This window comes from Oncorhynchus mykiss, chromosome 6 (genome assembly GCF_013265735.2).
Source record: "Oncorhynchus mykiss isolate Arlee chromosome 6, USDA_OmykA_1.1, whole genome shotgun sequence".
NCBI lineage: Eukaryota > Metazoa > Chordata > Actinopteri > Salmoniformes > Salmonidae > Oncorhynchus > Oncorhynchus mykiss.
In genome coordinates, this window is record NC_048570.1 from 7,140,524 (window position 1) to 7,212,612 (window position 72,089).

A 72,089-nucleotide genomic window follows, 5' to 3' on the forward strand; every position below is an offset into this window, starting at 1 on the left:
CTCCTCTTGCGACCTCAGGACTGCTGACACCCGCTTCCTTTGACAGAGAACCGGGAGAAGGATAGGAGGTAGTTTGGGCAGTCCATGACATTTCACAGACATCTGCCTCAATTGACGGTGAGGCAGCTTTCGAGGTCGAATGGGTGGTTCGACCAGCGGAACACATCTTGCACCTTCTCAGCAAGTACATCCTGCACCTTCTTCCAGCAAGGCCTTGTATGGAACCCTTGTGATGCGGTGGAGAGCGCTCGGCTGCACAAATGGCTGTCTACTGAGTGCATCAGCAATTACATTTTTGGGACCGGGGATGTACTTGATGTCAAACTCGAATGGAGCGAGTTTAGCACCCATCTCTGTTCACAGGCATCCAATTTGGGCTAGGACAGGATGTACGTTAATGGGTTGTTGTCTGTCCATACAGTAAAAGGCTTGCCCGTAGCCAATGACTAAACTTTTCACAGATGCTCAGCGTAGAAGCAAAAACTCTAACCTATGGGTAGGATACTTTGACTGTGCATAAGTAAATGATTTGCTAGCAAATGCTACGGTCTGGCTGCAGACCCATCCTCTGGGCACCTGGGAGAGGACAGCACCTAATCCATTACTAGATGCGTCTACAGACAGCAAGAAAGTTCTACTAAAATCAGGGGTGGCTAGCGTGACCTGATTGAGGAGAGCTTGTTTCAACTGACTAAAGGCCTGTTTGCACTCACCAGTCCAGTCTGCTGCTGTGAGTTTCCTATGTATTCCTCTTTTCCTCTTGCTTTTTCCCATGGCGTGGTGCCTTCGTCCCAGTTGTCAGCCCATGCAGCGGCTTAGCGATGGTGGAGCACCCCTCAATGAAATGCTGGTAATAGCCTATCATTCAAGAAAGGACATAATCTTTGCCCTGGGAGGGCAAGTCCGTTTTATCCTCCATGAGAGCCTTCTCTGTCATCCCTGCAACAGCCTTCACTTTTTCTGGGTCTGTGGCCACACCTCCTTCACTGATGACATGCCCCAAGAACCGCACTGACCTCTTCATGAAATGGCATTTCATTGGAGACAATTTCAGATGATGGGCCTTGAGACGCTCATAAACTGACTCCAAGTGTTGCAATCCAAGTTTTTCAGTCGGGGCAAAAATCAGCACATCGTCCAGGTAGTATAGAAGGCTAGAATAATTTTGATCCCAGAAAATGCTCAACATCATCCTCATGAATGTAGCTGGGCTGTTGCATAGTCCTTGTGGAAGATATCCATATCCTTCTCCTGATCCTCCTCAACTGAGGCCACAGACCCCTGAATCCCTTCTACCACATCCCTCTCAACACCCCCCACTTGCACCCCATCACTCGTACCAGGCATCTTCTTCACTACCTGGGAGACTAGCCCCACCTGAACCCCATCACTCGTACCAGGCATCTCCTACACTACCTGGGAGATTAGCTCCACATGAACCCCCTCCTGAACCCCATCACTCGTACCAGGCATCTCCTCCACTACCTGGGAGACTAGCCCCACCTGAACCCCATCACCTGTACCAGGCTTCTCCTCCACTACCTGGGAGACTAGCCCCACCTGAACCCCATCACTCGTACCAGGCATCTCCTACACTACCTGGGAGATTAGCTCCACATGAACCCCCTCCTGTACCCCAGCACTCGTACTGGGCACCTCCTCACCAGTCTGAGGAAATGGCTGTTCAGATCCATCCTTACCTTCTACAACAATATTTTTCTGCTGCATAACATTCTCCTCTGGTACAAGTTGCAACTCCGTGCCCTCAACACGGACAACTTGTTCCTCAGCAACAGGTGCTTGTGGCTGTTCTACCGCTGTCGGCCCATCTCTCCCTACATCAGTGGGCCCAGTCCTTACGAGGACCACCTGCGCCCCTCCCTCTGCCTTCTCCCTTTTCGGGCAAGCATGTCGCTTATGGCCAACATCACCACACTCAAAACACAGTTGACTACCCGTACTAGCATAAGCCATATACAGTCTATTGTCATACTTGACTTAAACGATAACTCCAAAGTCTGCTCCGGTGAGTCCAAAAACATAAACACCTGTCGCCGAAACGACCTAACCTGTTTCAACTCCGGGTGTTTGAAACAACCTAACCTGTTTCAACTCCGGGTGTTTGAAACGACCTAACCTGTTTCAACTCCGGGTGTTTGAAACGACCTAACCTGTTTCAACGCCGGGTGATGAAACGACCTAACCTGTTTCAACGCCGGGTGTTTGAAACGACCTAACCTGTTTCAACGCCGGGTGATGAAACGACCTAACCTGTTTCAACGCCGGGTGTTTGAAACGACCTAACCTGTTTCAACGCCGGGTGTTTGAAACGACCTAACCTGTTTTAACTCCGGGTGTTTGAAACGACCTAACCTGTTTCAACGCCGGGTGTTTGAAACGACCTAACCTGTTTCAACGCCGGGTGATGAAACGACCTAACCTGTTTCAACGCCAGGTGTTTGAAACGACCTAACCTGTTTCAACGCCGGGTGATGAAACGACCTAACCTGTTTCAACGCCGGGTGTTTGAAACGACCTAACCTGTTTCAACGCCGGGTGTTTGAAACGACCTAACCTGTTTCAACTCCGGGTGTTTGAAACGACCTAACCTGTTTCAACGCCGGGTGATGAAACGACCTAACCTGTTTCAACACCGGGTGTTTGAAACGACCTAACCTGTTTCAACGCCGGGTGATGAAACGACCTAACCTGTTTCAACGCCGGGTGTTTGAAACGACCTAACCTGTTTCAACGCCGGGTGTTTGAAACGACCTAACCTGTTTTAACTCCGGGTGTTTGAAACGACCTAACCTGTTTCAACGCCGGGTGTTTGAAACGACCTAACCTGTTTCAACGCCGGGTGATGAAACGACCTAACCTGTTTCAACGCCAGGTGTTTGAAACGACCTAACCTGTTTCAACGCCGGGTGTTTGAAACGACCTAACCTGTTTCAACGCCGGGTGTTTGAAACGACCTAACCTGTTTCAACGCCGGGTGATGAAACGACCTAACCTGTTTCAACGCCGGGTGATGAAATGACCTAACCTGTTTCAACGCCGGGTGATGAAACGACCTAACCTGTTTCAACGCCGGGTGATGAAACGACCTAACCTGTTTCAACTCCGGGTGTTTGAAACGACCTAACCTGTTTCAATGCCGGGTGATTGAAACCCAACTGGACAATCTTAATTGAACTTGAGAACTTCCCAAACCGCAATAACTCGCGCTCCAACAGCTCATTGGGTATAAACGGCGGTACATTCGAAATCGTTACCCTTGTTGACGGAGAGAAAAGCGGCGTAACTTGAATAAACATTCCTTTAAGAAGTACGCCATGCTCAACCATACGATCTACAAGACTCTCTTCTTTAAGAAGTACACCATGCTCAACCATACGATCTACAAGACTCTCTTCTTTAAGAAGTACACCATGCTCAACCATACGATCTACAAGACACTCTTCTTTAACCTGTTAGATCTCTAGGGGCGCTATTTCATTTTTGGATAAAAAACGTTCCCGTTTTAAGCGCGATATTTTGTCACGAAAAGATGCTCGACTATGCATATTCTTTCAGTTTCAGAATCTGCAAAGATTTTGTCTGTAAGTGCCCCAGAACTCATTCTACAGGCGAAACCAAGATGATGCATCAACCAGGAATTAGCAGAATTTCTGAAGCTCTGTTTTCCATTGTCTCCTTATATGGCTGTGATTGCGCAAGGAATGAGCCTACACTTTCTGTCGTTCGCCCAAGGTCTTAGCAGCATTGTGACGTATTTGTAGGCATATCATTGGAAGATTGACCATAAGAGACTACATTTTCCAAGTGTCCGCCTGGTGTCCTGCGTGGAATTCGGTGCGCAATTGCCAGCTGCTCGTACCTTTCCATTTGATATAGGGGAGAAACCATGTGTCCAAGAACGATGTATCAATGAAGAGATATGTGAAAAACACCTTGATGATTGATTCTAAACAACGTTTGCCATGTTTTCAGTCGATATTATGGAGTTAATTTGGAAAAAAGTTCGCGTTTTGAGGACTGAATTTTCTGATTTTTTTTGGTAGCCAAATGTGATGTATAAAACGGAGCTATTTCTAATACACAAAGAATCTTTTTGGAAAAACTGAGCATCTGCTATCTAACTGAGAGTATCCTCATTGAAAACATCAGAAGTTCTTCAAAGGTAAATGATTTTATTTGAAGGCTTTTATGTTTTTGTTGAAATGTTGCGTGCTGGATGCTAACGCTAATGCTAACGCTAAATGCTAACGCTAAATGCTAACGCTAAATGCTAACGCTAGCTAGCTACTTTTACACAAATGATTGTTTTCCTATGGTTGAGAAGCATATTTTGAAAATCTGAGATGACAGTGTTGTTTACAAAAGGCTAAGCTTGAGAGATGGCATATTTATTTCATTTCATTTGCGATTTTCATGAATAGTTAACGTTGTGTTATGCTAATGAGCTTGCTGATAGATTTACACAATCCTGGATACAGGGGTTTTTTCATAGCTAAACGTGACGCAGAAAACGGAGCGATTTGTCCTAAACAAATAATCTTTCAGGAAAAACTGAACATTTGCTATCTGAGAGTCTCCTCATTGAAAACATCTGAAGTTCTTCAAAGGTAAATGATTTTATTTGAATGCTTTTCTGTTTTTTTGTGTAAATGTTGCCAGCTGAATGCTAATGCTAAATGCTACGTTAGGCATCAATACTGTTACACAAATGCTTGTTTTGCAATGGTTGAGAAGCATATTTTGAAAATCTGAGATGACAGTGTTGTTAACAAAAGGCTAAGCTTGAGAGCTAGCATATTTATTTCATTTCATTTGCGATTTTCATGAATAGTTAACGTTGCGTTATGGTAATGAGCTTGAGTCTGTATTCACGATCCCGGATCCGGGATGGGGAGACCAGAAAGGTTAAGAAGTACGCCATGCTCAACCATACGATCTACAAGACTCTCTTCTTTAAGAAGTACACCATGCTCAACCATACGATCTACAAACACTCTTCTTTAAGAAGTATGCCATGCTCAACCATACGATCTACAAGACACTCTTCTTTAAGAAGTACGCCATGCTCAACCATACGATCTACAAGACACTCTTCTTTAAGAAGTACGCCATGCTCAACCATACGATCTACAAGACTCTCTTCTTTAAGAAGTACGCCATGCTCAACCATACGATCTACAAACACTCTTCTTTAAGAAGTATGCCATGCTCAACCATACGATCTACAAGACACTCTTCTTTAAGAAGTACGCCATGCTCAACCATACGATCTACAAGACTCTCTTCTTTAAGAAGTACGCCATGCTCAACCATACGATCAACAAGACGCTCTTCTTTAAGAAGTACACCATGCTCAACCATACGATCTACAAGACTCTCTTCTTTAAGCAAAACCACCACCCGTTTATTCATCCGTGACGCATAAGCAACATTCTCATATCCCACCTTCTCTCCTACGGCGACCAGAATCTCCTCCACAGTGACAGTAGCTTCAGTAACACACCTGAAGCCGTGCTGAAGTGACAGGGACGGCATCCCCATGTGGGTCGCCACCCCCGCCAAAGCCAATTTCAACACGAAAAACAATGTACTTAATTCTACCACAACAACTAAATAAAAATACTGATAACCTCAATGATGCATAGGAAGAGAAAAAAGACACCACCAAGAAAAATAAATGTAAAAGAAAAAGCAGGATATGTAACTCTACACAACACTCACTCATACAATTCCCAGCATGCACCAAACACTCTCAGCATGCAGAGAGAGATTGTCCAGACAGAATGTTTTAACACTCTTGATTTGACCACCAGAGAAGAGAAAGAAAACTGTTATGAGCTGAACAATATGCCAGTGGAAAGGAGGACCGTACCAGGTGACCCAATTGTGGTTTGTGACTATTATGATTTCCCATATCAGCCAATTCAGTTGCAGTAATTCGGTTACAGATTTCTTGGTAATTCCACTAGCATTTTGGTAACGGAATTACGAATTTTAATCACTTAATAATTCACCCAAAAAATATACATCAGAAAAATCACTAGAACTAATTGTTAGCCCCACCATTACTTCTGTGAACTTTCATTATCCCCCTCCTCACAATGACAAATGTGAAAATATCTTGAAGTTATGTGGGTTTTTGGTAACGGAATTACAAGGCACAAGGTAATATTTCTGAAACTTAAAGAAGGTTAATGATTTCTCCAAAACCAAATGTAAGTGTTGATATTAGTAGTCAGGGGTCTTTATGTCAACATGATTCTGTTTTTATGTAGTTCTGATATTGGATATTGGACCTTTTTAGACTTTTTCTGGTGATGTTTTCTAAGATCCCTTTTCCATCTGTTGACCCAGAAATCAAAGCCTTCACTGGTTGAAAAATGTATCTAGAATTACATTTACCAAAAATATACACTCTTAGATTTCATTTGACACCCAATTACACATGCTCCTATGAACGATGCGTTGGTGCTCAAATCAAATCAAATTTTACTCTTCACAACACATGGTTAGCAAATGTTATTGCGACTGTAGCGAAATGCTTGTGCTTCTAGTTCTGAAAGTACAGCAATATCTAACAAGTAATATCTAACAATTTCACAACCAATACCTAATAGACATTCATTTTACATGGAAATGCCTTACTGTAACTCTAGAGATACTATCCAGCCCCAACTAGTAATAAAGTGGTCAGGGTGGTTGCTACTGGCCTCTCCAGCTTCAGCCTGAATCCCACCCATGATGAGAGGAGGTTTACTGGACACACAGGGAGAAACTACAGTCTGAATCACACCCATGATGAGAGGAGGTTTACTGGACACACAGGGAGAAACTACAGTCTGAATCACACCCATGATGAGAGGAGGTTTACTGGACACACAGGGAGAAACTACAGTCTGAATCACACCCATGATGAGAGGAGGTTTACTGGACATACAGGGAGAAACTACAGTCTGATGACTGATGAGACTACCTTTAAGGCTTAAGGGTTTGGTTAATGTTAGGGTTAAGGTTAGAGTCCTTTTTAAGTTTTGGCCAGATGGGCTGTCAATGGGATGTTGGTCAGAAAAGTCCATTTAGTCTTTCCCTTCTCAAACCTGTCCCCTAACCAGTTCATATCATGTATTCCACCACCAGCACACCTGATTCACTAATCAGAGGTTTGGATGATTAGTTGACCAGTGGTACAAAGTGGACTGGATCTAGGTGAACTATGTGGAGAGTCTTCCAGGGACAGTACAGTACAGACTGAGAAGCTAACAACAGTGAAGTTTACTCAACTCATTCAAACTATAATGAATATTGTTTAGAGAGAAGATCTGCACAAGGGCATAAAGTTTAAGATATAGCAAGAGAGGACAATATGGTGCAAGGTTGCCAAAGTGGAATCAAAAGTCATAGGCCTAATCATCAATCAAATATGAAATATAAAACCAAAATATAATCTACATATAAAGACAACATGTCATCTACATGTGTTATAGAATAGCTCCCTTCTCACATCCCAGGTCATGTTTGGACTGGAACGTGACAACTCAACGGGCTATGCGCATCTCCCCAATAGCCTACAGACAACTTTCCTGAGTGCAATGTCATTAATGTGACCGATATGTACAGTATAATAAGCATAGTGAAGAAGGAAAAGATCCCACCTCTGACGCACAGCAGAGACATCGCTGCTGAGATTTCCCCTGGAGCAAGAGTCCCTCAATAATTTAAAAACAGTCATTGCGTTACAATGAATGTCCTCCCCAAACGCTTGTTGCATCGTGAACTATCCTCCCAGTCCCTTGGGAGTTCAGCGGATGGATGATGCGCCTCTGCCATTTATTTGGATGAGAAGTTGGACGAACGCTCCTCCAGCTCACGATACGAAATGGTGGAGAACTACAGTGTGGTGATGTGTCGTTCACGAACGAACGGCTCTTTTTGAACGGTTCTTTTTGTTGAACCTCGGGAACCGAATTGCATCGGTGAAAGAGCCATTCCTCTGTCTCTATGATTTGCAAACTGCTACTACTGCTTGTTGAGATCAGAACAACGTTTTTCTGTAGATAAATTACAACATCATTATCTAAAGGGGGTGAATCCTCACTGCAGAAACAATAAATAGTGGGGAGAGAGTTGTGATTGTATGTTTGTTTGTACAGTTATGGCTGTAATGTTATTATTTTGTATTCTCACTAAACACCCACATTTGTATTTGTGTGGGAAATGTTTGTAGGCTATGGTTGCTGTTTGTATTTCATTGAACTTTAGGCCCATACAAAGACAAATCACACAACATAGAATTCCAAATAACCTTTGGCAAAAATACACGAAATAAAAGTCAAGTGAAAATAGTTATTAATGACTTGATCAATTATGAGTAGCTAAACATTATCGACTTTTGGACACTGATGCGCAGGAGAACCCCTAGCTGTCAATCAAGCAGGCGCGGTGAACGGATTATGACGCTCAAGCGTTCCAAATGACGCAACAATACAGCTCCAGACCAGAGAAAGTTAATGCCGAGGATATTATTCGGTTCAACACTAAAACTGAGGTTTGACACGTGTGATTTGAGGTGAGTCAAATATTTACAAAAGTTTACAATACATTAACCATCCGCTTCGTTATTTCTGTTGCTATCAATCACTCCATCTGTATCTACTCTTCTGTCTGTCTGTCGGACTATCTGAATTGTCTGTGTACTGTCTAGCCAGCATATGCCAGAAAGGTTCTTTCACATAGGCTCATATTCACAAAGTCTCATAGAAGGAGTGCTGATCAATAATCAGTTTGGTCTTTTAAATTAAACTGAATACGTTTTGATGGACAGGAGGCAACCTGATCCTAGATCAGCACTCCTACCCTGAAACACTTTGTGAACACAATCCAGGTGTACTGTGATGAGATATTATTATATTAGTTGTGCTGATGCATGATGGGTTGTAGGCTAGAGCTTGAGGACTCAACTCTGAAGACTGTTTCTGAATTCACTGACCTGGTGAGTAAATGTTGTGTACAATGGCACCATCTAGTGACAGAAACATAGAAACACACATTGTTGCTGAACGAAGGCATCTCTTTATTTTCCAGAAATAAAACGTGTAGACCTTTCCTGAAGTCTCTGACGAGATGGACACCTCTTCTTCTTCTGGACGATCTCCGTCTCCTACTGGGACTGTCTTCTTACCCCCTCCTATCATGTGGAACAGTCTGTAAGTCATTCATCACATAACCTAGCTCTGGTACAGGGCATTATGTGCGGCTTGCTGAAGGAAGGCTCAGTGTCTGCAAGCTGTACGTAACGTCCTGGACCAGAGTGACACATTACCCACCTCTGGCCATCATGGACAGTCAACTCATCACATTCACGTACTGTAAGTCACAGTTGTGTGATTTGTGTTATTAAAGTATTAATTGATTATTATTAAAGTATTAAAGTATTATTAATTGAGCAGAAGTTAAATTATTATTTTAATATTGTAGTAAATTGTCTGAGTTCACTTCCTAAATAATGTGTTGACATTCCTTTGCTCCCAGCTACAAGCAGGCAGAGATGGAGGTTCACTTCCCGAGAGAAGAGAAGAAGACCTGTACAGAGAAGGAAGCCCACATGCTTGAGTTGAGGGGGAAGGATCGAACGATCCGAAATCAGAAGAAGGAGATGGGAAGACTTCAAGTGTGCCTCTGGGAGGAGGAAAAGAAGAAGAGGAATGGTGGAACGGAGAAGGACAAGATCATTGAACAATTAGAGTCTGAGACAGACCATCTCCGAGCCCTTTTAAAAGACGAAAAGAGGAGAAGAAGAGTAGAAAGGGGTATCATGAAAGAGTGGAAGGCTGAGATCCTGAGACTGAGGGAGGCAGAGAGCCAGAGGGAGGCAGAGAGCCAGAGGGAGGCAGAGAGTCAGAGGGAGGAAGAGAGCCAGAGAGAGGCAGAGAGAGAGAGAGATGCAGAGAGAGAGAGAGAGGCGGAGAGACAGAGAGAAGCAGAGAGACAGAGAGAGGCAGAGAGCCAGAGGGAGGCAGAGAGCCAGAGAGATGCAGAAAGACAGAGAGAAGCAGAGAGACAGAGAGAAGCAGAGAGACAGAGGGAGGCAGAGAGAGAGAGGGAAGCAGAGAGACAGAGGGAGGCAGAGAGACAGAGAGAAGCAGAGAGACAGAGAGAAGCAGAGAGACAGAGGGAAGCAGAGAGAGCCACAGAAGCAATGGAGTACCAGAGAAAACTGCAGGAGATCCACAGACTCAAACAACTGCTGGATCTACTGATGGTGGACCTACAACTGGCCCACGTAAGACATGTCATTGTTATTATTAAAAGGCAGTGTATATTTACCCAGCTGAAAATGAATAGTGGCAGACAGCGGTACGCTAACCCAATGTTAACTTTTATTCCTTTCCTTAACCCTTACCTTAACCTCACTGAAACTATACCTAACCTTTACCTTAACCCAACCCTAGGTCCTGAACCTAACCTTCATTTATCTCAACCCCTATGCCTTTCTTCTGCCGGTTGAATATCCACTTCCTTATTAACGTCATTACTGTTGTTGTTGTTGATAACTGTATCTGTGCAGGTTGTAAATAGTTGCATTAGTGAAGCATCATTTGTAGGAGTAATTTCTACAAGCATAAACATCAGAGGCAACATTGTTGTAACATCACACAAATTGTAACAGGAATTTCTCAAACCCCTAACTGAATGGGCAAGAAGGTTGTGTGTTTGTATTTGTACACATTGTGGACATAATTGATTCCATAAAATGTCTCATAATTTTTTCAAACCATGTCAATACATTAATTGACAATGAATTGTCCAGATGAATTGATCAACATGACCCTGCTATTGATGTTGTCCAGTGTTTGATTCAATTACCTAGCTCTAGGTTGTATTTCTGTGTATCATTCTCTGCAAATCCTTTGAAAGTATGTCTTGGTAATAGATTATCACTAATTTAACCTTTTAAAATGAAGCAAGAGATTGAGAGATTGAGGCTATGGCAGAAAGTCATGGAGGAGCAGCGACCAAGACTGGCCTGGAACAACAAACCTATTGAAACAGGAAGAGAGAGGGAAAGAGAGAGGGAAAAAGAGAGAGAAAGGGAGATGGAAAGTGAGAGAAAAGCAGAATTGGAAAAACAAGAAATGAAGAAGAAAGTGGAACAGGCAGAAGAAACGATAAAAGCGTTAGAACGAGAGATTGAGAGATTGAAAGAGATTGAGAAGGAAATCATATTTGAAAGAGAAAGAGACATGCGTATTGCAGAGAATGAGAAAGTCAAACTGGTCAACGAAAAGGTAAAAGAGTTAGAGAGAGAGGTTGAGAGACTGAAAGAAGAGATTAGATTGAAAGACGAGACTGAACCAGAGAGACCATTTGATAGAGACAGAGAGAGAGAAAATGATTGGAGACGAAGTGAAGAGGAGATGAAAAATAGAGTGGAGAGAGAGATGGAGATGGAGACAGCCCTCATCAATGACAAAAATACGTCTGAATTGGAGGAAGTCTTCAAGAAAATCAAGGAACAGCAGATAGAATTAGAAAATATGGAAACAGACAAATATAAATGGAAACAGAACCAAATGGACATGGAGGAGAAGATGGAGGGTGAGCACAACAAACAGAAAGAGGTAGAAAGAAAGAGAATGGAGAAAATACCAAAACAGAGACAAGAAGAAGATGAGAAGAAGAAGGAGATGGAGAGAGAAGAAGAAGAGGAGAGACGCAAACAGAAGCACATAGAGATGGAAGAGGAAGAAAGAGAGAGGGAGAAAGAGAGACAGAGACAGATCAAAAGAAAGATAATGGAAAAGAGACAAAAACATATCGAAAGAGAAGAAGAGAGACAGAAAGAGATTGAAAGAGAGAATGAAGAAGAAAGATGTAAACAGAAGAAAATAGAGATGGAAGAGGAAGAACGAGAGAGGGAGAAAGAGAGACAGAGAGAGATCAAAAGAAAGATAATGGAAAAGAGACAAAAACATATCGAAAGAGAAGAAGAGAGACAGAAAGAGATTGAAAGAGAGCACGAAGAAGAAAGATGTAAACAGAAGAAAATAGAGATGGAAGAGAAAGAAAGAGAAGAAGAGAGACAGAGAGAGATTGAAAGAGAGCACGAAGAAGAAAGATGTAAACAGAAGCAAATAGAGATGGAAGAGGAAGAGCGAGAGAGGGAGAAGAGACAGAGAGAGATCAAAAGAAAGATAATGGAAAAGAGACAAAAACATATCGAAAGAAAAGAAGAGAGACAGAAAGAGATTGAAAGAGAGCACGAAGAAGAAAGATGTAAACAGAAGCAAATAGAGATGGAAGAGGAAGAACGAGAGAGGGAGAAAGAGAGACAGAGAGAGATCAAAAGAAAGAGAATGGAGAAGAGACAGAAAAACATGGAAAGAGAAGTGAGACAGAAAGAGATTGAAAGAGAGAATGAAGAACAACTATTTAAACAGAAGCAAATAGAGATGGAAGAGGAAGAAAGAGAAGAAGAGAGACAGAGAGAGATCAAAAGAGAGAATGAAGAAGAAAGATGTCAACAGAAGCAAATAGAGATGGAAGAGGAAGAAAGAGAAGAAGAGAGACAGAGAGCGATCGAAGAGAAAGAGAGACAGAGAGAGATTGGAGAGAAAGAAAGACGACAACAGCAAGAGGAGAGAAAGATCATGTTTGAGAGTGATCAAGAAGAAGAAAATATATGGAAACAGAAGCAAATTGACATGGAGGAGGGAAGAGAGAGGGAGAACAAGAGACAGAGAGAGATAGAAGAGATACACAGACGACAACAACAAGAGGAGAGACAGAAACAAAAGGAGAAGGAGAAAGAAAGGGAGAAAGACAATGACAATCAGAGAGAGATGGAATTAAAAGATCAGCAACAGAAAGAGATGGAGAAAGAAAAGATGATTATGAGATGAAAGGGGGAGGAAGCAGGGAGCAGAAAAGGAGGGGCAGAATTTTTTTGGGGGGGAAATTGAGGGACAGAAATTGAAAATGGAGATAGAACAGGAGAGAGAGATGGAAGAAAAGCAGGAAGTGATTAAGAAGCAGAGGAAGAGTACAGGAAAGAGGAAGAGAGAGGAAAGAGGAAAGTAAGCATGAAGAACATGTAGTAGTTAATGTTAAAAGCAAAAGCACGGGAAAGTCTCAATAGGCGTAAAGAGAGGAGGTTAGAAGTGTTGAAGGGGGAGCGAGAACCACATAGAAAGAGGACAACAAATCAGGAGGGAGAAGGAGGAAAGACGCTGGAGATGGAAAGAAAAACAGGAGAAGGGCAAGACAACAGAGGAGCAGGATAAAAAACGAGAGATTGAAATTGCTAGACAGAAAGAAATGTTGAGACTAAGAGAGGAGGAGAGGCAGAGAGAGGAAGAGAGAGAGGGAGGAGAGAAAGAAAAGCCATTAAATGCCTTTTATCTTTAATCAGAGAGAGAGAAAAAATAATACAGGCAAAAAAAAGAGAGGAGATGGTGGAAGAGGAAAGAAGGGAGATCCTTGAGTACAAGAGGGGTGACTTAGAGGAGGAGGAAAAAGAAGATGACAAGGATGACATTCTCCCACCCGATAAAAGTATCCGAAGGAGAGCCGTGGGCTGGGTGAATAAAAAATGGGAGAAGAGGAACCTCAGAAAGATAGAGAGAACGTATCAGAGAGAGGCTGAGGAGGGCCATAAGATCGTCCACATAGGTAAGACCTGTTTTCCCTCTACTTATGACAATTATCCTCTTTAGTCTCCTCTACACACATAAGTTCCACACCAGTCATCATGTCGCATCATTGTTTCAATATAAAACTACTGTCCAAAGAATATGTTAGCTGACATGGCTCATTGAGTGACTGACTGACATAACAAGAAAAATACTGCTGATAACAACCACGTTTTTTAAATGGTACCTTGTGTCATCTACTAGTCTAACTCTCAAGACTAAGTAGAGACCCAGAAAGAGTTCCTAAAAAACACACACACAAAAACGTGTTTTTTGGGGGATCCGGGGCTACTAGTGGCCATGGGGCCCTAGCGATCACATAAGCCCTGGCACTATACAAGAATAGGTGCCATTCTGGACACATTTCAACTTAGGGCCAGGTCAATTTGGGATGGGGATTATTGCACTTAATTCACAAATTCCATGCCTTGCCTCAACTGAAAAGAGTAAATATCAGTGAGATCCAATTGTGTTTTCTATTCTTCATTCCCTGTGTCCATTACATTTAAGTTGATACCAGATCCACTAAGTGAATGTGAACTCTACTTCTTCTCCCTCCCAGCATCCCTGGACACACAAGGCTAACATCCACCATGACCCGGGCAGAGAGAGAGAGGGAGAAGAGGAAGGAGCTGCTGAAGCTGAGGAAGAAGGAAGAAGATGGAGGATTTCAATAAGCAGTGGAGAGAGCGGTCCCTGGCTTAAAAACAGACTCATCAACAACTGAAGGAGGAGAGGGAGAGGATGAAGGAAAACTACCTGGAGCAGATGATCTGGAGGCTGATGCTCAAATCAACCACCCGGTGTCCTAACCACCACAACACCAGCCACGATTACAACCACGGTCAGGAGTTGCCCGGGTGGGCCAATGGCCAACAAGTAAGCCAAAGAGCCCACTGGATCTGCTGATGGCCACCAGGAAAAGGCCAAAGGAGGGCAACAGGCATGGGCAGAGAACCAGGAGGGGAGTTCAGAGAACCAGCAGGAGGGGCCAGAGAACCATCAGGGGGGGCCAGACAGCCAGCAGCTAGAAGCTCCAGAAGAGGTTGAAACATCAGAGCGGAATATCCAAGACAAAGAAAAGCCAAGCATCTGGAAGAAAATTAGGAATGAGGTAAAGAATGTTTAAACATCTATTCATGTTTTACACTGTTAATATACATGTCATCACTTTAAAAAGTGACATTATCCAAAATGTGAGGGTTTAGTGTACATGCAACACCATGTAAATATATAGATACTTACCTGTCTCTGTGATGTCTTACAGCCTTCCTGACGTGCTGTCTGCCTAGAGCTGGAACTCGATGAAGCCACAGTTCCACTGATGTTACGTTGGTAATTAAAAGTGGTCGCCCAATAATTCCTCCTCCTCTTTAAGTCATCGAGCCACATTTCCTTCCTCAAAACATTATAGTCTCCTCAAGCCAAGCAAGTATCCTCTTTATCAGGCAACAAACCATCGAAGGTTCAGTGACCCTCCTCCCAAGAACAGAGACTCTCATCTGTATCCTAGTTAAATTCAATCTCTGCTTACCACCTCTACAGTCCTAGAAAATATCCCAAAAATGGAAATAGGTTTCAAACAGAAGTCCTCCCCTCAGACCAGTGGCTCCACAGACCAGAGTTTTCTCATCTGTATTCAAGTTGAATGCAACTCTGATCATTTCCACCACCTCTCCTGTTAAGGGGAGGTGCTGAAAAAGGAGGTCTGGAGGAGGTCTGCAGGTAGCCTGGATCCGGACCGGTAGCAGCTAAGTTGCTGGCTCCATCCCCCGGGCAGAGCTTCTCAAGTCAGGCCAGTGATGTTTGATGAATGTAATTTTTGTTAGCAAAGTTTTACTCTTTAATAAAAGCATTTATTAAAAAAGCAATATTGTTGTTTACTGGTGTGGATTGTTTTGTTATTTATTAGAATTGAAACATCCAGTAGTCATGGTAGATGTTAGACTTTCAATGAGACACCTAACATTCCATCAGTTTGATACAATGTGTGACATGTTATATTACAGAGGAGTCCTCTATACACATCTATTTTAGACCATAGGAGAAATATCAGATTGAAATAGCTTCTCTAAGAATCTGAGGAGAGAGCAACAGTAGAAGCATCGTTAGCTCTCCCACCTCCAGTTCAGTACTCGGGTCATTCCACCAATTGAGTACCTTTTGGGGAGTGTAACTTTATATTTCACCTATTTCTAACATTCTGTCATAAAAAGCACATGTTCAACTTAATATAAAACATGTTTTCCCATCTCAAAGTAACAAATACATACTATAGTAAGTGTCTATTAAGTGCCAAATAAAGTGACAGGGTTGACTGTAACAGAGTTGACTATTTCATCTAGAATCAACCATAGATCCCCATGTGACAGGGGGAATGGAATGCAAGCTTACCAAACACATGTAAATAGTTTAAACATGTCTAGACTGTCTATCTATAGGTAACAGGGTTGGTGTGTTATAATTCACCCACCCAGTGGTGATTGCAGCATGTACATCTTGGTGGGGAAAACTCCCCCAAAATGTTTTAGATGAATGCCAGCAAAGCCACTACACAACACAACACTAAACAATACATTAATTGCACTATAAATTTAACAAACGGTGCCCACAAACTGTTAGGGTCGACATAAAGCTTTCGCAATAGCAGAGCTATCTTTTCAGCACCATGGAGAGAATCCTTTAAAAAACATAGCTGATATGGCTGACTTGCTTAAACAAATGTGGTTTCTACTGACAATTGAGAAGTACAAACTATGGCACAAGGGGACAACGAGTGGACTACAGGATATCTGTAATTTAGATTAAGACAATGAGAGACCTAGGATGGACGTCGTCAATATAACCATTTGTTCAGCACTTTTGAAATGTACAGCGACAGAATTTTGAACATGGGCCATTCTTACAGTATTCTCCCTGTACACCAAGTCATAACTGCATATAAGCAGACAATGAAAGCTCGTACAATATTCAATGATTACATTTCTCTTAAACAGGCTATAGTCTACATGTGCACCACCAAGTCAGAGCAGTAGGCTAAGTTATGAGAGGGGAAAGGGACAACATTATTAGGGTGAGGCACATGGGCTACTAACAGCTTACTACACAACATACACTTAGTATTACTTTCTTAGATACAGTATACATATCTCCCTGTAACGATATTCGTCTTCCTCTGACGAGGAGTATGAAGGATCGGACCAATATGCAGCGTGATACGTGTCCATGTTGATCATTTATTAACATTGAACACAAAAAACAAAATAACAAGGACAACGAACGAAAACAAAACAGATCTGTCTGGTGAAGACACAGAGACAGAAAACAATCACCCACCTCTAAAATGGGAATAACAGGCTACCTAAGTATGATTCTCAATCAGAGACAACAAACGACATCTGTCTCTGATTGAGAACCATACCAGGCCAAACACATAAATACTACATAGAAAAAATAACATAGACTACCCACCCCAACTCACGCCCTGACCAAACTAACACAAAGACATAATAAAGGAACTAAGGTCAGAACGTGACACTCCCAGGCATATTACATCATTTATAGAGAAGCTTCCAACCACTCAGGAGTCATGCTGAATAGCAGGCTAGTGATTGCTTTGTTAAGCTTGAAGTTAGCCACTGATTCCTTCCAAACCACTCATTGTTGAATTTGCGATTTTCCAACTTTTTGTGTTTATTTGGAAAGGTTGATGACCACCAATACTTTTTATCTATAATTTGCAGGTATCCTAGTGGTTAGAGTGTTGGGTCAGTAACCGAAAGGTTGCTAGATAGAATCCCCGAGCTGACAAGGTAAAAATCTGTCATTCCTCCCCTGAACACGGCAGTTAACCTACTGTTCGTAGGAGCTGGATTTGCCTTTCTTTGCAACAGTGGAAGCTGTACCATCACTATCCATATATCTTTATGTACATATTATTTATCCCCTTACACTGTGTATAAGACAGTAGTTTTGGAATTTTAGTTAGATTACTTGTTGGTTATTACTGCATTGTCGGAACTAGAAGCACAAGCATTTCGCTACACTCACATTAACATCTGCTAACCAAGTGTATGTGACAAATAGAATTGTTTTTTGATTTGCTGAGGAGACGACGGCTCATAATAATGGTTGGAATGGAGTCAGTGGAGTGTATCAACCACATTAAAGATGTTTCCATGTGTCCAGTTGAACTTCATTCCAGACATTATTATGAGTTGTCTTCCCCTCAGCAGCCTCCATTGCTTTGCAAGTAGTTGTTTTGTTTTCAGTTGTTAGCATTTAGCTAACAGCGTCTATGTGAATTTGCTAGTTTGTGCTAATTTGTTAGCATTCTGGTAATAGAGGGCAATAGGTATTTCTTGTGTTTTTAGCACCCCCTCATGTGCTATGCCGGTAATACTGTAAATCCCAGGATGAGAGAAGGATGGTATGACAATATGAAAATCTGGATACCGCCCAAGCCTAATCACCACAACTACCACATCTACCTACCACAACCCCTATGTACCACAACCACCACACCAACCTACCAAAACTAACACAACTGCACACCTACCATCACCACAACTACCATAACCACACCTACCATCACTACACTTACCATCACCACACCTACCATCATCACATCTACCATATTCACACCTACCATACCTACCGTCACCGCACCTACAATCACCACACCTACAACCACTCCACTTACCATTTCACCTACCATCCCTACCACAACCACACCTACCATAACACATGTGGATAGGTATGCTGCTTCATTCAATGATTACGGTATTGTAGAAGGTAGATACAGGAGTAGCCTATAGTCTACAATAATAACGTCATTGAATGTACTATAGTATCATTTATTTAATTGATGGATGAAATTGTAAATAGGCTCCTTCATTCAGTGAATACTGGATGTCTTTCTATCTCTGGGAGTATGTTAATGAAGGCTTTTCAGCTGTTGAACTATGGCAATGTCCAACAAATGTCTAAATCTTTCTTTCTTTTAGTCAACAAGTGATGAGCCAGAGCAACCAATCAACGTCACTGCAGCTGTTCTACCCACCACCCCCACTGCTCTTCCTCCACCACCAACCTCATCCTCTTCTCCTGTTCAACTCATTTGTCGCCACACTAGAAAGGACTGTACATACAGTTGAAGTTGGAAGTTTACATACACTTAGGTTGGAGTCATTAAACGTTATGAACTGAGAGAAAACAGGACTTACCTTTGTTGATGATCTTATAGCCCTCCTCAGCCTCTCTCTGATATGTTCTCTCTGTCTTTTTGAGGTTCCTCTTCTCCCACTTCTTAGTCACCCAGGCCACAGCGCTCCTTCGGATACTTTTATAGGGTGGAACAAGGTCTATGGTCTAAAATAGATGTGTAGTTGACTCCTCTGTAATATAACATGTCCTTTGTCATTTTTATTAGGATCCCCATTAGGTAACGCCGTAACTCCAGCTGATCTTCCTGGGGTCCAACACCAATTAACAAGACATTACAAACATTCACAAATCAAGACTTCAAACATTCAACAAGTAGAGAGTACAGACAATTAAAACACCTGACAGGAAACACATTTAACATTCAGTTGATGCTTTCTATTTCCTGTCCAGTCATATGGTCTATTGCATTAGATGTTATTTTATTTTCATCTTGAAGGGGTGTTTACTTTTTGCCTGAGAAATATGGATTGGTAAACAGTTCCATTCAGCTATGGCTCTTTATAAAACTGTTGATTTAAGGCGATTTGTCCTTGGCTTGGGTTGTTTTAGCTGCCCTGAATTTGCCTGTCTGGTTTGGTGGTTAGGTGTGTTGCTAGTATATACTAACTGGCATAAAAAAATACGTAATTAAAAAAATATATAACATTCCTAAAATAATCAGAAGACTGGATAGTAATTTGTTTTCAACATGAGGCCATGAGAGATTCTGATGCATTTGGATAATATTCATACGGTTGGAGCAATGAAGAGCTAATCTACCAGCCCTGGTTAGAGCAATGAAGAGCTAATCTACCAGCCCTGATTAGAGCAATGAAGAGCTAATCTACCAGCCCTGGTTAGAGCAATGAAGAGCTAATCTACCAGCCCTGGTTAGAGCAATGAAGAGCTAATCTACCAGCCCTGGATAGAGCAATGAAGAGCTAATCTACCAGCCCTGGTTAGAACAATGAAGAGCTAATCTACCAGCCCTGTTTAGAGCAATGAAGAGCTAATCTACCAGCCCTGGTTAGAACAATGAAGAGCTAATCTACCAGCCCTGGTTAGGAGCAATGAAGAGCTAATCTACGAGCCCTGGTTAGAGCAATGAAGAGCTAATCTACCAGCCCTGGTTAGAGCAATGAAGAGCTAATCTACCAGCCCTGGTTAGGAGCAATGAAGAGCTAATCTACCAGCCCTGGTTAGAGCAATGAAGAGCTAATCTACCAGCCCTGGTTAGAGCAATGAAGAGCTAATCTACCAGGCCTGGTTAGAGCAATGAAGAGCTAATCTACCAGCCCTGTTTAGAACAATGAAGAGCTAATCTACCAGGCCTGGTTAGAGCAATGAAGAGCTAATCTACCAGCCCTGGTTAGAGCAATGAAGAGCTAATCTGGCAGCCCAGTTAGGAGCAATGAAGAGCTAATCTACCAGCCCTGTTTAGAGCAATGAAGAACTAATCTACCAGCCCTGGTTAGAGCAATGAAGAGCTAATCCACCAGCCCTGTTTAGAGCAATGAAGAGTTAATCTACCAGCCCTGGTTAGAGCAATGAAGAGCTAATCCACCAGCCCTGTTTAGAGCAATGAAGAGTTAATCTACCAGCCCTGGTTAGAGCAATGAAGATCTAATCTACCAGCCCTGGTTAGAGCAATGAAGATCTAATCTAGCAGCCCTGTTTAGAGAAATGAAGATCTAATCTAGCAGCCCTGGTTAGAGCAATGAAGATAGGACCAGGGACAGTACTCTAAGTGTGATAGGACCAGGGATTGACCATATAACTGGACAGTACTCTAAGTGTGATAGGACCAGGGATTGACCATATAACTGGACAGTACTCTAAGTGTGATAGGACCAGGGATTGACCATATAACTGGACACTGCTCATTACATTTGTTAGCTCATTACATTCTGATGCTGCACTATACATTGTAGAATCATCAGCATACATGACTCTTGCTTTGTTCATTACTGAAGGTAAATCATTAGTAAAGATTGAGTAGAGCAGTGGTCCTCAGTGGTACTGTGGCTTGGTCGAGTTCCAGCTCTCAACAGACAGCAGGAATGCTATATAACATATATATAACAGTGTAAAACATGAATACATTTTTAAACATTCTTTACCCCATCTTAAATCTCTTGCTTGTTTGTTTAGGTACTGTTCCTTCATCCTCTCCCTCTCCTCTTTAAGTTTCTGATGAGTCCGTTTATTAAGCAGGGACTGCTCTCTCCACTGCAATCCTCCATCTTATTCCTTCTCTCCTCAGTCTTCAGGAGCTCCTTCCTCTCTCTCTCTGCCCGGGTCATGGTTAGCCTTATGGGTCCAGGGATGACTGGGAGAGGAGAAGAAGTAGAGTTCTCATTCAACTTAGTGGATCTGGTGTCAACTTAAATGTAATGGACACAGGGAATGAAGAATAGAAAACCCAGTTGGATCTCAATGATTCTTTACCTTTTCCCCCCCCATTCTTTTTACAGTTGAGCAAGGCATGGAATTTGTCAATAAAGTGCAATAAGCCCCTTCCCGAATTGATCTGACCCAAAGTTTAACATGAGTCCCAAATGGCACCTATTCTTTGTATAGTGCCAGGGCCGGCCCTAGGCATATGCGATAGCTTAGGGCTTCATGGCAACTTGGGGCCCCCTGCCCCCCCCCCAAAAAAACTTTTGGGGTGGAATTACAGACTAGGCACACAAGGCACGCAGGGCACGTGCCCAGGGGCCTTGACCTGCAATGGGCTTCCATTGATCTTGTTAGTCACTCTCATTCAGATAGCATCTTAGCGTCATGGCAAAATGTGTAAAATGACACGCTACCCAAACCGGACACAATGCGTGCGCGAGCATTGCAAAATAAATGTACACATACATGTTATTCAGTCATTGCACCCACACTGCTCGCATGTGCGTTTCCAAGCACGAAAATAGAAGTTGCTTCTATTTGTGACGGCGAACGCGATGCAAGTCCTGCCTCTCCCATCTCCTCATTGGTTATACCCAAGTGGGTGATTGAAAGATGAACTGAAGTCGGTCGGTTGTGGTAATACACCTTATTATGAAAGTTAGACGCCAATCGCCATATAAAGTCCAAAGAAGAAACGATTCAGTTGACCATTATATAGGGATTCATTTTCAGAGAAGAGGACCATTTCAGGTAAAATAACAACTCAACGTTTATATCCCTGGACAAATTAGCTAGCAACTGCAAGTTAGCTAGCTAATTTGCCAAAAATGTTTAATAGTTTTCGACCTGTCCCCAAATTAATATAATTGGTTCAGAGTTTGTTTTGATATTTCAACCTGCGTGTCGTGATTGCGTTTGGTGTGGGTGGACAAAAATCAATATGCGCACGATGGCGCATGCGGACCCGTTTCGGTGTTAGATTCAAACTGCCAACATTTTCTCTCCACCCCATGGCAAAATGTGTAGAATTGAAGGAAATTAGGTTTATAACTGCTAATTCTTCTCTCCACCCCATGGCAAAATGTGTAGAATTGAAGTAAATTAGTTTGGGAGGAAATGTAGTCAAAAACCTGAACAAAATGTTTCTTAGGGCCTCAAAAGGCTATGATGCACTACTTTAGACCAGGGTCATTGAGATCCAGTTGAGTTTTCCATTCTAAATTCCCTGTGTACATTACATTTAAGTTGATACCAGATCAGCTTGACCATTTTGGACAGTAGTTTTATATTGAAACAATGATGCAACATGATGACTGGTGTGGAACGTATGTGTGTAGAGGAGACTACAGAGGATGATGTCATAAGCAGAGGGAAAACAGGTCTTACCTATGTGGACGATCTTATAGCCCTCCTCAGCTTCTCTCTGACAGGTTCTCTATCTTTCTGAGGTTCCTCTTCTCCCACTTCTTATTTACCCAGCCCACGGCTCTCCTTCAGATACTTTTATCAGGTGGGAGGATGTCCTCCTTGTCATCGTCCTTCTCCTCCTCCTCTTCAGTGTTCTCTAACTCACCCCTCTTCTCAAGGATCTCCCTTCTTTCCTCTTCTGCCATCTCCTCTCTTTTCGTTGCCTCTATTATCTTCTCTCTCTCTCTCTGACTGAAGCAAAATGAAATTCCCAATGCAAATTATGAGACATTTTACGGAATCAATTATGTCCACAATGTGTACAAATACAAACACACAACCTTCTTGCCCATTCAGTTAGGGGTTTGAGAAATTCCTGTTACAATTTGTGTGATGTTACAACAATGTTGCCTCTGATGTTTATGCTTGTAGAAATTACTCCTATAAAAAATTATGTTTCACTAATGCAGTTATTTACAACCTGCACAGATACAGTTATCAACAACAACAACAGTAATGACGTTAATAAGGAAGTGGATATTCAACCGGCAGAAGAAAGGCATAGGGGTTGAGATAAATGAAGGTTAGGTTCAGGACCTAGGGTTGGGTTAAGGTAAAGGTTAGGTATAGTTTCAGTGAGGTTAAGGTAAGGGTTAAGGAAAGGAATAAAAGTTAACATTGGGTTAGCGTACCGCTGTCTGCCACTATTCATTTTCAGCTGGGTAAATATACACTGCCTTATAACAATGACATGTCTTACGTGGGCCAGTTGTAGGTCCACCATCAGTAGATCCAGCAGTTGTTTGAGTCTGTGGATCTCCTGCAGTTTTCTCTGGTGCTCCATTGCTTCTGTGGCTCTCTCTGCTTCTCTCTGGCACTCTGACTCCCTCTGTGGCACTCTGACTCCCTCTGTGGCACTCTGACTCCCTCTGTGGCACTCTGCCTCCCTCTGGCTCTCTGACTCAGCCTTCCACTCTTTCATTATACCCCTTTCGAGCATGAAGAAAGGTAAAACACATATCCTGTCTCACATCCCCAATACATTGCTAGGTGCTTTCTGTGTTGACAGTACCAAAATACAACAACTCATGTACAAAAACACTGCAACACAAACAAGTTACAACGTGAAATCGCCTCTATCCCATTCAGACCGGACAAAACTACATCTCCCATAATGCAAAGCCAGCACCAGTGGGCAGCTAACCGTCTGCATCACAGAAAGGCATGCTAGCTAGCAACAGCAGCACTTTTAGCACTCTGTAAACTATCTTAATAACAATAAAACTCTGAAAGTTACATGTTTCAATAGTCTCACACTCCCTTATAACAATATCTACAGCATTAACATCGGGATCGGGATTTATTTATTTCACGTTATGGACTTCTACAAAGGAGTAATCTGCAACACATACCTTTCTCTCAGTGTTTTACTCAGACTGAGGAGAACGGGAGCTACGGGTTGTACCAGGGTGTTAGTAGGTGACGCAAGCACTCAGATGAAATAAAATACATTTAAGATGATGTTAACATCATTCAGCTACTGTAGTTCCCTACCTAACATCAACAGGCAGCACCAGTAGCGCAACAATTAAAAATAGACACCAAAAGTAAATTTCCTGGCGATCATAACGATCTGACTCCCCCCCTTCTGTCTGAACTTGGAATATTCCTGTTCGCGGGCTTGGGCCACTGACCCCCAACCTGAATGTTCTGTTCTGCCTTGTGTACTATTCTAATCATTAGAAGTTTGATGGAATAACCTTTTCAACTCTACTACATTTATATGTAGATTATATTTTGGTTTTATATTTCATATTTGATTGATGATTAGGCCTATGACTTTTGATTCCACTTTGGCTACCTTGCACCATATTGTCCTCTCTTGCTATATCTTAAACTTTATGCCCTTGTGCAGATCTTCTCTCTAAACAATAGTCATGATAGTTTGAATGAGTTGAGTAAACTACACTGTTGTTAGTGTAACAGATGTTAATCGTTCTCTCCTTGCGTTGTGTTTTGTCCTAATAAATCACCTCAGCCAGTGGTCCCAGTTGAGCATTATTATCTGTTGTTCAATAGGAAACAGCAGGTTAGTTGTGAAGGGCCTAATGATGTTGATGGCTGTCAATGGTCAAATCTGTAGCATGAAAACAACTGTGTTAGCAGTGGGCTTATGTGACCATTACATCGGTGCATGCTAGCTAACCAACCCACTTATATACAGCAATCATATACCAAAGCACATCATGAATTCTGTATGAAAAACCCTCTGTGTCTGCATAGTCTCCATGAGTCTTACTGGGTGTTTCCTAACCCGACCAGCCCCTGACCTGACAGACCTAACAGAGTTATCATTACGTTTAACCTGTTCACCTACAACCCCCACTGGTGGGTCACTGTCCACAGTCGGTGGATAGTCAAGGTCAAGGGTTCTGTGACTGTTGCTGGAGATTGTGCTACCAGAGGCATCTTCAGAATGCCTTTCTTCTTCAGAGGGTTCGGACATTTCTTCTCCAAAGGTTAGCTCTGACATGCTTGTGCCACCAGTGGCCCCCTGTGGTGAGTTCTGATGGATGTTCTGTGGATGTCACTATTCTTCTCCGTAACAATATAGAGGTTGTTCTCCCAACGATCCGCCAGATTCCTCTTTCCACGTTCACCTTTATTCGCCAGCCGCGCCCGATCACCAACCTCCACTGGAGCTCCTCTGATCTCCCTGTTGTAGAGGCCTGCATGCCTCTTCAGCTGTTTGGTTGTCGACACCTGTACCGTCTCCATGGCCTCCCTCAGGTCTCTCGTCAGGGACTTGATGTACTTGTCATAGTCTACAACCTCTGAGTCTTGCAGCACAGTACCAAACATCATGTCCACAGGCAGACGTGGGGTTCTCCCAAACATCAACTGGAAAGGGGCGTGGCCCATGGTTTCATGGACTGTACAGTTGTAGGCGAAGGTCAACGACTTCAGCTTCTGGGGCCACCTGTGCTTCGCTCTCGTAGGTAAAGCCCTGATCATGTTCCCCAGTGTTCTACTGAACCTTTCGACTCCCCCATTTCCCATCGGATGGTAGGGAGGTGTGTGGACTTCTGGACTCCTGCAGCACTCAACAACTCAGCAATCAATTTACTTTCAAAGTTTTCCCCTTGGTCAGAGTGGATATGACGAGGTAAACCATACACACAGAAGATGTTGTTCCACAGCCGAAGGGCCACCGCTTTAGCTGATTGGTTCGGACACAAGAAGGCATGGGCCATCTTAGTAAAATGATCAGTGACGACCAGAACATCCAAGGACTTGTTGTTGGAGTCTTCAGCAGATCAGAAGTCCACACACACCAACTCGAGGGGCTCAGTCGTGAAGATGTTCTCCAATGGAGCTCTGGCCTCTGGCTCGGGGGCCTTACTGAACACACACCACTTGCAGGTCTTGACATACTCTCTCACATCCGACTCCAGACCATGCCAGAAGAACCTCTGTCTCGTCAAGTACAACGTCCGCTGTTGCCCCTGATGACCGGCTTCATTGTGGACACCCTTCAAAACTGTCGCCCTCATTGAGGTGGGTACTACATACTGGTACGTCTTCTTCTTTGACAGAAAACGTTTGGTAACGTGATATAGTACACCCATTTTCAGAGTGAGCTTCTCCCAGGTCTTCAGAATCCGCAGAGCCTCAAGTGGTTCATGGCCACATTCCCTCCTAGAAGGTCTACGGCCAGTGTCCACGTAGAAGACAACTCTGGCGAGAGCGTCATCCTGGCGCTGCTTTGATATCAGGTCATCACGGGATAGCACTCTCACATCTGACATCTCAGATGGCACCAGTGACTGAGGGAGCTGAGGCAGTAGCAGAGCACAGTTCTGTAGACCAGCCTCCTCTTGCGACCTCAGGACTGCTGACACCGCTTCCTTTGACAGAGAACCGGGAGAAGGATAGGAGGTAGTTTGGCAGTCCATGACAATTTCACAGGCATCTGCCTCAATTGACGGTGAGCAGCTTTCGAGGTCGAATGGGTGGTTCGACCAGCGGAACACATCTTGCACCTTCTCAGCAAGTACTCCTGCACCTTCTTCCAGCAAGGCCTTGTATGGAACACTTGTGATGCGGTGGAGAGCGCTCGGCTGCACAAATGGCTGTCTACTGAGTGCATCAGCAATTACATTTTTGGGACCGGGGATGTACTTGATGTCAAACTCGAATGGAGCGAGTTTAGCAACCCATCTCTGTTCACAGGCATCCAATTTGGGCTAGGTCAGGATGTACGTTAATGGGTTGTTGTCTGTCCATACAGTAAAAGGCTTGCCCCTTAGCCAATGACTAAACTTTTCACAGATGGCTCAGCGTAAAGCAAAAAACTCTAACCTATGGGTAGGATACTTTGACTGTGCATAAGTAAATGATTTGCTAGCAAATGCTACGGGTCTGGCTGCAGACCCATCCTCTGGCACCTGGGAGAGGACAGCACCTAATCCATTACTAGATGCGTCTACAGACAGCAAGAAAGTTCTACTAAAATCAGGGTGGGCTAGCGTGACCTGATCGAGGAGAGCTTGTTTCAACTGACTAAAGGCCTGTTTGCACTCACCAGTCCAGTCTGCTGCTGTGAGTTTCCTATGTATTCCTCTTTTCCTCTTGCTTTTCCCATGGCGTGGTGCCTTCGTCCCAGTTGTCAGCCCATGCAGCGGCTTAGCGATGGTGGAGCACCCCTCAATGAAATGCTGGTAATAGCCTATCATTCCAAGAAAGGACATAATCTTGCCCTGGGAGGGCAAGTCCGTGTTATCCTCCATGAGAGCCTTCTCTGTCATCCCTACAACAGCCTTCACTTTTTCTGGGTCTGTGGCCACACCTCCTTCACTGATGACATGCCCCAAGAACCGCACTGACCTCTTCATGAAATGGCATTTCATTGGAGACAATTTCAGATGATGGGCCTTGAGACGCTCATAAACTGACTCCAAGTGTTGCAATCCAAGTTTTTCAGTCGGGGCAAAAATCAGCACATCGTCCAGGTAGTATAGAAGGCTAGAATAATTTTGATCCCAGAAAATGCTCAACATCATCCTCATGAATGTAGCTGGGCTGTTGCATAGTCCTTGTGGAAGATATCCATATCCTTCTCCTGATCCTCCTCAACTGAGGCCACAGACCCCTGAATCCCTTCTACCACATCCCTCTCAACACCCCCCACTTGCACCCCATCACTCGTACCAGGCATCTTCTTCACTACCTGGGAGACTAGCCCCACCTGAACCCCATCACTCGTACCAGGCATCTCCTACACTACCTGGGAGATTAGCTCCACATGAACCCCCTCCTGAACCCCATCACTCGTACTGGGCATCTCCTCCACTTCCTGGGAGACTAGCCCCACCTGAACCCCATCACCTGTACCAGGCTTCTCCTCCACTACCTGGGAGACTAGCCCCACCTGAACCCCATCACTCGTACCAGGCATCTCCTACACTACCTGGGAGATTAGCTCCACATGAACCCCCTCCTGAACCCCATCACTCGTACTGGGCATCTCCTCCACTACCTGGGAGACTAGCCCCACCTGAACCCCATCACCTGTACCAGGCTTCTCCTCCACTACCTGGGAGACTAGCCCCACCTGAACCCCATCACTCGTACCAGGCATCTCCTACACTACCTGGGAGATTAGCTCCACATGAACCCCCTCCTGTACCCCAGCACTCGTACTGGGCACCTCCTCAACAGTCTGAGGAAATGGCTGTTCAGATCCATCCTTACCTTCTACAACAATATTTTTCTGCTGCATAACATTCTCCTCTGGTACAAGTTGCAACTCCGTGCCCTCAACACGGACAACTTGTTCCTCAGCAACAGGTGCTTGTGGCTGCTCTACCGCTGTCGGCCCATCTCTCCCTACATCAGTGGGCCCAGTCCTTACGAGGACCACCTGCGCCCCTCCCTCTGCCTTCTCCCTTTTCGGGCAAGCATGTCGCTTATGGCCAACATCACCACACTCAAATCACTGTTGACTACCCGTACTAGCATAAGCCATATACAGTCTATTGTCATACTTGACTTAAACGATAACTCCAAAGTCTGCTCCGGTGAGTCCAAAAACATAAACACCTGTCGCCGAAACGACCTAACCTGTTTCAACGCCGGGTGTTTGAAACGACCTAACCTGTTTCAACTCCGGGTGTTTGAAACGACCTAACCTGTTTCAACGCCTGGTGTTTGAAACGACCTAACCTGTTTCAACGCCGGGTGTTTAAAACGACCTAACCTGTTTCAACGCCGGGTGATGAAACGACCTAACCTGTTTCAACGCCGGGTGATGAAATGACCTAACCTGTTTCAACGCCGGGTGATGAAACGACCTAACCTGTTTCAACGCCGGGTGATGAAACGACCTAACCTGTTTCAACGCCGGGTGATGAAACGACCTAACCTGTTTCAACTCCGGGTGTTTGAAACGACCTAACCTGTTTCAATGCCGGGTGATTGAAACCCAACTGGACAATCTTAATTGAACTTGAGAACTTCCCAAACCGCAATAACTCGCGCTCCAACAGCTCATTGGGTATAAACGGCAGTACATTCGAAATCGTTACCCTTGTTGACGGAGAGAAAAGCGGCGTAACTTGAATAAACATTCCTTTAAGAAGTACGCCATGCTCAACCATACGATCTACAAGACTCTCTTCTTTAAGAAGTACACCATGCTCAACCATACGATCTACAAGACTCTCTTCTTTAAGAAGTACACCATGCTCAACCATACGATCTACAAGACACTCTTCTTTAACCTGTTAGATCTCTAGGGGCGCTATTTCATTTTTGGATAAAAAACGTTCCCGTTTTAAGCGCGATATTTTGTCACGAAAAGATGCTCGACTATGCATATTCTTTCAGTTTCAGAATCTGCAAAGATTTTGTCTGTAAGTGCCCCAGAACTCATTCTACAGGCGAAACCAAGATGATGCATCAACCAGGAATTAGCAGAATTTCTGAAGCTCTGTTTTCCATTGTCTCCTTATATGGCTGTGATTGCGCAAGGAATGAGCCTACACTTTCTGTCGTTCGCCCAAGGTCTTAGCAGCATTGTGACGTATTTGTAGGCATATCATTGGAAGATTGACCATAAGAGACTACATTTTCCAAGTGTCCGCCTGGTGTCCTGCGTGGAATTCGGTGCGCAATTGCCAGCTGCTCGTACCTTTCCATTTGATATAGGGGAGAAACCATGTGTCCAAGAACGATGTATCAATGAAGAGATATGTGAAAAACACCTTGATGATTGATTCTAAACAACGTTTGCCATGTTTTCAGTCGATATTATGGAGTTAATTTGGAAAAAAGTTCGCGTTTTGAGGACTGAATTTTCTGATTTTTTTTGGTAGCCAAATGTGATGTATAAAACGGAGCTATTTCTAATACACAAAGAATCTTTTTGGAAAAACTGAGCATCTGCTATCTAACTGAGAGTATCCTCATTGAAAACATCAGAAGTTCTTCAAAGGTAAATGATTTTATTTGAAGGCTTTTATGTTTTTGTTGAAATGTTGCGTGCTGGATGCTAACGCTAATGCTAACGCTAGCTAGCTACTTTTACACAAATGATTGTTTTCCTATGGTTGAGAAGCATATTTTGAAAATCTGAGATGACAGTGTTGTTTACAAAAGGATAAGCTTGAGAGATGGCATATTTATTTCATTTCATTTGCGATTTTCATGAATAGTTAACGTTGTGTTATGCTAATGAGCTTGCTGATAGATTTACACAATCCTGGTTTTTTCATAGCTAAACGTGACGCAGAAAACGGAGCGATTTGTCCTAAACAAATAATCTTTCAGGAAAAACTGAACATTTGCTATCTGAGAGTCTCCTCATTGAAAACATCTGAAGTTCTTCAAAGGTAAATGATTTTATTTGAATGCTTTTCTGTTTTTTTGTGTAAATGTTGCCAGCTGAATGCTAATGCTAAATGCTACGTTAGGCATCAATACTGTTACACAAATGCTTGTTTTGCAATGGTTGAGAAGCATATTTTGAAAATCTGAGATGACAGTGTTGTTAACAAAAGGCTAAGCTTGAGAGCTAGCATATTTATTTCATTTCATTTGCGATTTTCATGAATAGTTAACGTTGCGTTATGGTAATGAGCTTGAGTCTGTATTCACGATCCCGGATCCGGGATGGGGAGACCAGAAAGGTTAAGAAGTACGCCATGCTCAACCATACGATCTACAAGACTCTATTTTTTAAGAAGTACACCATGCTCAACCATACGATCTACAAGACTCTCTTCTTTAAGAAGTACACCATGCTCAACCATACGATCTACAAACACTCTTCTTTAAGAAGTATGCCATGCTCAACCATACGATCTACAAGACACTCTTCTTTAAGAAGTACGCCATGCTCAACCATACGATCTACAAGACACTCTTCTTTAAGAAGTACGCCATGCTCAACCATACGATCTACAAGACTCTCTTCTTTAAGAAGTACGCCATGCTCAACCATCAAATCAACAAGACACTCTTCTTTAAGAAGTACGCCATGCTCAACCATACGATCTACAAGACTCTCTTCTTTAAGAAGTACGCCATGCTCAACCATACGATCAACAAGACGCTCTTCTTTAAGAAGTACACCATGCTCAACCATACGATCTACAAGACTCTCTTCTTTAAGAAGTACGCCATGCTCAACCATACGATCTACAAGACTCTCATCTTTAAGAAGTACACCATGCTCAACCATACGATCTACAAGACACTCTTCTTTAAGAAGTACGCCATGCTCAACCATACGATCTACAAGACTCTCTTCTTTAAGAAGTACACCATGCTCAACCATACGATCTACAAGACTCTCTTCTTTAAGAAGTACACCACGCTCAACCATACGATCTACAAGACTCTCTTCTTTAAGAAGTACACCATGCTCAACCATACAATCAACAAGACGCTCTTCTTTAAGAAGTACGCCATGCTCAACCATACGATCTACAAGACTCTCTTCTTTAAGAAGTACACCATGCTCAACCATACGATCTTCTTTAAGCAAAACCACCACCCCTTTATTCATCCGTGACGCATAAGCAACATTCTCATATCCCACCTTCTCTCCTACGGCGACCAGAAACTCCTCCACAGTGACAGTAGCTTCAGTAACACACCTACAGCCGTGCTGAAGTGACAGGGACGGCATCCCCATGTGGGTCGCCACCCCCGCCAAAGCCAATTTCAACACGAAAAACAATGTACTTAATTCTACCACAACAACTAAATAAAAATACTGATAACCTCAATGATGCATAGGAAGAGAAAAAAGACACCACCAAGAAAAATAAATGTAAAAGAAAAAGCAGGATATGTAACTCTACACAACACTCACTCATACAATTCCCAGCATGCACCAAACACTCTCAGCATGCAGAGAGAGATTGTCCAGACAGAATGTTTTAACACTGTTAATTTGACCACCAGAGAAGAGAAAGAAAACTGTTATGAGCTGAACAATATGCCAGTGGAAAGGAGGACCGTACCAGGTGACCCAATTGTGGTTTGTGACTATTATGATTTCCCATTTCAGCCAATTCAGTTGCAGTAATTCGGTTACAGATTTCTTGGTAATTCCACTAGCATTTTGGTAATGGAATTACGAATTTTAATCACTTAATAATTCACCCAAAAAATATACATCAGAAAAATCACTAGAACTAATTGTTAGCCCCACCATTACTTCTGTGAACTTTCATTATCCCCCTCCTCACAATGACAAATGTGAAAATATCTTGAAGTTATGTGGGTTTTTGGTAACGGAATTACAAGGCACAAGGTAATATTTCTGAAACTTAAAGAAGGTTAATGATTTCTCCAAAACCAAATGTAAGTGTTGATATTAGTAGTCAGGGGTCTTTATGTCAACATGATTCTGTTTTTATGTAGTTCTGATATTGGACCTTTTAAGACTTTTTCTGGTGATGTTTTCTAAGATCCCTTTTCCATCTGTTTACCCAGAAATCAAAGCCTTCACTGGTTGAAAAATGGATCTATAATTACATTTACCAAAAATATACAGTCTTAGATTTCATTTGACAGCCAATTACACATGCTCCTATGAACGATGCGTTGGTGCTCAAATCAAATCAAATTTTACACTTCACAACACATGGTTAGCAAATGTTATTGCGACTGTAGCGAAATGCTTGTGCTTCTAGTTCTGAAAGTACAGCAATATCTAACAAGTAATATCTAACAATTTCACAACCAATGCCTAATAGACAATCATTTTACATGGAAATGCCTTACTGTAACTCTAGAGATACTATCCAGCCCCAACTAGTAATAAAGTGGTCAGGGTGGTTGCTACTGGCCTCTCCAGCTTCAGCCTGAATCCCACCCATGATGAGAGGAGGTTTCCTGGACACACAGGGAGAAACTACAGTCTGAATCAAACCCATGATGAGAGGAGGTTTACTGGACACACAGGGATAAACTACAGGCTGAATCACACCCATGATGAGAGGAGGTTTACTGGACACACAGGGAGAAACTACAGTCTGAATCACACCCATGATCAGAGGAGGTTTAGTGGACACACAGGGAGAAACTACAGTCTGAATCACACCCATGATAAGAGGAGGTTTACTGGACACACAGGGAGAAACTACAGTATGAATCACACCCATGATTAGAGGAGGTTTACTGGACACACAGGGAGAAACTACAGTCTGATGACTGATGAGACTACCTTTAAGGCTTAAGGGTTTGGTTACACCAGATGGGCTGTCAACAGAAAATCCATTTACGTCCCCTAACCAGTTCAATCATGTATTCGCACACCTGTTCACTTCACCAGTGGTACAAAGTGGACCCTCAACCAGTACAGACTCTAACAACAGAAGCTCAACTCATTCTCTGCACACCCCAAGGCCAACAAAGTCATACCTACGGACAACATGTCACCATGTGTTTAGACTCCTTCTCACACCCAGGTCATGACTAACGTGACAACTCCGGGTGATGAGCCTATGAAACAACTTTCCTGTTTCAACGCCGGGTGATGAAACGACCTAACCGTGCCCACCTGACGCTGCTAGATTTCCCCTGGAGCAATCCAGTCATTGCGCAATCCTCCAACGCTTGTTGGGAACAGTCCCTTGTTCACCGCCGCCATTTAAAGCGAACAGCTCACGATACATGCTACACGTACACGAACCAACGATCTACAAGACACTCTTCTTTAACCTGTTAGATCTCTAGGGGCGCTATTTCATCCCGTTCATATTTGTCAAAAAGATGCTACTATGCATCAGAATCAAAGATTTTGTCTGTACAACTCATTCTACAGGCGAAACGCAGAAACCATTGTCTCCTTATATGGCTGTGATTGCGCAAGGAATGAGCCTACACTTTAAAAGGTCTTAGCAGCATTGTGACGTATTTGTATTATCATTGGAAGATTGACCATAAGAGACTACATTTTCCAAGAAAAATAACCGGTGCGCACTCGACAACTGTATCAATGAAGAGTATGTAAACATTGATGATTTTCTAAACACTATGTTTTCAGTCGATATTATGGAGTTAATCAAAAAGTTCGCGTTGAACTGATTTTGATTTTCAAGGTAGCCAAATGATGTAAAAACAGCTCCTAATACACAAAGAATCTTTTTGCCTGAGCATGAGTATCAACACTAAAACTGAGGTTTTCTGTGATTTTATGAGGCTGTTGAAATGCAAGAGATATCTGAATTGTCTGTGTTGTTTACTTTTTTTCACATTTGCGATATTCATGAAAGTCACTGATTAATCAATTTGGTTTTTTATTAAACCCCATGATCAGAAGCAGAAACACTCACATCTGTCTTCATGAGCTTTTCTGTTTTTTTGTGTAAATGTTGCCAGCTGAATGCTAATGCTAAATGCTACGTTAGGCATCAATACTGTTACACAAATGCTTGTTTTGCAATGGTTGAGAAGCATATTTTGAAAATCTGAGATGACAGTGTTGTTAACAAAAGGCTAAGCTTGAGAGCTAGCATATTTATTTCATTTCATTTGCGATTTTCATGAATAGTTAACGTTGCGTTATGGTAATGAGCTTGAGTCTGTATTCACGATCCCGGATCCGGGATGGGGAGACCAGAAAGGTTAAGAAGTACGCCATGCTCAACCATACGATCTACAAGACTCTATTTTTTAAGAAGTACACCATGCTCAACCATACGATCTACAAGACTCTCTTCTTTAAGAAGTACACCATGCTCAACCATACGATCTACAAACACTCTTCTTTAAGAAGTATGCCATGCTCAACCATACGATCTACAAGACACTCTTCTTTAAGAAGTACGCCATGCTCAACCATACGATCTACAAGACACTCTTCTTTAAGAAGTACGCCATGCTCAACCATACGATCTACAAGACTCTCTTCTTTAAGAAGTACGCCATGCTCAACCATCAAATCAACAAGACACTCTTCTTTAAGAAGTACGCCATGCTCAACCATACGATCTACAAGACTCTCTTCTTTAAGAAGTACGCCATGCTCAACCATACGATCAACAAGACGCTCTTCTTTAAGAAGTACACCATGCTCAACCATACGATCTACAAGACTCTCTTCTTTAAGAAGTACGCCATGCTCAACCATACGATCTACAAGACTCTCATCTTTAAGAAGTACACCATGCTCAACCATACGATCTACAAGACACTCTTCTTTAAGAAGTACGCCATGCTCAACCATACGATCTACAAGACTCTCTTCTTTAAGAAGTACACCATGCTCAACCATACGATCTACAAGACTCTCTTCTTTAAGAAGTACACCACGCTCAACCATACGATCTACAAGACTCTCTTCTTTAAGAAGTACGCCATGCTCAACCATACGATCTACAAGACTCTCTTCTTTAAGAAGTACACCATGCTCAACCATACGATCTTCTTTAAGCAAAACCACCACCCCTTTATTCATCCGTGACGCATAAGCAACATTCTCATATCCCACCTTCTCTCCTACGGCGACCAGAAACTCCTCCACAGTGACAGTAGCTTCAGTAACACACCTACAGCCGTGCTGAAGTGACAGGGACGGCATCCCCATGTGGGTCGCCACCCCCGCCAAAGCCAATTTCAACACGAAAAACAATGTACTTAATTCTACCACAACAACTAAATAAAAATACTGATAACCTCAATGATGCATAGGAAGAGAAAAAAGACACCACCAAGAAAAATAAATGTAAAAGAAAAAGCAGGATATGTAACTCTACACAACACTCACTCATACAATTCCCAGCATGCACCAAACACTCTCAGCATGCAGAGAGAGATTGTCCAGACAGAATGTTTTAACACTGTTAATTTGACCACCAGAGAAGAGAAAGAAAACTGTTATGAGCTGAACAATATGCCAGTGGAAAGGAGGACCGTACCAGGTGACCCAATTGTGGTTTGTGACTATTATGATTTCCCATTTCAGCCAATTCAGTTGCAGTAATTCGGTTACAGATTTCTTGGTAATTCCACTAGCATTTTGGTAATGGAATTACGAATTTTAATCACTTAATAATTCACCCAAAAAATATACATCAGAAAAATCACTAGAACTAATTGTTAGCCCCACCATTACTTCTGTGAACTTTCATTATCCCCCTCCTCACAATGACAAATGTGAAAATATCTTGAAGTTATGTGGGTTTTTGGTAACGGAATTACAAGGCACAAGGTAATATTTCTGAAACTTAAAGAAGGTTAATGATTTCTCCAAAACCAAATGTAAGTGTTGATATTAGTAGTCAGGGGTCTTTATGTCAACATGATTCTGTTTTTATGTAGTTCTGATATTGGACCTTTTAAGACTTTTTCTGGTGATGTTTTCTAAGATCCCTTTTCCATCTGTTTACCCAGAAATCAAAGCCTTCACTGGTTGAAAAATGGATCTATAATTACATTTACCAAAAATATACAGTCTTAGATTTCATTTGACAGCCAATTACACATGCTCCTATGAACGATGCGTTGGTGCTCAAATCAAATCAAATTTTACACTTCACAACACATGGTTAGCAAATGTTATTGCGACTGTAGCGAAATGCTTGTGCTTCTAGTTCTGAAAGTACAGCAATATCTAACAAGTAATATCTAACAATTTCACAACCAATGCCTAATAGACAATCATTTTACATGGAAATGCCTTACTGTAACTCTAGAGATACTATCCAGCCCCAACTAGTAATAAAGTGGTCAGGGTGGTTGCTACTGGCCTCTCCAGCTTCAGCCTGAATCCCACCCATGATGAGAGGAGGTTTCCTGGACACACAGGGAGAAACTACAGTCTGAATCAAACCCATGATGAGAGGAGGTTTACTGGACACACAGGGATAAACTACAGGCTGAATCACACCCATGATGAGAGGAGGTTTACTGGACACACAGGGAGAAACTACAGTCTGAATCACACCCATGATCAGAGGAGGTTTAGTGGACACACAGGGAGAAACTACAGTCTGAATCACACCCATGATAAGAGGAGGTTTACTGGACACACAGGGAGAAACTACAGTATGAATCACACCCATGATTAGAGGAGGTTTACTGGACACACAGGGAGAAACTACAGTCTGATGACTGATGAGACTACCTTTAAGGCTTAAGGGTTTGGTTAATGTTAGGGTTAAGGTTAGAGTCTGTTTTAAGTTTTGGCCAGATGGGCTGTCAATGGGATGTTGGTCAGAAAAGTCCATTTAGTCTTTCCCTTCTCAAACCTGTCCTCCCCCTAACCAGTTCATATCATGTATTCCACCACCAGCACACCTGATTCACTAATCAGAGGTTTGGATGATTAGTTGACCAGTGGTACAAAGTGGACTGGATCTAGGTGAACTATGTGGAGAGTCTTCCAGGGACAGTACAGTACAGACTGAGAAGCTAACAACAGTGTAGTTTACTCAACTCATTCAAACTATCATGAATATTGTTTAGAGAGAAGATCTGCACAAGGGCATAAAGTTTAAGATATAGCAAGAGAGGACAATATGGTGCAAGGTTGCCAAAGTGGAATCAAAAGTCATAGGCCTAATCATCAATCAAATATGAAATATAAAACCAAAATATAATCTACATATAAAGACAACATGTCATCTACATGTGTTATAGAATAGCTCCCTTCTCACATCCCAGGTCATGTTTGGACTGGAACGTGACAACTCAACGGGCTATGCGCATCTCCCCAATAGCCTACAGACAACTTTCCTGAGTGCAATGTCATTAATGTGACCGATATGTACAGTATAATAAGCATAGTGAAGAAGGAAAAGATCCCACCTCTGACGCACAGCAGAGACATCACTGCTGAGATTTCCCCTGGAGCAAGAGTCCCTCAAGAATTTAAAAACAGTCATTGCGTTACAATGAATGTCCTCCCCAAACGCTTGTTGCATCGTGAACTATCCTCCCAGTCCCTTGGGATTTCAGCGGATGGATGATGCGCCTCTGCCATTTACTTGGATGACAAGTTGGACGAACGCTCCTCCAGCTCACGATACGAAATGGTGGAGAACTACAGTGTGGTGATGTGTCGTTCACGAACGAACGGCTCTTTTTGAACGGATCTTTTTGTTGAACCTCGGGAACCGAATTGCATCGGTGAAAGAGCCATTCATCTGGCTCTATGATTTGCAAACTGCTACTACTGCTTGTTGAGCTCAGAACAACGTTTTTCTGTAGATAAATTACAACATCATTATCTAAAGGGGGTGAATCCTCACTGCAGAAATAATAAATAGTGGGGAGAGAGTTGTGATTGTATGTTTGTTTGTACAGTTATGGCTGTGTTTGTTATTATTTTGTGTTCTCACTAAACACCCACATTTGTATTTGTGTGGGAAATGTTTGTAGGCTATGGTTGCTGTTTGTATTTCATTGAACTTTAGGCCCATACAAAGACAAATCACACAACATAGAATTCAAAATAACCCTAGGCAAAAATACACGAAATAAAAGTCAAGTGAAAATAGTTATAAATGACTTTATCAATTATGAGTAGCTAAACATTATCGACTTTTGGACACTGATGCGCAGGAGAACCCCTAGCTGTCAATCAAGCAGGCGCGGTGAACGGATTATGACGCTCAAGCGTTCCAAATGACGCAACAATACAGCTCCAGACCAGAGAAAGTTAATGCCGAGGATATTATTCGGTTCAACACTAAAACTGAGGTTTGACACGTGTGATTTGAGGTGAGTCAAATATTTACAAAAGTTTACAATACATTAACCATCCGCTTCGTTATTTCTGTTGCTATCAATCACTCCATCTGTATCTACTCTTCTGTCTGTCTGTCGGACTATCTGAATTGTCTGTGTACTGTCTAGCCAGCATATGCCAGAAAGGTTCTTTCACATAGGCTCATATTCACAAAGTCTCATAGAAGGAGTGCTGATCAATAATCAGTTTGGTCTTTTAAAATAAACTGAATACATTTTGATAGACAGGAGGCGACCTGATCCTAGATCAGCACTCCTACCCTGAAACACTTTGTGAACACAATCCAGGTGTACTGTGATGAGATATTATTATATTAGTTGTGCTGATGCATGATGGGTTGTAGGCTAGAGCTTGAGGACTCAACTCTGAAGACTGTTTCTGAATTCACTGACCTGGTGAGTAAATGTTGTGTACAATGGCACCATCTAGTGACAGAAACATAGAAACACACATTGTTGCTGAACGAAGGCATCTCTTTATTTTCCAGAAATAAAACGTGTAGACCTTTCCTGCAGTCTCTGAGGAGATGGACACCTCTTCTTCTTCTGGACGATCTCCGTCTCCTACTGGGACTGTCTTCTTACCCCCTCCTATCATGTGGAACAGTCTGTAAGTCATTCATCACATAACCTAGCTCTGGTACAGGGCATTATGTGCGGCTTGCTGAAGGAAGGCTCAGTGTCTGCAAGCTGTACGTAACGCCCTGGACCAGAGTGACACATTACCCACCTCTGGCCATCATGGACAGTCAACTCATCACATTCACGTACTGTAAGTCACAGTTGTGTGATTTGTGTTATTAAAGTATTAATTGATTATTATTAAAGTATTAAAGTATTATTAATTGAGCAGAAAAAAAAGTTAAATTATTATTTTAATATTGTAGTAAATTGTCTGAGTTCACTTCCTAAATAATGTGTTGACATTCCTTTGCTCCCAGCTACAAGCAGGCAGAGATGGAGGTTTACTTCCAGAGAGAAGAGAAGAAGACCTGTACAGAGAAGGAAGCCCACATGCTTGAGTTGATGGGGAAGGATCGAACGATCCGAAATCAGAAGAAGGAGATGGGCAGACTCCAAGTGTGCCTCTGGGAGGAGGAAAAGAAGAAGAGGAATGGTGAAACGGAGAAGGACAAGATCATTGAACAATTACAGTCTGAGACAGACCATCTCCAAGCCCTTTTAAAAGATGAAAGGAGGAGAAGAAGAGTAGAAAGGGGTATCATGAAAGAGTGGAAGGCTGAGATCCTGAGACTGAGGGAGGCAGAGAGCCAGAGGGAGGCAGCGAGTCAGAGGGAGTCAGAGAGCCAGAGGGAGGCAGAGAGCCAGAGAGATTCAGAAAGACAGAGAGAAGCAGAGAGACAGAGAGAAGCAGAGAGACAGAGAGAAGCAGAGAGACAGAGAGAAGCAGAGAGACAGAGGGAGGCAGAGAGACAGAAGGAAGCAGAGAGACAGAGGGAGGCAGAGAGACAGAGAGAAGCAGAGAGACAGAGGGAAGCAGAGAGACAGAGGGAAGCAGAGAGAGCCACAGAAGCAATGGAGCACCAGAGAAAACTGCAGGAGATCCACAGACTAAAACAACTGCTGGATTTACTGATGGTGGACCTACAACTGGCCCACGTAAGACATGTCATTGTTATTATTAAAAGGCAGTGTATATTTACCCAGCTGAAAATGAATAGTGGCAGACAGCGGTACGCTAACCTAATGTTAACTTTTATTCCTTTCCTTTAACCCTTACCTTAACCTCACTGAAACTATACCTAACCTTTACCTTAACCCAACCCTAGGTCCTGAACCTAACCTTCATTTATCTCAACCCCTATGCCTTTCTTCTGCCGGTTGAATATCCACTTCCTTATTAACGTCATTACTGTTGTTGTTGTTGACTGTATCTGTGCAGGTTGTAAATAGTTGCATTAGTGAAACATCATTTGTAGGAGTAATTTCTACAAGCATAAACATCAGAGGCAACATTGTTGTAACATCACACAAATTGTAACAGGAATTTCTCAAACCCCTAACTGAATGGGTAAGAAGGTTGTGTGTTTGTATTTGTACACATTTGGACATAATTGATTCCATAAAATGTCTCATAATTTTTTCAAACCATGTCAATACATTAATTGACAATGAATTGTCCAGATGAATTGATCAACATGACCCTGCTATTGATGTTGTCCAGTGTTTGATGCAATTACCTAGCTCTAGGTTGTATTTCTGTGTATCGTTCTCTGCAAATCCTTTGAAAGTATGTCTTGATAATAGATTATCACTAATTTTACCTTTTAAAATGAAGCAAGAGATTGAGAGATTGAGGCTATGGCAGAAAGTCATGGAGGATCAGCGACCAAGACTGGCCTGGAAGAACAAACCTATTGAAACAGGAAGAGAGAGGGAAAGAGAGAGGGAAAAAGAGAGAGAAAGGGAGATGGAAAGGAAGAGAAAAGCAGAATTGGAAAGACAAGAAATGAAGAAGAAAGTGGAACAGGCAGAAGAAACGATAAAATCATTAGAACGAGAGATTGAGAGATTGAAAGAGATTGAGAAGGAAATCATATTTGAAAGAGAAAGAGACATGCGTATTGCAGAGAATGAGAAAGTCAAACTGGTCAACGAAAAGGTAAAAGAGTTAGAGAGAGAGGTTGAGAGACTGAAAGAAGATATGACAACAAAAGAGATTCAATACAAAATCAAATTTGAAAGAGCGAAAGAAGCGTTTAGAAGACAGAATGAGAGAGTGAAACAGGTTAACCAAAATGTACTAGTGTTAGACAGAGAGGTTGTGAGAATGAAAGAAGAGATTAGATTGAAAGACGAGACTGAACCAGAGAGAACATTTGATAGAGACAGAGAGAGAGAAAATGATTGGAGACGAAGTGAAGAGGAGATGAAAAATAGAGTGGAGAGAGAGATGGAGATGGAGACAGCCCTCATCAATGACAAAAAGACGTCTGAATTGGAGGAAGTCTTCAAGAAAATCAAGGAACAGCAGATAGAATTAGAAAATATGGAAACAGACAAATATAAATGGAAACAGAACCAAATGGACATGGAGGAGAAGATGGAGGGTGAGCACAAAAAACAGAAAGAGGTAGAAAGAAAGAGAATGGAGAAAATACCAAAACAGAGACAAGAAGAAGATGAGAAGAAGAAGGAGATGGAGAGAGAAGAAGAAGAGGAGAGACGCAAAGAGAAGCACATAGAGATGGAAGAGGAAGAAAGAGAGAGAGAGAAAGAGAGACAGAGACAGATCAAAAGGAAGAGAATGGAGAAGAGACAGAAAATTATGGAAAGAGAAGAAGAGAGACAGAGAGAGATTGAAAGAGAGATTGAAGAAGAAAGATGTAAACAGAAGCAAATAGAGATGGAAGAGGAAGAACGAGAAAGGGAGAAAGAGAGACAGAGAGAGATCAAAAGGAAGAGAATGGAGAAGAGACAGAAAATTATGGAAAGAGAAGAAGAGAGACAGAGAGAGATTGAAAGAGAGATTGAAGAAGAAAGATGTAAACAGAAGCAAATAGAGATGGAAGAGGAAGAAAGAGAGAGGGAGAAAGAGAGACAGAGAGAGATCAAAAGAAAGATAATGGAAAAGAGACAAAAACATATCGAAAGAGAAGAAGAGAGACAGAGAGAGATTGAAAGAGAGCACGAAGAAGAAAGATGTAAACAGAAGCAAATAGAGATGGAAGAGGAAGAACGAGAGAGGGAGAAAGAGAGACAGAGAGAGATCAAAAGAAAGAGAATGGAGAAGAGACAGAAAAACATGGAAAGAGAAGTGAGACAGAAAGAGATTGAAAGAGAGCACGAAGAAGAAAGATGTAAACAGAAGCAAATAGAGATGGAAGAGGAAGAACGAGAGAGGGAGAAGAGACAGAGAGAGATCAAAAGAAAGATAATGGAAAAGAGACATATCGAAAGAACATATCGAAAGAAAAGAAGAGAGACAGAAAGAGATTGAAAGAGAGAATGAAGAACAACTATTTAAACAGAAGCAAATAGAGATGGAAGAGGAAGAAAGAGAAGAAGAGAGACAGAGAGAGATCAAAAGAGAGAATGTAGAACAACTATTTAAACAGAAGCAAATAGAGATGGAAGAGGAAGAAAGAGAAGAAGAGAGACAGAGAGAGATCAAAAGAGAGAATGATGAAGAAAGATGTAAACAGAAGCAAATAGAGATGGAAGAGGAAGTACAAGAGAAGGAGAAAGAGAGACAGAGAGAGATCAAAAGAGAGAATGTAGAACAACTATTTAAACAGAAGCAAATAGAGATGGAAGAGAAAGAAAGAGGAGAAGAGAGACAGAAAGAGATTGAAAGAGAGAATGAAGAACAACTATTTAAACAGAAGCAAATAGAGATGGAAGAGGAAGAAAGAGAAGAAGAGAGACAGAGAGCGATCGAAGAGAAAGAGAGACAGAGAGAGATTGGAGAGAAAGAAAGACGACAACAACAAGTGGAGAGAAAGATAATGTTTGAGAGAGATCAAGAAGAAGAAAATATATGGAAACAGAAGCAAATTGACATGGAGAAGGGAAGAGAGAGGGAGAACAAGAGACAGAGAGAGATAGAAGAGATACACAGACGACAACAACAAGAGGAGAGACAGAAACAAAAGGAGAAGGAGAAAGAAAGGGAGAAAGACAATGACAATCAGAGAGAGATGGAATTAAAAGATCAGCAACAGAAAGAGATGGAGAAAGAAAAGATGATTATGAGAGAAAGGGAGGAAGCAGGAAGAAGAAAGGAAGGGCAGAAAAATATTTTGGGGGAAATTGAGGGACAGAATGAACTGGAGATAGAACAGGAGAGAGAGATGGAAGAAAAGCAGGAAGTGGTTAAGGAAGCAGAGGAAGAGTACAGGGAAAGAGAAGAGAGAGGAAAGGAAGTAAGCATGAAGAAACATGTAGTAGTTAATGTTAAAGCAAAAGCACGGGAAGTCTTCAATAGGCGTAAAGAGAGGAGGTTAGAAGTGTTGAAGGGGGAACGAGAACACATAGAAAGAGGACAACAAATCAGGAGGGAGAAGGAGGAAAGACGGCTGGAGATGGAAAGAAAACAGGAGAGGGCAAGACAACAAGAGGAGCAGGATAAAAAACGAGAGATTGAAATTGCTAGACAGAAAGAAATGTTGAGACTAAGAGAGGAGGAGAGGCAGAGAGAGGAAGAGAGAGAGGAGGAGAGAAAGAAAGCCATTAAATGCCTTTTATCTTTAATCAGAGAGAGAGAAGAAATAATACAGGCAAAAAAAAGAGAGGAGATGGTGGAAGGGGAAAGAAGGGAGATCCTTGAGTACAAGAGGGGTGACTTAGAGGAGGAGGAGAAGGAAGATGACAAGGAGGACATTCTCCCACCCGATAAAAGTATCCGAAGGAGAGCTGTGGGCTGGGTAAACAAGAAGTGGGAGAAGAGGAACATCAGAAAGATAGAGAGAACGTATCAGAGAGAGGCTGAGGAGGGCCATAAGATCGTCCACATAGGTAAGACCTGTTTTCCCTCTACTTATGACATCATCCTCTTTAGTCTCCTCTACACACATTTGTTCCACACCAGTCATCATGTTGCATCATTGTTTCAATATAAAACTACTGTCCAAAGAATATGTTAGCTGACATGGCTCATTGAGTGACTGACTGACATAACAAGAAAAATACTGCTGATAACAACCACGTTTTTAAATGGTACCTTGTGTCATCTACTAGTCTAACTCTCAAGACTAAGTAGAGACCCAGAAAGAGTTCCTAAAAACACACACACAAAAACGTGTTTTGGGGGGATCCGGGGGCTACTAGTGGCCATGGGGCCCTAAGCGATCACATAAGCCCTGGCACTATACAAAGAATAGGTGCCATTCTGGACACATGTTCAACTTAGGGCCAGGTCAATTTGGGATGGGGATTATTGCACTTAATTCACAAATTCCATGCCTTGCTCAACTGAAAAGAGTAAATAATCAGTGAGATCCAATTGTGTTTTCTATTCTTCATTCCCTGTGTCCATTACATTTAAGTTGATACCAGATCCACTAAGTTGAATGTGAACTCTACTTCTTCTCCCCTCCCAGCCATCCCTGGACACACAAGGCTAACATCCACCATGACCCGGGCAGAGAGAGAGAGGGAGAAGAGGAAGGAGCTGCTGAAGGCTGAGGAGAGAAGGAAGAAGATGGAGGATTTCAATAAGCAGTGGAGAGAGCGGTCCCTGCTTAAAAAACAGACTCATCAACAACTGAAGGAGGAGAGGGAGAGGATGAAGGAAAACTACCTGGAGCAGATGAATCTGGAGGCTGATGCTCAAATCAACACCCGGTGTCTAACCACCCAACACAGCCACGATTACAACCACGGTCAGGAGTTGCCCGGGTGGGCCAATGGCCAACAAGTAAGCCAAGAGCCCACTGGATCTGCTGATGGCCACCAGGAAAGGCCAAGGAGGCAACAGGCATGGGCAGAGAACCAGGAGGGGAGTTCAGAGAACCAGCAGGAGGGGCCAGAGAACCATCAGGGGGGGCCAGACAGCCAGCAGCTAGAAGCTCCAGAAGAGGCTGAAACATCAGAGCGAATATCCAAGACAAAGAAAAAGCCAAGCATCTGGAAGAAAATTAGGATGAGGTAAAGAATGTTTAAACATCTATTCATGTTTTACACTGTTAATATACATGTCATCACTTTAAAAAGTGACATTATCCAAATGTGAGGGTTTAGTGTACATGCAACACACATGTAAATATATAGATACTTACCTGTCTCTGTGATGTCTTACAGCCTTCCTGACGTGCTGTCTGCCTAGAGCTGGAACTCGATGAAGCCACAGTTCCACTAATGTTACGTTGGTAATTAAAAGTGTCGCCCAATAATTCCTCCTCCTCTTTAAGTCATCGAGCCACATTTCCTCCTCAAAACATTATAGTCTCCTCAAGCCAGCAAGTATCCTCTTTATCAGGCAACAAACCATCGAAGGTCAGTGACCCTCCTCCCAAGAACAGAGACTCTCATCTGTATCCTAGTTAAATTCATCTCTGCTTACCACCTCTACAGTCCTAGAAAATATCCCAAAAATGGAAATAGTTTCAACAGAAGTCCTCCCCTCAGACCAGTGGCTCCACAGACCAGAGTTTCTCATCTGTATTCAAGTTGAATGCAACTCTGATCATTTCCACCACCTCTCCTGTTAAGGGGAGGTTCTGAAAAGGAGGTCTGGGAGGAGGTCTGCAGGTAGCCTGGACCGGACCGGTAGCAGCTAAGTTGCTGGCTCCATCCCCGGGCAGAGCTTCTCAAGTCAGGCCAGTGATGTTTGATGATGTCATTTTTGTTTGCAAAGTTTTACTCTTTAATAAAAGCATTTATTAAAAAAGCAATATTGTTGTTACGGTGTGGATTGTTTTGTTATTTATTAGAATTGAAACATCCAGTAGTCATGGTAGATGTTAGACTTTCAATGAGACACCTAACATTCCATCAGTTTGATACAATGTGTGACATGTTATATTACAGAGGAGTCCTCTATACACATCTATTTTATACCATAGGAGAAATATCAGATTGAAATAGCTTCTCTAAGAATCTGAGGAGAGAGCAACAGTAGAAGCATCGTTAGCTCTCCCACCTCCAGTTCAGTACTCGGGTCATTCCACCAATTGAGTACCTTTTGGGGAGTGTAACTTTATATTTCACCTATTTCTAACATTCTGTCATAAAAAGCACATGTTCAACTTAATATAAAACATGTTTTCCCATCTCAAAGTAACAAATACATACTATAGTAAGTGTCTATTAAGTGCCAAATAAAGTGACAGGGTTGACTGTAACAGAGTTGACTATTTCATCTAGAATCAACCATAGATCCCCATGTGACAGGGGGAATGGAATGCAAGCTTACCAAACACATGTAAATAGTTTAAACATGTCTAGACTGTCTATCTATAGGTAACAGGGTTGGTGTGTTATAATTCACCCACCCAGTGGTGATTGCAGCATGTACATCTTGGTGGGGAAAACTCCCCCAAAATGTTTTAGATGAATGCCAGCAAAGCCACTACACAACACAACACTAAACAATACATTAATTGCACTATAAATTTAACAAACGGTGCCCACAAACTGTTAGGGTCGACATAAAGCTTTCGCAATAGCAGAGCTATCTTTTCAGCACCATGGAGAGAATCCTTTAAAAAACATAGCTGATATGGCTGACTTGCTTAAACAAATGTGGTTTCTACTGACAATTGAGAAGTACAAACTATGGCACAAGGGGACAACGAGTGGACTACAGGATATCTGTAATTTAGATTAAGACAATGAGAGACCTAGGATGGACGTCGTCAATATAACCATTTGTTCAGCACTTTTGAAATGTACAGCGACAGAATTTTGAACATGGGCCATTCTTACAGTATTCTCCCTGTACACCAAGTCATAACTGCATATAAGCAGACAATGAAAGCTCGTACAATATTCAATGATTACATTTCTCTTAAACAGGCTATAGTCTACATGTGCACCACCAAGTCAGAGCAGTAGGCTAAGTTATGAGAGGGGAAAGGGACAACATTATTAGGGTGAGGCACATGGGCTACTAACAGCTTACTACACAACATACACTTAGTATTACTTTCTTAGATACAGTATACATGTCCCCCTGTAACGATATTCGTCTTCCTCTGACGAGGAGTATGAAGGATCGGACCAATATGCAGCGTGATACGTGTCCATGTTGATCATTTATTAACATTGAACACAAAAAACAAAATAACAAGGACAACGAACGAAAACAAAACAGATCTGTCTGGTGAAGACACAGAGACAGAAAACAATCACCCACCTCTAAAATGGGAATAACAGGCTACCTAAGTATGATTCTCAATCAGAGACAACAAACGACATCTGTCTCTGATTGAGAACCATACCAGGCCAAACACATAAATACTACATAGAAAAAATAACATAGACTACCCACCCCAACTCACGCCCTGACCAAACTAACACAAAGACATAATAAAGGAACTAAGGTCAGAACGTGACACTCCCAGGCATATTACATCATTTATAGAGAAGCTTCCAACCACTCAGGAGTCATGCTGAATAGCAGGCTAGTGATTGCTTTGTTAAGCTTGAAGTTAGCCACTGATTCCTTCCAAACCACTCATTGTTGAATTTGCGATTTTCCAACTTTTTGTGTTTATTTGGAAAGGTTGATGACCACCAATACTTTTTATCTATAATTTGCAGGTATCCTAGTGGTTAGAGTGTTGGGTCAGTAACCGAAAGGTTGCTAGATAGAATCCCCGAGCTGACAAGGTAAAAATCTGTCATTCCTCCCCTGAACACGGCAGTTAACCTACTGTTCGTAGGAGCTGGATTTGCCTTTCTTTGCAACAGTGGAAGCTGCTGAGGAGACGATGGCTCATAATAATGGTTGGAATGGAGTCAATGGAGTGGGTTCAAACACATCAAAGATGTTTCCATGTGTTTGATACCACTCCATTGACTTCATTCTAGACATTATTATGAGTTGTCTTCCCCTCAGCAGCCTCCACTGCTTTGCAATTAGTTTGTTCGTTTTCAGTTGTTAGCATGTAGCTAACAGCGTCTATGTGAATTTGCTATCAGTTTGTGCTAATTTGTTAGCATTCTGGAAATAGAGTGCAATAGGTTTTTCTTGTGTTTTTAGCACCCCCTCATGTGCTATGCTGGCAATACTTTAAACCCCGGTATGAGAGAAGGATGGTATGACAATATGAAAATATGGATACCACCCAACCCTAATCACCACAACCACCACACCAACCTACCACAACTAACACAACTACCACACCTATCATCACCACAACTACAAAACCTACCATCACCAAACCTACCTAGCACAACCACCACATATATGTACCACAACTAACACACCTACCTACCAAAACTGCCACACCTACCAAACACAACTACCAAACCTACCTACCACATCGACCTACCACAACTATCACACCTACAATCCACCTATACCACAACTATCACATCTATTATCATCAAACTTACCACACCTACCATCACCACACCTACCAAACCTACCTACCACAACTACCTACCCAAACTACCACACCTATAATCACCATACCTACCATATCTATCATCACCAAACCTACCAAACTTACCTACCATCACCACGTCTCTCACACCTACATCACAAAACCTAACACACCTACCATGCCTACCTTCACCAAACCATCCATCACCACACCTATCACACCTACTATCACCACACCTACCATAACCACAGCTACCTCACGTACCATCACCACACCCACCATACCTACCATCCATACACCTACCATCACCACACCTATCTCACCTACCATCACCACAAAAACCATACCATAATTACTTCACCACACCTACCATCATCACATCTACCATAACCACACCTACCATCATCACATCTACCATAACCACACCTACCATCACTACACTTATCATCACTACACTTACCATCACTACACTTACCATAATCACACCTACCATACCTACCGTCACACCTACAATCACCACACCTACCATCAACCACACCTACCAACACTCCACTTACCATTACACCTACCATCGCTACTATCCCCACACCTATCACACCTACCATCCCCACACCTACCATTATAAATGTGGATAGGTATGCTGCTTCATTCAATGATGACGGTATTGTAGAAGGTAGATACAGGAGTAGCCTATAGTCTACTATAATAACGTCATTGAATGTACTATAGTATCATTTATTTAATTGATGAATGAAATTGTAAATAGGCTCCTTCATTCAGTGAATACTGGATGTCTTTCTATCTCTGGGAGTATGTTAATGAAGGCTTTTCAGCTGTTGAACTATGGCAATGTCCAACAAATGTCTAAATCTTTCTTTCTTTTAGTCAACAAGTGATGAGCCAGATCAACCAATCAACGTCACTGCAGCTGTTCTACCCACCACCCCCACTGCTCTTCCTCCACCACCAACCTCATCCTCTTCTCCTGTTCAACTCATTTGCCGCCACACTAGAAAGGACTGGACATACAGTCGAAGTCGCAAGTTTACATACACTTAGGTTGGAGTCATTAAACGTTATGAACTGAGAGAAAACAGGACCTACCTTTGTTGATGATCTTATAGCCCTCCTCAGCCTCTCTCTGATATGTTCTCTCTGTCTTTTTGAGGTTCCTCTTCTCCCACTTCTTAGTCACCCAGGCCACAGCTCTCCTTCAGATACTTTTATAGGGTGGAACAAGGTCTATGGTCTAAAATAGATGTGTATAGTTGACTCCTCTGCAATATAACATGTCCTTTGTCATTTTTATTAGGATCCCCATTAGGTAACGCCGTAACTCCAGCTGATCTTCCTGGGGTCCAACACCAATTAACAAGACATTACAAACATTCACAAATCAAGACTTCAAACATTCAACAAGTAGACAGTACAGACAATTAAAACACCTGACAGGAAACACATGTAACATTCAGTTGATGCTTTCTATTTCCTGTCCAGTCATAGGGTCTATTGCATTAGATGTTATTTTATTTTCATCTTGAAGGGGTGTTTACTTTTTGCCTGAGAAATATGGATTGGTAAACAGTTCCATTCAGCTATGGCTCTTTATAAAACTGTTGATTTAAGGCGATTTGTCCTTGGCTTGGGTTGTTTTAGCTGCCCTGAATTTGCCTGTCTGGTTTGGTGGTTATGTGTGTTGCTAGTATATACTAACTGGCCTAAAAAAATACGTAATGAAAAATATATATAACATTTCTAAAATAATCAGAAGACTGGATAGTAATTTGTTTTCAACGTGAGGCCATGAGAGATTCTGATGCATTTGGATAATATTCATACGGTTGGAGCAATGAAGAGCTAATCTACCAGCCCTGATCAGAGCAATGAAGAGCTAATCTACCAGCCCTGGTTAGAGCAATGAAGAGCTAATCTACCAGCCCTGGTTAGAGCAATGAAGAGCTAATCTACCAGCCCTGGTTAGAGCAATGAAGAGCTAATCTACAAGCCCTGGTTCCTGCAATGAAGAGCTAATCTACCAGCCCTGGTTAGAGCAATGAAGGGCTAATCTACCAGCCCTGGTTAGAGTAATGAATAGCTAATCTACCAGCCCTGGTTAGAGCAATGAAGAGCTAATCTACAAGCCCTGGTTAGAGCAATGAAGAGCTAATCTACCAGCCCTGGTTCCTGCAATGAAGAGCTAATCTACCAACCCTGTTTAGAACAATGAAGAGCTAATCTACCAGCCCTGTTTAGAGCAATGAAGAGCTAATCTACCAGCCCTGGTTAGAGCAATGAAGAGCTAATCTACCAGCCCTGGTTAGAGCAATGAAGAACTAATCTACCAGCCCTGGTTAGAGCAATGAAGAGCTAATCTACCAGCCCTGGTTAGAGCAATGAAGAGCTAATCTACCAGCCCTGGTTAGAGCAATGAAGAGCTAATCTACCAGCCCTGGTTAGAGCAATGAAGAGCTAATCTACAAGCCCTGGTTCCTGCAATGAAGAGCTAATCTACCAGCCCTGGTTAGAGCAATGAAGAGCTAATCTACCAGCCCTGGTTAGAGTAATGAATAGCTAATCTACCAGCCCTGGTTAGAGCAATGAAGAGCTAATCTACAAGCCCTGGTTCCTGCAATGAAGAGCTAATCTACCAGCCCTGGTTCCTGCAATGAAGAGCTAATCTACCAACCCTGTTTAGAACAATGAAGAGCTAATCTACCAGCCCTGTTTAGAGCAATGAAGAGCTAATCTACCAGCCCTGGTTAGAGCAATGAAGAGCTAATCTACCAGCCCTGGTTAGAGCAATGAAGAGCTAATCTACCAGCCCTGTTTAGAGGTAATGACGAGCTAATCTACCAGCCCTGGTTAGAGCAATGAAGAGCGAATCTACCAGCCCTGGTTAGAGCAATGAAGAGCTAATCTACCAGCCCTGGTTAGAGCAATGGAGAGCTAATGTACCAGCCCTGTTTAGAGCAATGAAGAGCTAATCTACCAGCCCTGTTTAGAGCAATGAAGAGCTAATCTACCAGCCCTGTTTAGAGCAATGAAGAGCTAATCTACCAGCCCTGTTTAGAGCAATGAAGAGCTAATCTACCAGCCCTGTTTAGAGCAATGAAGAGCTAATCTACCAGCCCTGTTTAGAGCAAAGAGCTAATCTACCAGCCCTGTTTAGAGCAATGAAGAGCTAATCTACCAGCCCTGTTTAGAGCAATGAAAAGCTAATCTACCAGCCCTGTTTAGAGCAATGAAGAGCTAATCTACCAGCCCGGTTTAGAGCAATGAAGAGCTAATCTACCAGCCCTGTTTAGAGCAATGAAGAGCTAATCTACCAGCCCTGTTTAGAGCAATGAAGAGCTAATCTACCAGCCCTGGTTAGAGCAATGGAGAGTGAATCTACCAGCCCTGGTTAGAGCAATGAAGAGCTAATCTACCAGCCCTGTTTAGAGCAATGAAGAGCTAATCTGACAGCCCTGTTTAGAGCAATTACGAGCTAATCTACCAGCCCTGGTTAGAGCAATGAAGAGTGAATCTACCAGCCCTGGTTAGAGCAATGAAGAGCTAATCTACCAGCCCTGTTTAGAGCTAATCTACCAGCCCTGGTTAGAGCAATGAAGAGCTAATCTACCAGCCCTGTTTAGAGCTAATCTACCAGCCCTGGTTAGAGCAATGAAGAGCTAATCTACCAGCCCTGTTTAGAGCTAATCTACCAGCCCTGGTTAGAGCAATGAAGAGCTAATCTAACAGCCCTGGTTAGAGCAATTACGAGCTAATCTACCAGCCCTGGTTAGAGCAATGAAGAGTGAATCTACCAGCCCTGGTTAGAGCAATGAAGAGCTAATCTACCAGCCCTGTTTAGAGCTAATCTACCAGCCCTGGTTAGAGCAATGAAGAGCTAATCTACCAGCCCTGTTTAGAGCTAATCTACCAGCCCTGGTTAGAGCAATGAAGAGCTAATCTAACAGCCCTGGTTAGAGCAATTACGAGCTAATCTACCAGCCCTGGTTAGAGCAATGAAGAGTGAATCTACCAGCCCTGGTTAGAGCAATGAAGAGCTAATCTACCAGCCCTGTTTAGAGCTAATCTACCAGCCCTGGTTAGAGCAATGAAGAGCTAATCTACCAGCCCTGGTTAGAGCAATGAAGAGCTAATCTACCAGCCCTGGTTAGAGCAATGAAGAGCTAATCTACCAGCCCTGTTTAGAGCAATGAAGAGCTAATCTACCAGCCCTGGTTAGAACAATGAAGAGCTAATCTACCAGCCCTGGTTAGAGCAATGAAGAGCTAATCTACCAGCCCTGGTTAGAGCAATGAAGAGCTGATCTACCAGCCCTGTTTAGAGCAATGAAGAGCTAATCTACCAGCCCTGTTTTGAGCCATTTTGAACTTTTTTTTTACATCTTTCTTTGCTGCAGATGACCATAGAACCAGACAGTACTCTAAGTGTGATGGGACCAGGGATTGACCATATAACTGGACAGTACTCTAAGTGTGATAGGACCAGGGATTGACCATATAACTGGACAGTACTCTAAGTGTGATAGGACCAGGGATTGACCATATAACTGGACAGTACTCTAAGTGTGATAGGACCAGGGATTGACCATATAACTGGACAGTACTCTAAGTGTGATAGGACCAGGGATTGACCATATAACCGGACACTGCTCAGTACATTTGTTAGCTCATTACATTCTGATGCTGCACTATACATTGCAGAATCATCAGCATACATGACCACTCTTGCTTTGTTCATTACTGAAGGTAAATCATTAGTAAAGATTGAGTAGAGAAGTGGTCCTCAGTGGTACTGTGGCTTGGTCGAGTTCCAGCTCTCAACAGACAGCAGGAATGCTATATAACATATATATAACAGTGTAAAACATAAATACATTCTTTACCCCATCTTAAATCTCTTGCTTGTTTATTTAGGTACTGTTCCTTCATCCTCTCCCTCTCCTCTTTAAGTTTCTGATGAGTCCGTTTATTAAGCAGGGACTGCTCTCTCCACTGCAATCCTCCATCTTATTCCTTCTCTCCTCAGTCTTCAGGAGCTCCTTCCTCTCTCTCTCTGCCTGGGTCATGGTTAGCCTTATGGGTCCAGGGATGACTGGGAGAGGAGAAAAAGTAGAGTTCACATTCAACTTAGTGGATCTGGTGTCAACTTAAATGTAATGGACACAGGGAATTAGGAATAGAGAACCCAGTTGGATCTCAATGATTCTTTACTCCCCCCCCCCCTTCTTTTACAGTTGAGCAAGGCATGGAATTTGTCAATAAAGTGCAATAAGCCCCTTCCAGAATTGATCTGACCCAAAGTTTAACATGAGTCCCAAATGGCACCTATTCTTTGTATAGTGTCAGGGCCGGCCCTAGGCATATGCGATAGCTTAGGGCTTCATGGCAACTTGGGGCCCCCTGACCCCCCCCCAAAAAAACTTTTGGGGTGGAATTACAGACTAGGCACACAAGGCACGCAGGGCACGTGCCCAGGGGCCTTGACCTGCAATGGGCTTCCATTGATCTTGTTAGTCACTCTCATTCAGATAGCATCTTAGCGTCATGGCAAAATGTGTAAAATGACACGCTACCCAAACCGGACACAATGCGTGCGCGAGCATTGCAAAATAAATGTACACATACATGTTATTCAGTCATTGCATCCACACTGTTCGCATGTGCGTTTCCAAGCACGAAAATAGAAGTTGCTTCTATTTGTGACGGCGAACGCGATGCAAGTCCTGCCTCTCCCATCTCCTCATTGGTTATACCCACGTGGGTGATTGAAAGATGAACTGAAGTCGGTCGGTTGTGGTAATACACCTTATTATGAAAGTTAGACGCCAATCGCCATATAAAGTCCAAAGAAGAAACGATTCAGTTGACCATTACATAGGGATTCATTTTCAGAGAAGAGGACCATTTCAGGTAAAATAACAACTCTACGTTTATATCCCTGGACAAATTAGCTAGCAACTGCAAGTTAGCTAGCTAATTTGCCAAAAATGTTTAATAGTTTTCGACCTGCGTGTCGTGATTGCGTTTGGTGTGGGTGGACAAAATCAATATGCGCACGATGGCGCATGCGGACGCGTTTCGGTGTTAGATTCAAACTGCCAACATTTTCTCTCCACCCCATGGCAAAATGTGTAGAATTGAAGGAAATTAGGTTAAAAACTGCTAATTCTTCTCTCCACCCCATGGGAAAATGTGTAGAATTGAAGTAAATTAGTTTGGGAGGAAATGTAGTCAAAAACCTGAACAAAATGTTTCTTAGGGCCTCAAAAGGCTATGATGCACTACTTTAGACCAGGGTCATTGAGATCCAGTTTTCCATTCTAAATTCCCTGTGTACATTACATTTAAGTTGATACCAGATCAGCTTGACCATTTTGGACAGTAGTTTTATATTGAAACAATGATGCAACATGATGACTGGTGTGGAACGTATGTGTGTAGAGGAGACTACAGAGGATGATGTCATAAGCAGAGGGAAAACAGGTCTTACCTATGTGGACGATCTTATAGCCCTCCTCAGCTTCTCTCTGACAGGTTCTCTATCTTTCTGAGGTTCCTCTTCTCCCACTTCTTATTTACCCAGCCCACGGCTCTCCTTCAGATACTTTTATCAGGTGGGAGGATGTCCTCCTTGTCATCGTCCTTCTCCTCCTCCTCTTCAGTGTTCTCTAACTCACCCCTCTTCTCAAGGATCTCCCTTCTTTCCTCTTCTGCTATCTCCTCTCTTTTCGTTGCCTCTATTATCTTCTCTCTCTCTCTGATTGAAGCTAAATGAAATTCCCAATGCAAATATGAGACATTTTACGGAATCAATTATGTCCACAATGTGTACAAATACAAACACACAACCTTCTTGCCCATTCAGTTAGGGGTTTGAGAAATTCCTGTTACAATTTGTGTGATGTTACAACAATGTTGCCTCTGATGTTTATGCTTGTAGAAATTACTCCTACAGATGATGCTTCACTAATGCAACTATTTACAACCTGCACAGATACAGTTATCAACAACAACAACAACAACAGTAATGACGTTAATAAGGAAGTGGATATTCAACCGGCAGAAGAAAGGCATAGGGGTTGAGATAAATGAAGGTTAGGTTCAGGACCTAGAGTTGGGTTAAGGTAAAGGTTAGGTATAGTTTCAGTGAGGTTAAGGTAAGGGTTAAGGAAAGGAATAAAAGTTAACATTGGGTTAGCGTACCGCTGTCTGCCACTATTCATTTTCAGCTGGGTAAATATACACTGCCTTTTAATAATAACAATGACATGTCTTATGTGGGCCAGTTGTAGGTCCACCATCAGTAGATCCAGCAGTTGTTTGAGTCTGTGGATCTCCTGCAGTTTTCTCTGGTGCTCCATTGCTTCTGTGGCTCGCTCTGCTTCTCTCTGGCACTCTGACTCCCTCTCTGGCACTCTGACTCCCTCTGTGGCACTCTGACTCCCTCTGTGGCACTCTGACTCCCTCTGTGGCACTCTGACTCCCTCTGTGGCACTCTGCCTCCCTCTGTGGCACTCTGCCTCCCTCTGTGGCACTCTGCCTCCCTCTGTGGCACTCTGCCTCCCTCTGGCTCTCTGACTCAGCCTTCCACTCTTTCATTATACCCCTTTCGAGCATGAAGAAAGGTAAAACACATATCCTGTCTCACATCCCCAATACATTGCTAGGTGCTTTCAGTGTTGACAGTACCAAAATACAACAACTCATGTACAAAAACACTGCAACACAAACAAGTTACAACGTGAAATCGCCTCTATCCCATTCAGACCGGACAAAACTACATCTCCCATAATGCAAAGCCAGCACCAGTGGGCAGCTAACCGTCTGCATCACAGAAAGGCATGCTAGCTAGCAACAGCAGCACTTTTAGCACTCTGTAAACTATCTTAATAACAATAAAACTCTGAAAGTTACATGTTTCAATAGTCTCACACTCCCTTATAACAATATCTACAGCATTAACATCGGGATGTTTTATTTATTTCACGTTATGGACTTCTACAAAGGAGTAATCTGCAACACATACCTTTCTCTCAGTGTTTTACTCAGACTGAGGAGAACGGGAGCTACGGGTTGTACCAGGGTGTTAGTATGTGACGCAAGCACTCAGATGAAATAAAATACATTTAAGATGATGTTAACATCATTCAGCTACTGTAGTTCCCTACCTAACATCAACAGGCAGCACCAGTAGCGCAACAATTAAAAATAGACACCAAAAGTAAATTTCCTGGCGATCATAACGATCTGACTCCCCCCCTTCTGTCTGAACTTGGAATATTCCTGTTCGCGGGCTTGGGCCACTGACCCCCAACCTGGCTGTTCTGTTCTGCCTTGTGTACTATTCTAATCATTAGAAGTTTGATGGAATAACCTTTTCAACTCTACTACATTTATATGTAGATTATATTTTGGTTTTATATTTCATATTTGATTGATGATTAGGCCTATGACTTTTGATTCCACTTTGGCTACCTTGCACCATATTGTCCTCTCTTGCTATATCTTAAACTTTATGCCTGATCTTCTATGATCTTCTCTCTAAACAATAGTCATGATAGTTTGAATGAGTTGAGTTAACTACACTGTTGTTAGTGTAACAGATGTTAATCGTTCTCTCCTTGCGTTGTGTTTTGTCCTAATAAATCACCCCAGCCAGTGGTCCCAGTTGAGCATTATTATCTGTTGTTCAATAGGAAACAGCAGGTTAGTTGTGAAGGGCCTAATGATGTTGATGGCTGTCAATGGTAAAATCTGTAGCATGAAAACAACTGTGTTAGCAGTGGGCTTATGTGACCATTACATCGGTGCATGCTAGCTAACCCACTTATATACAGCAATCATATACCAAAGCACATCCCAGAAAGGTATTCTAATGAATTCTGTATGAAAAACCCTCTGTGTCTGCATAGTCTCCATGAGTCTTACTGGGTGTTTCCTAACCCGACCAGCCCCTGACCTGACAGACCTAACAGAGTTATCATTACGTTTAACCTGTTCACCTACAACCCCCACTGGTGGGTCACTGTCCACAGTCGGTGGATAGTCAAGGTCAAGGGTTCTGTGACTGTTGCTGGAGCTTGTGCTACCAGAGGCATCTTCAGAATGCCTTTCTTCTTCAGAGGGTTCGGACATTTCTTCTCCAAAGGTTAGCTTTGACATGCTTGTGCCACCAGTGGCCCCCTGTGGTGAGTTCTGATGGATGTTCTGTGGATGTCACTATTCTTCTCCGTAACAATATAGAGGTTGTTCTCCCAACGATCCGCCAGATTCCTCTTTCCACGTTCACCTTTATTCGCCAGCCGCGCCCGATCACCAACCTCCACTGGAGCTCCTCTGATCTCCCTGTTGTAGAGGCCTGCATGCCTCTTCAGCTGTTTGGTTGTCGACACCTGTACCGTCTCCATGGCCTCCCTCAGGTCTCTCGTCAGGGACTTGATGTACTCGTCATAGTCTACAACCTCTGAGTCTTGCAGCACAGTACCAAACATCATGTCCACAGGCAGACGTGGGGTTCTCCCAAACATCAACTGGAAAGGGGCGTGGCCCATGGTTTCATGGACTGTACAGTTGTAGGCGAAGGTCAACGACTTCAGCTTCTGGGGCCACCTGTGCTTCGCTCTCGTAGGTAAAGCCCTGATCATGTTCCCCAGCGTTCTACTGAACCTTTCGACTCCCCCATTTCCCATCGGCTGGTAGGGAGGTGTGTGGACTTCTGGACTCCTGCAGCACTCAACAACTCAGCAATCAATTTACTTTCAAAGTTTTCCCCTTGGTCAGAGTGGATATGACGAGGTAAACCATACACACAGAAGATGTTGTTCCACAGCTGAAGGGCCACCGCTTTAGCTGATTGGTTCGGACACAAGAAGGCATGGGCCATCTTAGTAATATGATCAGTGACGACCAGAACATCCAAGGACTTGTTGTTGGAGTCTTCCGCAGATCAGAAGTCCACACACACCAACTCGAGGGGATCAGTCGTGATGATGTTCTCCAGTGGAGCTCTGGCCTCTGGCTCGGGGGCCTTACTGAACACACACCACTTGCAGGTCTTGACATACTCTCTCACATCCGACTCCAGACCATGCCAGAAGAACCTCTGTCTCGTCAAGTACAACGTCCGCTGTTGCCCCTGATGACCGGCTTCATTGTGGACACCCTTCAAAACTGTCGCCCTCATTGAGGTGGGTACTACATACTGGTACGTCTTCTTCTTTGACAGAAAACGTTTGGTAACGTGATATAGTACACCCATTTTCAGAGTGAGCTTCTCCCAGGTCTTCAGAATCCGCAGAGCCTCAAGTGGTTCATGGCCACATTCCCTCCTAGAAGGTCTACGGCCAGTGTCCACGTAGAAGACAACTCTGGCGTGAGCGTCATCCTGGCGCTGCTTTGATATCAGGTCATCACGGGATAGCACTCTCACATCTGACATCTCAGATGGCACCAGTGACTGAGGGAGCTGAGGCAGTAGCAGAGCACAGTTCTGTAGACCAGCCTCCTCTTGCGACCTCAGGACTGCTGACACCGCTTCCTTTGACAGAGAACCGGGAGAAGGATAGGAGGTAGTTTGGCAGTCCATGACAATTTCACAGACATCTGCCTCAATTGACGGTGAGCAGCTTTCGAGGTCGAATGGGTGGTTCGACCAGCGGAACACATCTTGCACCTTCTCAGCAAGTACTCCTGCACCTTCTTCCAGCAAGGCCTTGTATGGAACCCTTGTGATGCGGTGGAGAGCGCTCGGCTGCACAAATGGCTGTCTACTGAGTGCATCAGCAATTACATTTTTGGGACCGGGGATGTACTTGATGTCAAACTCGAATGGAGCGAGTTTAGCAACCCATCTCTGTTCACAGGCATCCAATTTGGGCTAGGACAGGATGTACGTTAATGGGTTGTTGTCTGTCCATACAGTAAAAGGCTTGCCCCTTAGCCAATGACTAAACTTTTCACAGATGGCTCAGCGTAAAGCAAAAAACTCTAACCTATGGGTAGGATACTTTGACTGTGCATAAGTAAATGATTTGCTAGCAAATGCTACGGGTCTGGCTGCAGACCCATCCTCTGGCACCTGGGAGAGGACAGCACCTAATCCATTACTAGATGCGTCTACAGACAGCAAGAAAGTTCTACTAAAATCAGGGTGGGCTAGCGTGACCTGATTGAGGAGAGCTTGTTTCAACTGACTAAAGGCCTGTTTGCACTCACCAGTCCAGTCTGCTGCTGTGAGTTTCCTATGTATTCCTCTTTTCCTCTTGCTTTTCCCATGGCGTGGTGCCTTCGTCCCAGTTGTCAGCCCATGCAGCGGCTTAGCGATGGTGGAGCACCCCTCAATGAAATGCTGGTAATAGCCTATCATTCCAAGAAAGGACATAATAGAGAGAATAAAGTAGACGGCACGCGTCAAAATGATTGATTGATGACCTTACGTCATTTTGACCTTTGCGTGTCCGAATATGTGCCCCCTCCCCGTCCCCCTGTTCCCGTGGTCACGTGTTATTTTGTGTTATTTCAGATCTCTATGTCATCCTTTGAAGTAGTCCAGTTGATGGATGTCTAGGGGCCTGGTTGAACTGTGGTTGTTGTGTTTGAACTTTTGGACCGGGTATGACCCCCCCAGTTTTATTGCCCTTATGTTTGTTATCTATGGAGCAGGAATGTGTGTCTGTATGTGTGTGTGTGTGTGTTAGAAACAAGGTCCCTTGGCATTGTGTCCATTTCAGGCTTTAAACAACAATTAAACAGCCATCTAAATAATGTTTCTCAGCCTAGTTTCCTATTTAGTTCTCTTTATATGTACAGGCACAGAGCTTCAAGATGGCTCCAGCCTAAGGATTTTCAGTGCATGTACACCTGGGGAGATTAGAACCCCAAAGAAAAGATCCTAAAGGTAATTTCAGGTTTATCATGACAGCCACTTTATGAAAGGCCTTTACTTATGGCTAAACAGCTTCTGCACAGCTTATTAATTAAGGCTGTGGGATGAAATGAGGTGTTTCTAGGAGGGCTTAAACAAATCTACAGTGAAACAAACATGTACACTTTACACACATATTTATTGACTTTTAAAAATACCACAGTAACATGACAGAATTTGTGCAAATGCAACGAAATCTGCTAGGGGATATTAAAGGTACAACAGTAGTATTCTGTAATAAGCAATACGTGTTAAACATGTGGCACAGGCAATCATGACAGCCTCTTTATGAAAGGCCTTTAATTAGGTGTTTCTAGGAGGGCTTAAACAAATCTACAGTGAAACAAACATATACACTTTACACACATATTTACTGACATTTAAAAAGACCACAGTAACATGACCGAATTTGTGCAAATGCGACGAAATCTGCTAGTGGATATTAAATGTACAACAGTAGTATTAGGTAACAAGCAATACGTGTGGCACAGGCAATCATGACAGACTCTTTATGAAAGGCCTTTAACTATGGCTAAACAGTTTTCTACACATCTTATTCATTAATGATGTGGGCATACCCAGGATTTACAGGCAGGAACGGTTGATCTACACATGGAGGGAAAACTTACGGAGTTTTGATGGAGCGGACAAGCGTCTTTGAGTTGATGAATTTGAAATGGATAATGGTCGTGGCTAACCGGACCATCTATCTGTAAGAAATAGTAAACATTTTGGAATTATAACATGTGTTAAAATGTATGTACTAAATATTATGAATTAAATCACTGGTTTTAAAAATGTATCTCACGATTTAACGATAGGGGAAGAGGTAATTTCATATTTCGGCCAACACATCAAGAGCTAACAGGGGTGAGTGGGGATTCATAGTACAACAGGAGGCTTCGGTAACCTGCAATACGGGTTAAATATGTTTTACATACATCCACGACTGAATGGTTTCACAAACTACATTTAAAGGTTTTGTCAGAAAGCTGTAACAGGCCTCATTCACCAGTCTAGAGATGAACCTAGAGACACCAAAAACATCGCCGCTTAGAGCAGCTTGGAGATTATTACCCATGTAAGGGGGGAGCAAAAGAGTGGATTTAACCAACTCTGTACAAACCCCGACACGTGGTATGATAACTCTGACGCGTACGTCTAATGATTATTGTAGATGTTTACAACTGAGGGAGTTGACAGTAGGTCAATGAGATGTATAAAGGCAAATTGACATAACGGACCTCAAAGACCAACAGCCTACTTTATAATATAGAATGCAGGGGTGTGTACTGAACATGTAACCATTATAAAACAAAACATGTCTCGAAACACCTCCTAGTTAGGGACAGAACGCGGAGCATATACTTTAACACTATGTTACCACAGCTTTAGCGCAAACCCACAGCCCCGAATATTTAGCTGCCAGGACAGATTAAAAAAGAGATGTGAATAAGTGAATCCCTCCTAATAGATATTTCTGAAGGCTACTGGACATAGGTGATTGGGAAGCGACTGTTAGACGTAGATTCTCAGAAGCAATTTATAGTATTTCCTACAATGGTATGTTATAAAGTTTGTAATAATGTACAACTGTAGGCCTCCAATGTTTTTACATAAAAACACTAATGATGCATGTTTAAATAATAGTACAATTTGTTAATTAATTCTAACATGTCTTTAAAAAGTTAGTACTATATATTTTGGTATTAAATCAATGGTTTTAAAAAAGTATCTCACCCTTTAACGAAGGGAAAATGTCCTTTCCAGCCATCAACCCGGTCTGTCACGAAGAAAAAAGACACAGAAAATCCGGGTGCATGCGTGAGTGTGCAGGCCTCCAATGTTTTTACATAAAACACGCGTGATGCATGTTTAAATATTATTCAAATGTTGTTACTTAATTCAAACATGTCTTAAAGGTTGTACGAAATATTTTGGAATTCAATAAAAGGAGTTTTAAAAACGGTATCTCACCCGTAACTATGTGAAACGGTATTTCAAATCTTCAGCCAACTCTGTCGCGAAGAAAAAGACATTGAAAATCAGGGTGCGTGCATGAGTGTGCGTGTGACGGAGCAGCAGGAGTGTGTGTGTGCGTTTCAAAAAACAAAGGGTTTGTTTGTGTGGGTTCAACATGGGGTCCCATCTGTAGAGAATCGTTTGAAATTCAAAGTTTGAACTATCCAGCATATGACATGTCAAGGTATCGGCCGACCGCCCGGGGTTAAACCTGGATATCTAATCAACGCCCCCCAGGACCCCCCCAAACAAAACGCATGACAGAACGGCTCTTTGAATTCACAGCCTTTTGGTCTAAAGCAAACATACAGTTAGTTGGTTGCATACAGGCTATCTCTCGAAACTCATTCCGTACTTTAACAAGTTAGGGACAGAACGTCTATTTTTAACACGTTTAGCACGGCTTTAGCGCAAACCCAAAGGCCCGAATATTTAACTGCCAGGACAGATAGCATAGTCTGTAAAGCCCTCCTAATGGATATTTCTGAAGGCTACTGGACATAAGTGATTGGGAAGCGACTGTTAGACGTAGATTCTCAGAAGCAAACGGCGCCCTGTCCTTTACGTAGCCCTTCACGATCACACATTTTTAGGCGTAAGTCCAAATAATCACATACCCAAGAATATTTATATATTAAAAAAAGAAAAATGTGCACTCTGAACGACGTCGTAAGACAACAGGCAGCAGTCCCAGGACAGATAACAGAGTATGTGAAGCCCTCCTAATGGATATTTCGGGAGCTGAGTAAGTGAAAATGTATTTTAAGTTTTGTTTGAATATTATCGGGATATTATTGTAATATTAAACACGCGTTATTTGTGTTTTAAACAGGGGGGACAACGATTTTTTATTTTTTTTATTTTGTATTTTATTTTAGGTATGATGGACATCGGACACATAGGGTGACTTGGATGCATTAGGGACTCTGAACGATATCGGAGGAACCGATGAAACAGACAGTATTCGGTCTTTTTGTATGAACGTTTTTCCAAACACTCCAAGAACAGAGAATTTAAACGTCCCGACAACAACCCAGGGAACCACCACCCCCACACAACATAGTCCAGACCCCAACAACAAAAGCACAACGGTGGCCCAAGTGCATTGCGCAGAATCACCAGAGGTATTAATTCTAGGCATTTACATGTATGTTTTTAAAAATGAAGACTATTTATACAATGAAACAATGTTTTTTTATTCACACTGTTTGTAAACAATAACTTTTGCCCTCTTAGGGTCTACTTGACCTGCTTATTGATTAGAAAGTATGATTAGAAACCAAGGCTGTGGAATATATTCGCTCTCACAGGCTATGAAAAAGACAAAAGCTAGGACATTGACTCCGGAGTGTTGAACTTATGCCCACTCTACAACAACCCAGGTTGTTATATGACCCCTGAGGATCATCTACGAACGTTGGAACATCTACAACTATTGAAGATGCAAAAAGGGGTTTTCAGAAACACATTTGGTTTACAGATATGTATTATTATAAAAATAATATAACATTATTATCATAATCTAAAACACTTTAAAGGATCTCTAATTCAAACATGCAAGGATATATATATATATATGATACGATTAACCACTTTAAAACTGTTGCTGCAATATCACTTCTCAATGTGTGTACATTTCAAGCTTTCAACAACAATAAACAAACCAGCTCAATAATGTTTCTCAGACTTACAAACTGTTGAGTTTTCCTAGTTAGTAAAGAAACAACCACTAAGCCAAAACCCCAAAAGTTGTAATATAATCTGTATACAAGTCATTCTATACAGAAAACAGGTACATTTTGATTGATCAAGAATTCCCAATAGGTTTGTGTCACGCCCTGACCATAGTTTGCTATGTATGTTTATAGGTTTTGTTTGGTATGGGTGTGATATGAGTGGGCATTCTATGCTGTATGTCTAGTTTGTCTTTTTCCAGTGTTTGGCCGGATATTGTTTTCAATCAGAGGCCTGTGTTAGTCGTTGTCTCTGATCGGGAACCATATTTAGGTAGCCTGTGTTGTCATTGTTGGGTGATTGTCTATGTTAGGTGCTTGTGTCAGCACATTGGGTATATAGCGTCACGGTCGTTGTTCATTTATTGGCTTGTTCAGTTTACTTTGTGTTTTCGTCATCCATTAAAACGATGCATTCACACCACGCAGCGCTTTGGTCCGCTTCTTATTACCCATGACGCTCGTGACAGCTTGATCTGATCCACAACCCTATTACGACAGCATATAATGCACAGTCATATGCAAAAACCATAAAACTCTGACAAGAAAACAATGAAAACCTTAACACGACTACCCGCAATGCCATTATTTTAGTTAACAGCCACCCAGGGTTGAGTTTGGTACTTTTTCTTTGTACAAGCACCATGCCTCCAAGGGCTGACAACCGTATTCACAATGAGAAATATAGTCTAATAAAACAAATGTCTGCATAATGAAAGACATGAAAACTGTAGCCAACAATGTATTTCCATCTGTTTTAAACGTGGATATTGTCAGTAAGGTCACGGAGACTAACAACAGACAATAGTTATTGTGGGAGGTTTAGGGTTAAAATATATGGGAACGATCAGGAATGTTAGAGATTTGGTCACTGGGGCGATTTTGAAAGAAGGAGATTAGAACCACAAAGTAATAGGGGGGTAAGAGATCCTAAAGGTAATTTCATATTTCGGTCAAAACATCAAGACATACATCCACGACTGAATGGTTTCACAAACACCCTTTAAAGGTTTTGTAAGAAAGTTGTAACAGGCCTCATTCACCAGTCTAGAGCTGAACATAAAGACACCAAAAACATCAGCGTTTAGAGCAGCTTGGAGATTATTACCCATGTAAGGGGGGCGCAAAGAGCTGATTTACCTCTACGGTCAAATGCATCTATAGTTTTTAATGAAGTGGTCGCTGCATTCATTTAGATGCTTTCAACATACTCTAGAACCAGTAAGAACATAGACTGAATGATAGGCTTTGTGCTATTGAGTAAGAGGCCTGAACCATTTCTAAGTAAGAAGCCACACTTTTTATATTCAGCTTCTGAATTAACTAAATCATAAATATGTTTTTAAGGCAGCTTAAAGTATATACTAGTACAACATACTAGGTACAGTGCCATGCGAAAGTATTCGGCCCGTTGAACTTTGCGACCTTTTGCCACATTTCAGGCTTCAAACATAAAGATATAAAACTGTATTTTTTTTTTTTTTTGTGAAGAATCAACAACAAGTGGGACACAATCATGAAGTGGAACGACATTTATTGGATATTTCAAACTTTTTTAACAAATCAAAAACTGAAAAATTGGGCGTGCAAAATTATTCAGCCCCTTTACTTTCAGTGCAGCAAACTCTCTCCAGAAGTTCAGTGAGGATCTCTGAATGATCCAATGTTGACCTAAATGACTAATGATGATAAATACAATCCACATGTGTGTAATCAAGTCTCTGTATAAAGGCACCTGCACTGTGATAGTCTCAGAGGTCCGTTAAAAGCGCAGAGAGCATCATGTCGAACAAGGAACACACCAGGCAGGTCCGAGATACTGTTGTGAAGAAGTTTAAAGCCGGATTTGGATACAAAAAGATTTCCCAAGCTTTAAACATCCCAAGGAGCACTGTGCAAGCGATAATATTGAAATGGAAGGAGTATCAGACCACTGCAAATCTACCAAGACCTGGCCGTCCCTCTAAACTTTCAGCTCATACAAGGAGAAGACTGATCAGAGATGCAGCCAAGAGGCCCATGATCACTCTGGATGAACTGCAGAGATCTACAGCTGAGGTGGGAGACTCTGTCCATAGGACAACAATCAGTCGTATATTGCACAAATCTGGCCTTTATGGAAGAGTGGCAAGAAGAAAGCCATTTCTTAAAGATATCCATAAAAAGTGTCATTTAAAGTTTGCCACAAGCCACCATGTTTGACAGTGGGGATGGTGTGTTCAGCTGTGTTGCTTTTACGCCAAACATAACCTTTTGCATTGTTGCCAAAAAGTTCACTTTTGGTTTCATCTGACCAGAGCACCTTCTTCCACATGTTTGGTGTGTCTCCCAGGTGGCTTGTGGCAAACTTTAAATGACACTTTTTATGGATATCTTTAAGAAATGGCTTTCTTCTTGCCACTCTTCCATAAAGGCCAGATTTGTGCAATATACGACTGATTGTTGTCCTATGGACAGAGTCTCCCACCTCAGCTGTAGATCTCTGCAGTTCATCCAGAGTGATCATGGGCCTCTTGGCTGCATCTCTGATCAGTCTTCTCCTTGTATGAGCTGAAAGTTTAGAGGGACGGCCAGGTCTTGGTAGATTTGCAGTGGTCTGATACTCCTTCCATTTCAATATTATCGCTTGCACAGTGCTCCTTGGGATGTTTAAAGCTTGGGAAATCTTTTTGTATCCAAATCCGGCTTTAAACTTCTTCACAACAGTATCTCGGACCTGCCTGGTGTGTTCCTTGTTCGACATGATGCTCTCTGCGCTTTTAACGGACCTCTGAGACTATCACAGTGCAGGTGCCTTTATACAGAGACTTGATTACACACATGTGGATTGTATTTATCATCATTAGTCATTTAGGTCAACATTGGATCATTCAGAGATCCTCACTGAACTTCTGGAGAGAGTTTGCTGCACTGAAAGTAAAGGGGCTGAATAATTTTGCACGCCCAATTTTTCAGTTTTTGATTTGTTAAAAAAGTTTGAAATATCCAATAAATGTCGTTCCACTTCATGATTGTGTCCCACTTGTTGTTGATTCTTCACAAAAAAAAAAAAAAATACAGTTTTATATCTTTATGTTTGAAGCCTGAAATGTGGCAAAAGGTCGCAAAGTTCAACGGGCCGAATACTTTCGCATGGCACTGTACCTAGTATGTTGTACTAGTATATACTTTAAGCTGCCTTAAAAACATATTTATGATTTAGTTAATTCAGAAGCTGAATATAAAAAGTGTGGCTTCTTACTTAGAAATGGTTCAGGCCTCTTACTCAATAGCACAAAGCCTATCATTCAGTCTATGTTCTTACTGGTTCTAGAGTATGTTGAAAGCATCTAAATGAATGCAGCGACCACTTCATTAAAAACTATAGATGCATTTGACCGTAGAGGTAAATCAGCTCTTTGCGCCCCCCTTACATGGGTAATAATCTCCAAGCTGCTCTAAACGCTGATGTTTTTGGTGTCTTTATGTTCAGCTCTAGACTGGTGAATGAGGCCTGTTACAACTTTCTTACAAAACCTTTAAAGGGTGTTTGTGAAACCATTCAGTCGTGGATGTATGTCTTGATGTTTTGACCGAAATATGAAATTACCTTTAGGATCTCTTACCCCCCTATTACTTTGTGGTTCTAATCTCCTTCTTTCAAAATCGCCCCAGTGACCAAATCTCTAACATTCCTGATCGTTCCCATATATTTTAACCCTAAACCTCCCACAATAACTATTGTCTGTTGTTAGTCTCCGTGACCTTACTGACAATATCCACGTTTAAAACAGATGGAAATACATTGTTGGCTACAGTTTTCATGTCTTTCATTATGCAGACATTTGTTTTATTAGACTATATTTCTCATTGTGAATACGGTTGTCAGCCCTTGGAGGCATGGTGCTTGTACAAAGAAAAAGTACCAAACTCAACCCTGGGTGGCTGTTAACTAAAATAATGGCATTGCGGGTAGTCGTGTTAAGGTTTTCATTGTTTTCTTGTCAGAGTTTTATGGTTTTTGCATATGACTGTGCATTATATGCTGTCGTAATAGGGTTGTGGATCAGATCAAGCTGTCACGAGCGTCATGGGTAATAAGAAGCGGACCAAAGCGCTGCGTGGTGTGAATGCATCGTTTTAATGGATGACGAAAACACAAAGTAAACTGAACAAGCCAATAAATGAACAACGACCGTGACGCTATATACCCAATGTGCTGACACAAGCACCTAACATAGACAATCACCCAACAATGACAACACAGGCTACCTAAATATGGTTCCCGATCAGAGACAACGACTAACACAGGCCTCTGATTGAAAACAATATCCGGCCAAACACTGGAAAAAGACAAACTAGACATACAGCATAGAATGCCCACTCATATCACACCCATACCAAACAAAACCTATAAACATACATAGCAAACTATGGTCAGGGCGTGACACAAACCTATTGGGAATTCTTGATCAATCAAAATGTACCTGTTTTCTGTATAGAATGACTTGTATACAGATTATATTACAACTTTTGGGGTTTTGGCTTAGTGGTTGTTTCTTTACTAACTAGGAAAACTCAACAGTTTGTAAGTCTGAGAAACATTATTGAGCTGGTTTGTTTATTGTTGTTGAAAGCTTGAAATGTACACACATTGAGAAGTGATATTGCAGCAACAGTTTTAAAGTGGTTAATCGTATCATATATATATATATATCCTTGCATGTTTGAATTAGAGATCCTTTAAAGTGTTTTAGATTATGATAATAATGTTATATTATTTTTATAATAATACATATCTGTAAACCAAATGTGTTTCTGAAAACCCCTTTTTGCATCTTCAATAGTTGTAGATGTTCCAACGTTCGTAGATGATCCTCAGGGGTCATATAACAACCTGGGTTGTTGTAGAGTGGGCATAAGTTCAACACTCCGGAGTCAATGTCCTAGCTTTTGTCTTTTTCATAGCCTGTGAGAGCGAATATATTCCACAGCCTTGGTTTCTAATCATACTTTCTAATCAATAAGCAGGTCAAGTAGACCCTAAGAGGGCAAAAGTTATTGTTTACAAACAGTGTGAATAAAAAAACATTGTTTCATTGTATAAATAGTCTTCATTTTTAAAAACATACATGTAAATGCCTAGAATTAATACCTCTGGTGATTCTGCGCAATGCACTTGGGCCACCGTTGTGCTTTTGTTGTTGGGGTCTGGACTATGTTGTGTGGGGGTGGTGGTTCCCTGGGTTGTTGTCGGGACGTTTAAATTCTCTGTTCTTGGAGTGTTTGGAAAAACGTTCATACAAAAAGACCGAATACTGTCTGTTTCATCGGTTCCTCCGATATCGTTCAGAGTCCCTAATGCATCCAAGTCACCCTATGTGTCCGATGTCCATCATACCTAAAATAAAATACAAAATAAAAAAAATAAAAAATCGTTGTCCCCCCTGTTTAAAACACAAATAACGCGTGTTTAATATTACAATAATATCCCGATAATATTCAAACAAAACTTAAAATACATTTTCACTTACTCAGCTCCCGAAATATCCATTAGGAGGGCTTCACATACTCTGTTATCTGTCCTGGGACTGCTGCCTGTTGTCTTACGACGTCGTTCAGAGTGCACATTTTTCTTTTTTTAATATATAAATATTCTTGGGTATGTGATTATTTGGACTTACGCCTAAAAATGTGTGATCGTGAAGGGCTACGTAAAGGACAGGGCGCCGTTTGCTTCTGAGAATCTACGTCTAACAGTCGCTTCCCAATCACTTATGTCCAGTAGCCTTCAGAAATATCCATTAGGAGGGCTTTACAGACTATGCTATCTGTCCTGGCAGTTAAATATTCGGGCCTTTGGGTTTGCGCTAAAGCCGTGCTAAACGTGTTAAAAATAGACGTTCTGTCCCTAACTTGTTAAAGTACGGAATGAGTTTCGAGAGATAGCCTGTATGCAACCAACTAACTGTATGTTTGCTTTAGACCAAAAGGCTGTGAATTCAAAGAGCCGTTCTGTCATGCGTTTTGTTTGGGGGGGTCCTGGGGGGCGTTGATTAGATATCCAGGTTTAACCCCGGGCGGTCGGCCGATACCTTGACATGTCATATGCTGGATAGTTCAAACTTTGAATTTCAAACGATTCTCTACAGATGGGACCCCATGTTGAACCCACACAAACAAACCCTTTGTTTTTTGAAACGCACACACACACTCCTGCTGCTCCGTCACACGCACACTCATGCACGCACCCTGATTTTCAATGTCTTTTTCTTCGCGACAGAGTTGGCTGAAGATTTGAAATACCGTTTCACATAGTTACGGGTGAGATACCGTTTTTAAAACTCCTTTTATTGAATTCCAAAATATTTCGTACAACCTTTAAGACATGTTTGAATTAAGTAACAACATTTGAATAATATTTAAACATGCATCACGCGTGTTTTATGTAAAAACATTGGAGGCCTGCACACTCACGCATGCACCCGGATTTTCTGTGTCTTTTTTCTTCGTGACAGACCGGGTTGATGGCTGGAAAGGACATTTTCCCTTCGTTAAAGGGTGAGATACTTTTTTAAAACCATTGATTTAATACCAAAATATATAGTACTAACTTTTTAAAGACATGTTAGAATTAATTAACAAATTGTACTATTATTTAAACATGCATCATTAGTGTTTTTATGTAAAAACATTGGAGGCCTACAGTTGTACATTATTACAAACTTTATAACATACCATTGTAGGAAATACTATAAATTGCTTCTGAGAATCTACGTCTAACAGTCGCTTCCCAATCACCTATGTCCAGTAGCCTTCAGAAATATCTATTAGGAGGGATTCACTTATTCACATCTCTTTTTTAATCTGTCCTGGCAGCTAAATATTCGGGGCTGTGGGTTTGCGCTAAAGCTGTGGTAACATAGTGTTAAAGTATATGCTCCGCGTTCTGTCCCTAACTAGGAGGTGTTTCGAGACATGTTTTGTTTTATAATGGTTACATGTTCAGTACACACCCCTGCATTCTATATTATAAAGTAGGCTGTTGGTCTTTGAGGTCCGTTATGTCAATTTGCCTTTATACATCTCATTGACCTACTGTCAACTCCCTCAGTTGTAAACATCTACAATAATCATTAGACGTACGCGTCAGAGTTATCATACCACGTGTCGGGGTTTGTACAGAGTTGGTTAAATCCACTCTTTTGCTCCCCCCTTACATGGGTAATAATCTCCAAGCTGCTCTAAGCGGCGATGTTTTTGGTGTCTCTAGGTTCATCTCTAGACTGGTGAATGAGGCCTGTTACAGCTTTCTGACAAAACCTTTAAATGTAGTTTGTGAAACCATTCAGTCGTGGATGTATGTAAAACATATTTAACCCGTATTGCAGGTTACCGAAGCCTCCTGTTGTACTATGAAT

General features: G+C 42.2%; 1 protein-coding gene and 3 long non-coding RNA genes across 8 annotated transcripts; 2 read left to right on the plus strand and 2 right to left on the minus strand.

Annotated features, from left to right (window-relative positions):
- Positions 1-13,416: 13,416 nt before the first annotated feature.
- Positions 13,417-50,283, plus strand: LOC118964829 (trichohyalin-like). 3 transcript variants are annotated; one of them, XM_036979316.1, is made up of 3 exons: positions 13,417-13,689; positions 45,050-45,596; positions 49,886-50,283. In XM_036979316.1, exons 1-3 carry the CDS (start codon positions 13,470-13,472, stop codon positions 50,085-50,087), a joined length of 969 nt encoding a protein of 322 aa, XP_036835211.1. In that variant the 5' UTR covers positions 13,417-13,469; the 3' UTR covers positions 50,088-50,283. The 3 variants fall into 3 exon arrangements, with proteins under 3 accessions (XP_036835211.1, XP_036835208.1, XP_036835210.1); XM_036979313.1 differs by lacking the exon at positions 13,417-13,689 and adding an exon at positions 43,605-44,465; XM_036979315.1 differs by lacking the exons at positions 13,417-13,689; positions 49,886-50,283 and adding exons at positions 43,605-44,465; positions 45,750-46,043.
- LOC118964830 lies at positions 45,250-55,724 on the minus strand. The gene is made up of 3 exons (XR_005052002.1): positions 55,502-55,724; positions 53,895-54,103; positions 45,250-45,575 (listed from the first exon to the last, which is right to left on the minus strand). It is a non-coding gene; the product is annotated as an uncharacterized LOC118964830 (long non-coding RNA).
- A 7,309-nt stretch (positions 55,725-63,033) lies between these two features.
- LOC118964831 lies at positions 63,034-65,113 on the plus strand. Of its 2 annotated transcripts, none has more exons than XR_005052003.1 (2): positions 63,034-63,701; positions 63,789-65,113. It is a non-coding gene; the product is annotated as an uncharacterized LOC118964831 (long non-coding RNA). The 2 variants fall into 2 exon arrangements; XR_005052004.1 differs by having other exon boundaries at positions 63,835-65,113.
- Positions 65,114-68,790: 3,677 nt separating this feature from the next.
- On the minus strand, positions 68,791-70,870 carry LOC118964832. 2 transcript variants are annotated; one of them, XR_005052006.1, is made up of 2 exons: positions 70,203-70,870; positions 68,791-70,069 (listed from the first exon to the last, which is right to left on the minus strand). It is a non-coding gene; the product is annotated as an uncharacterized LOC118964832 (long non-coding RNA). The 2 variants fall into 2 exon arrangements; XR_005052005.1 differs by having other exon boundaries at positions 68,791-70,115.
- Positions 70,871-72,089: the final 1,219 nt, after the last annotated feature.

Bases quoted from the DNA above. Each gene is read 5' to 3' on its own strand.
- LOC118964829 (XM_036979313.1), top strand. From the start codon at position 43,649: ATGGAATTAAAAGATCAGCAACAGAAAGAGATGGAGAAAGAAAAGATG. The intron at 44,466-45,049 runs GTAAGACCTGTT...CTCCCCTCCCAG, and splicing joins CCATAAGATCGTCCACATAG to CCATCCCTGGACACACAAGG. The intron at 45,597-49,885 runs GTAAAGAATGTT...TCTTTCTTTTAG, and splicing joins TGGAAGAAAATTAGGATGAG to TCAACAAGTGATGAGCCAGA.